The sequence below is a fragment of the Nicotiana tabacum genome, chromosome 16 (genome assembly GCF_000715075.1).
Source record: "Nicotiana tabacum cultivar K326 chromosome 16, ASM71507v2, whole genome shotgun sequence".
Classification (NCBI taxonomy): Eukaryota; Viridiplantae; Streptophyta; class Magnoliopsida; order Solanales; family Solanaceae; genus Nicotiana; species Nicotiana tabacum.
The window spans coordinates 41,848,586-41,920,674 of record NC_134095.1 but is presented as its reverse complement, the minus strand read 5'-3'; the positions used below and the strand labels follow the sequence as shown (position 1 = coordinate 41,920,674).

General features: G+C 37.6%; 3 protein-coding genes across 8 annotated transcripts; 1 reads left to right on the top strand and 2 right to left on the bottom strand.

The window, feature by feature from the left end:
- Nucleotides 1-5,465: 5,465 nt before the first annotated feature.
- On the bottom strand, nucleotides 5,466-6,200 carry LOC142170214 (uncharacterized). Its single transcript, XM_075232062.1, has one exon. It carries the CDS (start codon nucleotides 6,198-6,200, stop codon nucleotides 5,466-5,468), a length of 735 nt encoding a protein of 244 aa, XP_075088163.1.
- A 20,686-nt stretch (nucleotides 6,201-26,886) lies between these two features.
- On the top strand, nucleotides 26,887-31,220 carry LOC107785458 (putative pentatricopeptide repeat-containing protein At1g77010, mitochondrial). 6 transcript variants are annotated; one of them, XM_075232759.1, is made up of 4 exons: nucleotides 26,887-29,583; nucleotides 29,919-30,015; nucleotides 30,364-30,645; nucleotides 30,810-31,220. In XM_075232759.1, exon 1 carries the CDS (start codon nucleotides 27,467-27,469, stop codon nucleotides 29,522-29,524), a length of 2,058 nt encoding a protein of 685 aa, XP_075088860.1. In that variant the 5' UTR covers nucleotides 26,887-27,466; the 3' UTR covers nucleotides 29,525-29,583; nucleotides 29,919-30,015; nucleotides 30,364-30,645; nucleotides 30,810-31,220. The 6 variants fall into 6 exon arrangements, with proteins under 6 accessions (XP_075088860.1, XP_075088858.1, XP_016462257.1 ...); XM_016606771.2 differs by having other exon boundaries at nucleotides 26,888-29,583; nucleotides 29,893-30,015; XM_016606772.2 differs by having other exon boundaries at nucleotides 26,888-29,583; nucleotides 29,893-30,278.
- A 133-nt stretch (nucleotides 31,221-31,353) lies between these two features.
- LOC107785460 (signal peptidase complex-like protein DTM1) lies at nucleotides 31,354-32,922 on the bottom strand. Its single transcript, XM_016606776.2, has 2 exons — nucleotides 32,304-32,922; nucleotides 31,354-31,472 (listed from the first exon to the last, which is right to left on the bottom strand). Exons 1-2 carry the CDS (start codon nucleotides 32,546-32,548, stop codon nucleotides 31,364-31,366), a joined length of 354 nt encoding a protein of 117 aa, XP_016462262.1. The 5' UTR covers nucleotides 32,549-32,922; the 3' UTR covers nucleotides 31,354-31,363.
- Nucleotides 32,923-72,089: the final 39,167 nt, after the last annotated feature.

The window sequence follows — 72,089 nt, the reverse complement described above, 5'->3', positions numbered from 1 at the left end:
GTCTAGAACCACCTATAGGTAGAGGTTCTAACTCCCTCAAGGACCATTAAGAAGGGATGGGTAGCAGCACGCAATAGGAATTATTGACCAAACACTCGCTTTGCATGACCAATAAGGGGATGGGAAGGGTAGACATGGGATATGATGACTACGCATTAATGTCACGTGTATCCCCTCATTGAGGAGTGTTTACTGGACATTGCGTGGGGTGATCCTATAGGATATCCAACCTAGGACCCATCTTTACCCAAATACTTTCTTTATTTAAACCTTTGTTTTGCAACTTGTTCAAACCTTTATCTCACTTCTTGAGTTATCCAATGTGCTTCACTTACAACTTATTTGATTCAACTGTTTATATGGACTAATTTGTGAATATAAGTTCGGCCGGGACCTACAGTTATGGACCAAGAGAGTTGCCTAACACCTTCCCCTCGAGGTTACTTTGAGCCCTTACCCTAATCTCTAGTAATGCAAACCAACCCAAGAGTTAATCGCTCTAGGTGCCCTAACGCACCATAATTCGTTAGGTGACGACTCTTCAAATACCCAATTCCCAAAAAAAGAAATGAGTCATTACACCCCATGAATGTCGAAACCCGGACCTCTTCCCCGTTAAAAGGGGAGGGAAAAAGGGGCGCGACACTCTTTAACAATCCAATTGTGTGAGAAGTGAGATTTTTGTTGCAAGTCCAGGTACCTGTGCTAATAGTCCAGAACTTGCCCCGAATATTTTCCTAGGCGAAATTCTAAGTTTTGCTTGGCTTGAGAAATGATTATAGGCTCTCATTGATTCAATTTGAAATTTTTCATAGCCTACCAATGTGATATTCCTAGTCAACTCATTTGAGCCTAAGCCCTTTTTCATTTAATAACTACGTTACAAGCCTTTATCCATTTTGTAATGACCTTCTTTTGGCACCCAATCTTTCCTTAGCATTTTTTAGAAACAATTGGCTAAAACATAAGTTTGGGGGAGAGACGAGGAGCTTGAAAGTGATATAAAGGTACAAAGAAGAGGAAAGAAATGAAGAAATGAGAAGGCAAAGAAAAGAAAGAAAGAACAAAAACAAAAATGCCAAAAAGAAAGTGAACAAAGTAAAGAGTTGAAAGGATTAAAAGAAAAAAAACAAGGATGAAAGGCATGGAGTAAACAAAGAAGGAGAAAATGAATATCATGGCCAAGAAAGAGTGACGTTACGTCTCTCTAGTTCCCTCGAGGAAAAAGAAAATGACTCAAAGAGTCGACAAAGTATGAGCCAAAAAGAGAAAATGGAGTGCTTAAGAAAAGATGAACACATTCTATTCCAACAAATCTTACCTTAGTCTAAAAGCCTTCGTTACATCCCAAAAAAACCGTACATAATTTCAAGTCGAGTGAGCTTACATTAGTGGTACATGAGGGGCAAGCATATGGAACTTAGATCCGTACTTGTGATATTTTTTTGAGAGAGATGAGCAAACTTTTCACAATTCTTGAATTGAGTGTTACATTCTAAAGTGAGATATTCTAGCAGTGAGTAAAAGATGAGGAGTTTGTGATCGACAATGGCCTACATGAAAGAGCGAGCTTCCTTGATGAATAACGCCAACTCTTGATGCTCTAGTGTCACATTTGAACTATTGTACTTGAAAAGTCAAATCATTGCCTTGTTGATAATTCGTAAGTGTTGTGGGTAATTGTTGGTCCCAATTAATGTGTGTTTGTACACCTTAGGCTAGCTGAAATAGATATTTTCTTGTGGAGGTGAGAACTACCTTATTTGTTTGAGGGCAAATAAAAACTTAAGTTTGGGGGAGTTGATAAGTAGGGATTTTGACTACTTATTTGCACTCTTTTACTTGAGTTTTAACTCAAAAATGCTTAAAGGTATTCCCGACAACTGATAAAATGTGCTTAATTGCAGGATTACTGGAAAATGAGCCAAAGAGATGAAAATCAACTCAAGAAGGAGTAATTTTGGACAAGGACTAAAACAAAGCAAAAAAGAGTAAAGTGTGGACCGCATAATATTGTGTGCGGCCGCAGACTATGAAGACTCCTCTATCAGATTTTCTATGCAAAGTGCGGACGGACCGCACAATTATAGTGCGGACCGCACAATTATAGTGCGGCTGCAGAAGATGAGGTTCCGAGAGATCTGATTTTGGTCCACGAAGAAGTGCGGACCGTACCATTATTGTGCGGCCACAGAATCAAAAGTGCAACCGCACTCATAAATGTGCGGTCCGTAGAAGCTTTCCATGTCAAAGATCTAACTCAAGAGTGCGTCCGCACTCATAATTGTGCGGTCCGCAAAATCTGAAGAAGTGAGGTCGCAACCCAGAATTGTGTGGCCGCAAAAGTCCATCCTGGCAAACCAATACCAAAGTGCGGATCGCACAGAATTGTGCGGCCGCAAAACCTCTGCAGGGGTAATTTTGTCCGATAATTTTAGTTGGGTATAAATAGTTCTTTTTGTCAAATTTAGGTTAAGTTTTGAACATCAGAACATAGATAGCCATTTTTCCTTTACTGCTTTGGGTGACTTTGTAATAGTTTATCATTTTAACATTGGATTTTCTTCCCTTTATCATTTATTATGAGTGTAATCTTATTTTCTTCAAGTTCCTCTATGAGTAGCTAATTTTTTAGCTAGGGTTGTGACTTAACCCTAGTGTGGGTACCTAATGGGTATTTAATTTAGGGCTTGTTTGTAATTGGGTTAGTGATATTTAGCCTGGTTCTTGTTTGAATTTAAGAATTAATGGTTGCAAACATTGATTCATGCCTAATTGACTTAGTCTCTACTTGAGAAAAAGAGACTAAGTCTAGGAAGACTTGGCTAACAAGGAATTGGGGTGAACTCAAGAAATTGATAGCCCCAATTAAAGGGTTGAATCTAGAGATAGTAAGACCCGACTTGAGCATATATCACTTGTTTTGTGAATTAACCATTTGGACTTGAGAAAGCCAAATTGGGAAAAACTACTCTAACTACCCAGAGGTATCGAGTAGGTAATTGTGTGTGATTGCTATATTATACCCCAACCAATCAAACTTGCCCTAAATCCTACAACCCGTTAGGTAACTACCTTGGTGGAAGTTGCGACCCTAGATCTTTTATCAACTTGAAAAATAACAACACCGAAAATATCGTTCTTTAGCTTTTCATTACAACTATTAGCATAAAAATTAGAAGTAGAAAGAATCAACTAAAAATGTGGAAGTGCATTTTGGGCACATCATACACTTAGTCCAGATATATACCTTATCCAATATAAGTTCTTTGTGGAATCGACCCTGATTCATGTTGGGTAATTATAATTGCATCGACCGCTTCACAATCCCATTTAGTGGTGTGAATTTGGACGACATCAACACCGTCTTGCAAGTATTTAACAATACGGTTGCACCAGTCCCAAGTTAGGTTTGTAGTCCTTACCTCGATTTGATCAATTGATGAGTGGAGGAAGGTGACCATGTTTCCTTCTCCGGTTCTGCTTTTAGTGGTCGCTGCTAGTTTGGCGAAGTTGTATGCTTTGATATTTTGCACTTGAGGGATCTGGTCAAGTTGGCATTCATCGAATTCGGGCAGCAGCTTGCAGATCTCAGCCTGATACTTTTGTAACCTTTGATCTTTGATCTGGAAAGTCCCTATGACTTGGTTGATGACGAGTTGAGAGTCGCAATGTAGGACGAATCGCCTCGCTCTGTACTTGAGTGCCAGCCTTAATCCTGCAATCACGACCTTATACTCGGCATCATTGTTAGTCATGTCAGGGCATCTTATGGACTAGCAAATTACTTCGCCAGTCGGGACCTCGAGTACGAGTCCCAGTCTGTACCCTGATGCATTAGAGGTGCCATCTCCAAAATCCATAGATCTTGTATTTGAGGAAAGGTGTTGGCAGCTTCTCTTTCGACTTCAAGCATTATTTTTGCGCTGAAGTTGGCAGCGAAGTCTGCAAGTACTTGAGACTTTATCGCCATTCACGGTTGATATGTGATATCATATTCGTTTAATTCTATGGCCCATTTGGCCAATCTACCCGATAGTTCGGGCTTATCCAAAATACTTCTCAAGGGAAAACTCATGACAACCGAGATGGGGTGGCACTAGAAGTAGGGTCTAAGCTTTTGTGAAGCTATGACCAAGGCTAGGGCCAATTTTTTGAGGTGGGGGTACCTTATCTCGACTTCGACTAAGGTTTTGCTAATGTAATAGACGGGAGATTGCGCACCTTTGTTTTCTCGGACCAGGACTGCATTCACTGCCACTTCGGATACGGCTAGGTTGACGAGGAGGCGTTCTCCGCGCTCTACTTTGGACAGTAGTGGCAGTGATGATAGGTAAGACTTTAACTCCTTCAGGGTGTCGACACACTCGGAGGTCCATTGGAGGCCATTATCTTTCTTGAGTACGCCAAAAAACTTGTGGCATCTGTCGGTTGACCGTGAGATGAATCTTGACTAGGCGACTATATGGCCGGTCAGTCTCTGAACTTGTTTTTTATTGGTTATGCTCTCCGGTATACCCTCTATAGCTTTGATTTGGTCGGGGTTGACCTTGATGCCTCATTGTGACACTAGGAAGCCCAGGAATTTCCCTGAGGTCATGCCAAATGCGCACTTTTCAGGATTCAGTTTCATTCCGTATCGTCTGAGTATATCGAAGGCTTCTTTCAAGTGATCGATGGGATCCTCTTTCCTTGTGGACTTGACCAATATATCGTCTATATACACCTTCATGGTTTTGCCGAGTTGGTCTTTGAACATATTTGTCACCAACCTTTGATACATCGCCCCCGCATTTTTTAGTCCGAATGGCATCACCCTGTAGCAATACGTTCCTTGGTGGGTGATGAAGGTGGTCTTCTCCTGGTCTTATTCCTCCATGAGGATCTGTTTATAACCTGAGTATGCGTCTAGTAAGCTTAACAACTCATGCACGGCTGTTGCGTCAATGAGCTGGTCGATTTGGGGGAGCGGGAATGAGTCTTTTAGGCATGCTTTATTCAAATCTGTGAAGTCTGCGCACATCCGCCATTTTTCGTTCTTCTTTTTCACCATGACCACACTGGCGACCCATTGGGGATATTTTGATTTTCTGATGAAGCCATTTTCTAGAAATTTTTCAACCTCTTCGCAGACTGCATCATTTATTGCAGAATTGAACTTCCACCTAACTTGCCTCCCGGGGGTAAAATGGATTGACGTTCAACTTGTGCATCGCTATCTCCTTTGGGATACTTGGCATGTCTGCATGGGAAAAGGGAAACAAGTTTGCATTATTCGTTAAGAAATGACAGAATTTACCTGGTTCCTGAAGCTTGTGGCCGATGTAAGCTTTCTTGTTGTGGCCGTTATCATCATGTTGGACGGGATCGGGGTCTTTTACTGTCGATCCCGTAGCCTCTATGATTTCGGGTTCTTTGATGACGTCCTTCCTTTCATCACCGCTCGATCTCGACCCTGTTAATTGCTATGCCTTTTTGGCTTTGCCCTTCATTTGTTGGGTGTATGTATAATCCTGGGCAATGCGATAACATTCTTGGGAAGTGCATTGTTCTCCTCGGATGCTGAATACTCCCCATGGGGTGGGAAAATTGATAACTTGGTACAAGCTAGAGGAGATGGCCTTCATGGAGTGTATCCGAGGCTGACCTATTATGGCATCGTATGCTGTGTCCTGGTCCATGATGTGGAATATGGTTTCCAGAGAGACGCCATCGGCCAGGATGGGGAGTGTGATTTCTCTAGATGTTCGTTCAACTGCATTGTTAAAATCGGTTAGTGTGATGTAGTGTGGTACTATCTTATCCTCGAGTTTCATCTGTTCAAGTACTCGAGGATAGATAATGCACGCACTGATCCCGTTGTCCACCATAATGCATCTCACATCTGTATCTAATATGCGTAAAGTGATAACAAGAGCGTCATAGTGAGGAAAAACCAAACTGTGGGTATCTGACTTATCAAAGATGATACTTTCTTCGAGTTCATCATACCATTCATGAGTGATCGACCGTTTGAGTTTGTGGGTGGTGTTAAACTTTACTCTGTTGATCGATGCGTCATCGCCTCCTCTGATGATCATTTGAATGGTTCGAGTTAGAAAAGGTGGTTTTGGTGGGCTCTGGTGCTGTTCACGTCCTCGAGCAAAGTTGACCCTTCCTTGGTCGCTCAACAGCTCTTTCAAGTGCCCTTGGTGAAGCATGTTCACGACCTCTTGACTTAGAGCAATGCAGTCCTTGGTTTTGTGACCTTGTTCCTGGTGGAATTCGCAGAAGGCGTTTGACTTCCGGTGTTCAGGTCAGACCTCATCTTCTGTGGCCACTTCACTTTTGGGTCGAGCTTCTCCAATGCATAGACTATATCTGAGGGTGAAACACAAAAATTGTAAATAGATAGTAAGCGAGGCATACCTCTCTCGCTTCAGTGAGTCCCTGTTCTTGGCCTAGATGGGCCTTCGTCGTGGCGGGAAGGCGGCATGATGGCGCCTTTGACATACAGTTCATTCCTTTCTCGGTTGGGTCGTGGACCTGCTATATCCTTTCTATTTTCGTTTCTCCGGTCTTTTTTGGACTCGGCTTGTACTGAGGTCAACCGTTGGGTTGGTCCATTTAGGTCGTCTTCTTCGGCTCGGACCTCGACACAATAGACATTGTGTATTTCGTCCCAAGTGGTCGGGGGATATTTCATGAGCCGACTCAGCAGCGTTTTGGTCGCCCTTGAACCACTTCTGTTCAACCCGTTCTGGAAAGCTACCACAACCATTCCTTCTGATACATTCGGTAAGGTCATCCTTACACGGTTGAATCGAGCGAGGAAGTCCCTCAGTCCTTCTCTAATTGTTTGATGGCAAATATATCATTTACTCTTGCCTATGCCTTCTTAGCTCCGGCATGGGCCGTTACGAATTTGTTGGGCATCTCTTGAAATGCTTTAATGGAGTGCGCAGGCAGTTGTGAATACCAGGTTAATGCGCCCCCAGTAAGGGGTTTTCCAAACTTTTTCAATAAGACGGAGGATACTTGCTCTTTGGCGAGGTCGTTGCCTTTTATTGCGATGACATAGTGAGTCACATGATCCTTAGGGTCTGTCGAACCATTGTATATTTTTAGTTATGAAAGCATTTTGAAGGTTTTAGGTATGGCATGTGGTACAGCCTCATCACTATACGGCTGCTCGACAAACCGGCCTTTATCCTTTCTTCTCTGTTACCTGCCATGTTAGATCTGTGTGCATAAGAAAATATCGGGTTTTGTGTTTTTATTTGGTTAGTTATAGATCTAGAAGAAACTAAAATTTTAACTAGGAAGTCCCCACAGACGGCGGTAAATTGTTTGGCCAAAAAATATGAACCTTTGGTCAAACTAATTGATTTGATATATAAGAGGTTAATCCTAGTTAAAGACAATAACTTCAGATCTAAAATCAGCCTACATAGATGATGTAGGACAGTGTCGGGATACGTTTAATATAACATGTATTTAATGTTTCGAGGCCAATAATGGAATAAGAATAACAAGCCTTAAATAACAATAAATGGCACTAAATTTAAATAAGGAGAATGCTTCACCCATTATTGAATTAGGCGGATGATTCTTCTTTTTGACAATGATGAATGATAAATAACTATGAGAATATTGGAGACTTTCTCTGATCTTATGGAAAAAGTATAGAATAATCAACAAAATGAATCTCTTTGGAAAGATGATATTTGTATTTATCTAGATGCTTTTCAAGAGATTATCAGAGAATCTTACATGCCCCTCACCTTATCTCTCTCTTTCTATTTATATGTGACATACCCCTAATCAACCCTAAAAATATAAGTACGGAGAATATTCGATGAAGTATTCTCCTAAAGATCCTATTACAAAACTAGTTGTTACTGTTGCTCTTGATATTCGACCTCGACTGTGATCGACTACTCAGCGGTGAGTTCTATTAGTCTTTAGTCGACCTCGGCCAAATTACTTCTAATAATACCTCTCCGTGCCGAGTATCCTTAGTCAGATTTTGACCCATAAGTACTAAAAGTATGGAATATGGTGCCGGTAAAAGTAAGATACCCATTTCGAGGATTTTTCTTTAGCGCTGATCTTTCTATAGCTCTTCTCAATTTTGAGGATTGATTTGCAGTAAATGTGATTGTTCAATATGTTACTGTGCTAGCAATAATTTTTTTTTTTTTAAAAAAGTGTTCTAAAAAAAGTTTTTGGATTACTTTTTTCCTTTTTAAAAAAAAGATGATCACTATATATTTTTAAATTGTTGGACTTGGCATGTTTATTCTAATATCAAACAAAATACTATTATATTTTGTTCTACATTAGATTCGTTAAATAATTGCTACATTTTTGTTTATTTACATTATTATGTAAAATTGGTTAGCTATAGTTTATTACCTATTTTATTTACTTTTCGTTATACTCTTAACAATTAAAACTTGCTAGCTATAAGCATACAACCTTTTTTATTTGCTTTTTTGTTTTGTTTTATTAAACTATTTACAACTAAAATTGTTAGCTATAGTATGCTGCTTTTTATTTGCTTATTTTAATAACTTTTACAACTAAACCTGCACTTCCTGTGATATAACCCACGAGGTAACTAAATGAGAGTCCAAAACTTAAATGCCAACTTTTTTGGACTCAAAATATGTTTTTACAGTGTTACAAAAAGTTACTTTTCTACATAAAACACAATATTATACTGCGTTTTACTTTAACAGAATTTTAGTCGTTAAAGTAAAGCGCAGTATAATACCGTGTTTTACATATAGCGCGGTATTATACCATATTTTACTTATTTTTTGGGTCCACCAATAAGTGTTCTGCGGTTAACTGACATAACAATAATTCAAATATATAAAGCGCGGTATTATACTGCGTTTTACATAAAAAAATTCTGCACCCGAGCTAGGACTTGCCTTATTTAAAGGCGTTAGGATTTTATGAAAATCCATTCAAAACTTACCTTCAAACTTCCGTTCATACTTTTCTTCTTGTTATCAAGCATTTTTTTATAATGTCTGAAGAGCCAAAAATAAGGGTTTCATTATATTGGGGGGGAGGGGGGGAGGGGTGAGGTTGTAATGGAGAATAACTTTGTGAGGTATAGTTCACCTCCACGGTATCATGTTATATTGCCTCTTACAATGGATTACGATAAATTGGTATCGTTGTTACGTAAAAAAATGAGTGTGAGGAAACGTTCGGTGAACCTTAAAGTAACCGGTAGATTTCCGTATTCTGTGACTCCGCAGGGGTTTGCTTATTATTTTGACTTTAACATCGGAGATGATAAAACTCTTAGAGATTTTTTGCGGATTCCGGATGAATACAGGGAATTTATTGTAATAAAATTGTTGGAAATGTACGTCAAGATTGAAGACGTTCCCAATAATAAGGTTGTGCATAGCAGGGATAACCCCCAGTCACCGGGTGGTTATTCTGGAGCAGTTTTTGCCGGACAGATTCGTGATGAAAGAGTTCGCCTTGATTTAAACTTATCACCACCGGCGATTGAGCAGCAAGGAAATAATTTTTTGACTTTATATAATCCACAAGACAACTGGAATACTTTAATTTTTCTATGCTTTAGCGATGTTTATTTTATGTTTGAATTGGATTTGTATTAACACTTATATTTTTCATAGGGGGTACGGTCCGGATATGAATTTTACAAGTTATGACCCCGCTCCTAGTTGGAATATGCATAGTTCTGGCGTGTTGGACCACAGTGGTCCATCCGAGAGTCATCACCAACAAGAAAATGTCCATCATGGAACGCCAACACAGTACGACTTGTAAGTGAAGTGATATATCAATATGTAAAGTATTTATCAATTTGAGTAGCTTATCATTTTGTTCTTTTTGTGCAATGAAAATGAGCAACTTGATATTCCTGACCTCACACAGTTGCCCATAGATGATGTATTGACTCATGATTTGGCAGATGCGCAGAGTCAGGAAGATGATAGTGATTATGATAATAATGCCAATGAGTCTGGATATGACACACCCTTCCCTAATGAGGGTGATGAGGAGTAGGAGGAAGTGAATGTCGAACCTGAGCTGACGAGGGAGCATGCTCCTCCACCTCCTGTTAGACTAAGAGTGTACGAGTCTCATGTGCCGTTTCATGAGCGGAATATTCCCTACCTTGATAATTTGCCAAGTATGCCGGATGTGGATGCCCTCACAAGGGATGCTGACGAATTTCATTCAGCAATGTGGGATGAGTCTAGACTAGCGGTGCTAGCAAAAGGGCATGTATTTTCCCAATAAAGCTCGCCTAATCAGGGTTGTAAAAATCTACAGCGTAAGAGATTGCCTTGAGATGACGGTAAGAGAGTCAACTACGGAGGCATACAAGGCTCTTTGCCGTAGAGACTTTATGGGTTGTCATTGGATGTTGCGTGCCAGCAAGAAGAAATCAGGGTTGTGGAAAGTGGGTAAATATATTAGCACCCACATATGTGAAATGGACACATTCAATGAGAATCACTTCAACTTGGATGTAGACTTGATTTCTCTTGTCTTGATTCCACACTTGTAAGTGTCCATTAGGTACAAGATTAAAGAGTGTATTACATTAGTCCACCAGGAATATGAGTGTACTATAACCAAAAGAAAGGCATATCTCGGGCGCAAACGTGCTTTTGAAATTATTTATGGTGACTGGGATAAGTCATTTTTATCTCTACCCAAGTACATGGCCACACTAAAATACTTTTACCCCGGGACTGTTGTTAAATAGAGGCACGAGCAGAGTCCGGAAAGACCGAAATATATTTTCAACTATGTGTTCTGGTCATTTAAACCAGCATTGATAATTTTGTGCATTGTCGTCTAGTAATTTCCATAGACAGTACTCATGTCTATGGAAAATATGATATTAAGCTTTTGATCGCAGTTGCAGTAGATGCCAATAGACAAATATTTCTACTAGATTTTGCCATTTGTGCCAATGAAAGCGAAGAGACGTGGACGTTTTTTTTGAACCACTTGAAGCAGCACGTTGTCAAACAGCATTCAGGTACTTGTCTAATATCTAATCAACATGGTAGTATTTTAAGTTATGTACGGTATTTGCCTGAATGGTAGGAACCCTATGCATACCACCATTACTGTGTGAGGAACCTGAAGGCCAATTTCAATTTCTAGAAGAAATATCGCGACAAGGCCTTGCATGATTTAATGTGGATGGCTACAACTGAGCACTAGGAGTGCAAATTCACGAGGCGCATGGAAGTGATCCGGTAGTTAGATCCACGAGCCTATACTTGGCTGATGGGACATGAGCTTCATATGTGGACATTGCATGCTGATGGTGGAAGACGATGGGGAGCCCTGACTACAAATGTGTCAGAGTCATTCAACGACTTATTGAAGTCTGCACGTGGATTGCTTGTCACTGCCATGGTCCGGATGACATTCAAACAGATTGCAGAGAGGTTTGTTGAAAGGCATAGAGCTGCATCAGAATTGATGGACATGGATGTTCAATTTATGCCAATACCGATGAGAAGATTTGAGAAGTACATGAGGCGAGCACATTGGCATTCATATTTACAATACGATCACGATCGGGGTGTTTTTGAAGTTCACACCGCTATCCGCGGACACCGGGGGAATAATTTACAGATGGTGAATGAAGCCAGCAGATTGTGTTCATGTGGGAAATGGACCATCTACCACATGTCGTATGCACATGCCATGAAGTGCTTTCAACAAGTTGGTTTAGGGGAAACCAACTATGTTGATAGGCAATACAGTGTTGCTGTATACGTAAACACATATGGTGGGCAGTTGCAGCCATTGGGTGCTGAGCATTATTAGCCGCCGGAACTATTTAAAATGGTGTGTAACAAGGACTATTTGCGCAAGCTGCAAGTGCAACAAAGAACGCATATACGGAACTAAATGGATGTTGGTGATACCGTTTATGCGCGTAAATGTGGTATATGCTCGCAAATAGGACACGACCGTCGTAAATGTCCTTTAGCTGGTGTGGGTGGCGGTGGTAATCCAGCTCCTGGTTCAAATTCGTCGAATGTACCCAACTATCAAGAATACACCTTGTGTTTTGTTTTCGTAATATTTTTTGTAATAAGTGTATGTACTTGTGTATGCTTCAATATCTATCAAATAAAATTATGTTCTACAATCTTGTTACATCTTATTTTTTAACATGAATTTTTGAATTAGGATGATGATATGGTAGTTCCAACATTCAACTTATTGGTGTTAATAAAAAAGACCAATTTGAAGATTGAAATTTCATAACATAATATTCGAAGAGATAAAAGCACAAAAACCATAATTAAAGCAACATACATGAAAATAAAAGATAATAAAGGATAAATCAAGACATTGCTGTTTCATTTTTAAAAAATTGAATATGTATAGCGCGGTACAATATTACGTTTTGTGTGTTGTCTTGTCGTTCTGTAAAGCTGAACCAACTGCGCAAAAGCTGTTTCATTTCAGAAAAATTAAATATGTATAGCGCGGTACAATACTACATTTTGTGTGTTGTCTTGTCGTTCTGTAAAGCTGAACTGACTGTGCAAAAGCTATTTTGTTTCAGAAAAATTGAATATGTGTAGCGCGGTACAATACTACATTTTTGTGTTGTCTTGTCGTTCTGTAAAGCTGAACCGACTGCGCAAAAGCTATTTCATTTCAGAAAAATTGAATATGTATAGTGCGGTACAATACTACATTTTATGTGTTCTTTTGTCGTTTTGTAAAGCTGAACCGACTGTGCAAAAGCTGTTTCATTTCATAAAAATTGAATATGTATAGCGCGATACAATACTACGTTTTGTGTGTTCTCTTGCCTATAAATAACGGGCGCATTCTAGTTATTTTCTGCGCTTGACAATAACCAATAACAAATATTTCCATAAAAGAAAGGTTTTTCTTTATGCTTTAACAAATGTCTCAACCCCTTTATGTCCCAAGGTGCGAGTGCGACAAAAAATGCATGATGCACGATTGTTGGGAAGAAGGTGGACGCCGCTACTGGGCGTGTATGAATAAGTTTTATAGGGTTCCCGACGAACCTGTTTGCAATTTTGAGGCATGGATTGATGAACCCTGTCAGTAGGAATACTACAAAGAAAAGTTGTGTTCTCCTCATTGTTTGTGTTTGAAGCAGTGGGAAAGAGAGCGACAATCCAAACGAGAAGTTGCGGAGTTGAAGGAAAAACTCAAGGAGGTGGAAGAATAAAAAAAATAAGGTGGAAGACAAATTTAAGTGGCTGGAGCAGAGAATACTAGGCGGTCGTGACTAAACAATGACATGTATGTGTTGAGCGTAGTAGTGTATCTTTATGTTTCCAGTGTCATGCGTTTTCATTAGTTGTACTGAATTTATTTATGTTAGGTTTGCTATGTTTGTGTTTGTATTGTAATGTTAAAATAAAATTGTTATTCAAATTGTGTTAAAATAATATTGTTATTAAACTAAAATTCTTGCCATTATTTACATAATGTATTATTTACATAAAATACAAAAAAAATCAATGTGTCCTACAGCATGTGTGCTTCAATGCAGCCGCTGGCCTGAGGCGTATCCCTTGTCGCCCGGATACACTATCAGGATCATCCTTATCACATCGCCTCTTTATGTGAGGATGCGCTGCAGTATGATCATCAGTAGAGCTGGAAGGACGGTAGAAGGGGTCGTCGGTCCGTCAGCAACCTACAAAACAATTAGTAATGTACGTTAAGTCAAAAATATTTTCTTACCATGGTCTCGTCGGGCTCCTGAATATAAGCATCCGTGGTGTCCTCATCATCGCATAAAGTGGGCTCCATGATGGGCTGGGACGAAGCCTTAATAAGAAAATTAAAAATTAATTTATGGCAAATCATTAAGGAAAAACAACAAATTAAAATTTAATAGTAATACTAACATACCTGCGCCTGTGATAGATCCTCCATAACCGTCGGGGATGAGCCAAAACTCAACCTGCACCCACCATCCACGTCTCGGGTCGGCCGATCCTTAGTTGCGGTAGATGGTCCTGAAAAGAACTGCTCTACATCTTCGTCGAATGTACCCGTGATCAACAATGGATCTGACGGGATGACCTGCGATGCTGGCAGCTTCAGCTGAAGGCTGTACGACGACATGCTGCTGGAAGGATCGTCTTGCTGAGGGATGTAACCCGACTGATCATCTCCAAGATCCTCATCAGGTGCCTCAACAGGTGGCTCAACAGGTGCCTCAACCCCCCTTTCTGGGGACCACCTCCTCGCCGTCCCCCACGACCCCGTGGGGCACCCCTGCCTCGTGGGACAACCCTGCCTCGTGGGGAAGCCCTGGATCTTGCCCATCCCCTCGGGCGTGCGACATGCCTACCCCGATGGTGGTGCTCTGGCTCCACATACTCAGCAGTGTGATATAACCTCTCGTCCTCTCTGGCTTGTAGTGTCTGAAGAGCTAGCTCTACCACCTGCCGACCATACTCAGTGACTACAGGATTATCTACATGCTGCTGCATCTGCAGTCCAACTGGTAGAATAAATGATGACCAATAGCCTGCACAACATTTAAAATATTAATACAAAACACTATATCACAGTTATAAGCATGTGTTCCAAAAAAACATACCAGTGCCTCGTGCCTCCCGGCGTATGGTCTGTACCGACCGCCAGCTTGATGAACGGGGTTCCCGATCATCAGTCGGGTAATGCGGAGGTACCAGGATGTATAAATCTCAGTAGTCGCCGCCTGGATCTGTGAAGGTGGGGGGCGGAATCAGGTACTCTCGCTGGTCCCAAGTATGGACCTGCGTCTCTAGCCATGCTACAAATGCATCGTCCGCCCTCGAACGATCATCCCGCTGATAATGTGTAGCCTCCCATGTAGGCTTCCTCGGTATAGTCTGCAGATAGTCAAGCTGGCGAAGTACCCGCTCTATGACATGATGCTCCACAATGTCGAGGCACATCAGCGGGACGGAAGTGCTCCAAATTAGTCGGCCGACCGAGCAATAATCGGGCAGGCCAGCTATCAAGTCGCCGTTGTATGGCGTCCAGATGAACTATCAAATAATAACATACAAGTGAGTATGCGCAACACAAGTGAATTTATAACAAGTAAGTTTAGGTACATATTTACCTGTGCGGCTTCCAGCATATCCAATACATCCCTGACAAGGGGGAGATTATGATGAGTACAATGGCTCGGTAATTTCCACGCCGGAGAACCCACCTCCTAGCTAGAGGGAGAAACGGAGGTGCTACATCTAGAGGTAATGGTGGTAGAGGTGGCTGCAACCGCAGGAACCGCTCTCAGGCCCAAACTTAACATACAAGGTCGACGTAAAATTTATGAGTCATTTTGACTATATAGAATTGGAAGTAATGAACAGAGTATTCGAATATGTTGTCATTTGTAGAAGCGGCAGAAGACCACATACGTCGCTCTGGGTGCCCATGCTAGCCCGGCACATACTCCTGTACAAGTAAACGAGAACAACAACACCCCAGCTGCACTGGGGTAACTCATCTAGCTGCTGAAGATGATGTATAAATCGCATATTCACTAGATTTCCCGAAGTGTTCGGGAACAAGACACCCCCAAAAAGAAGGAGCAACGCCAACCTCGTGTACCGGTGAATATGTAGATCATCTGTCTCGCTGGTGATGTCGGGGTGCAATACCTCCAAATGCTGTCTAATAGCTATCACAGAAATGCGACTGCCCCCTGAAGCTATAGCCTCACCCTGTGGCCTGAAACCAGTGAACTGCTACATCAAGTCCAAATACTAGGCACACATCATAGATCTCATATACTGAGGTAGTGCAACGACCAATCCATCAGCAGACAGCCCATATAAAACCTGAACATCCCGAAGCGTGATGGTGGCCTCGCCAATGGGCAGGTGGAAAGTGTGCGTCTCCGATCGCCACCGCTCTATCAATGCTGTGATCAGAGACCAGTCGAGTTGCAGCAGCCCAATCTCAAAAATCCTATAGAAGCCTGTATCACGCAGGCGCTGGACTACGCGGGGATGGAAAACTCTCTCCCCCATAAAGTCCCACACATCGTCCACTCTCCTGGCGCGGAGAGTCTGCTCCACTAGCTCTCCCTCCCATACGTAGGCGGACCTATGATCGCCCTGTAACACTAATATCTTATCCGAGAAAGGTCCAGGATGCACATGCGGCACGTCCATGTCGTCTACTGTAAATTAAACAATATTAATTGTGTGTTTGTGTTATAATAATTAATATTTAAATTTTTAATTGGATAGAGTATATATCTATGGGTTCCAGGCTCGATATTTGGGGCCCAGTAGCACTAAGCTATCCAGAATTCTTATGTGTGTCAATTTCAATATTTTTAGAATTTTGTTAATTTTATAAATTAAATATTTAATTATTTAATTGGACAGAGTATATATCTATGGGATCCAGGCTCAATATTTGAGGCCCAATAGCACCAAGCTATCCTGAATTCTTATGTGTGTCAATTTCAATATTTTTAGAATTTTGTTAGTTTATAAATTAAATATTTAATTATTTAATTAGATAGAGTATATATCTATGGGCTCCAGGCTCGATATTTGAGGCCCAGTAGCATCAAGCTATTCGAGTTCTTATGTGTGTCAATTTTAATATTTTTAGAATGTTGTTTGGGTTATAATAATTAATATTTAATTATTTAATTTGACAGAGTAAATATCTATTGGTTCCAGACTCGATATTTGAGGCCCAGTAGCACCAAGCTATCCTGAATTCTTATGTGTGCCAATTTCAATATTTTTAGAATTTTGTTAGTTTTATAAATTAAATAATTAATTTTTAATTGGACAAAGTATATATCTATGAGTTCCATGCTTGATATTTAATTTGACAGCATATATTAATTTGTTAGTTATGTGTGTTTGTTTTATAAATTAAATAATTATTTTTTGTAAAGTGTAATTGGATAGAATTTGTAGTTAGTAGATACTTAAACTAGAGAGATTCTACGTTAAAAGGCTCTATATTTTACTACGCTAAAAGGTTCTATATTTTACTACGCTAAAAGGCTCTATATTTTACTACGCTATAAGGTCACTATTCTTTAAGCAAATATTTAATTTAAACTAAATAAAAACAACAAATATATTTTAATAACATAACATTCACAAAATTACATATAAAACAGTAAAAGAAATTTATGAACATTTTTATTAACAAGAAAAATTATTTCTCAACTTTTAACTATTTTTTTAAACACTAATAATTTAGTCCGGATAAAAATAACATACAAATTTAATCGCAAACAACGTGGAAACACATTCAAGACAACTAATATGCATTATTATACGAGTTTCGATATAAACTAAATCGGAGTACCTCGATTTATGTTTATAGAAAAGTCAGAAAATTGAAATTTTGAGCCCGAAACGAGAAAATCACAACAATCGAAGGCTTGGGTTGTATGCGGGACCTACAATCTTCACTTTTTGTGTGACGGGTGAGGTCCACTCGAATTTCTTTTTTAGAATCGGGGGGAGGGGGGGACCGCTGTTGGAATAATTTAATGGAGGGTGAAAGTTGAAACCAGTGTTTTGTCATGGGGAAGAAGGGGGTTTTTAACTTTTAATAAGCAAAATGCGGTATTAACGACTAAAATTCTGTTAAAGTAAAACGCAGTATAATACTGCATTTTAAGTAGAAAAGTAACTTTTTTTTACATTATAGAAACATGTTTGAGTCCAAAATATTGGCATTTAGGTTTCGGACTCAACTAAATGATACTTAACATTTTAAACTATAATTAACTTGTTATAAAATAAAGACTATAAAGTAAAGACAAGTATAGAGAGAAACTGATATATTACTCGAATTCAAACTGATGTACATAATGAACTGAAATATCTTCTATTTATAGAAGAAAGGAAGTTGTTGTGTAAGCTGCTACTATACCAGATATGGATGATCTTCTACTAAGAGCAATATTTATATATAACGAAGTACTGAAAGGATAAGCTTATTATACCCGATATGGATAATCTTCTATCGGGGATAATGTTTATCCATAACTGGGTATTGAAAGGATAAGCTTATTATACCCGGTATGGATAATCTTCTACCGGGGATAATGCTTATCCATAACTGGGTACTGAAAGGATAAGCTTATTATATCCGGTATGGATAATCTTCTACCGGGGGTAATGTTTATCCATAACCGGGTATCGAAGTGATAAGCTTCTTCAGGAAGTTTATTTCCAATAGAGTACTTAAATAGATAAACATATTTACGGTGGAGTCCCATATGGATAAGCTTCTTCAGAAAGCTTATTTACAACGGAGTACTAAATGAACATCCATAATATAATATAATATATTTATAACATTCCCCCTTGGATGTTCATTAAAAGATAATGTACCTCATTAAAACCTTACTAGGAAAAACCACGTGGGAAAAAATCCTAGTGAAGGAAAAAGAGTACACATATTTAGTAATACGCATTGCTGGCTGCCTCATTAAAAACCTTATAAGGAAAACCCTGTGGGTAAAACCTTAGTAAGGGAAAAAGAGTACAGCGCGCATTTTACTCCCCCTGAAGAAAACCTTATTTCAAAGATTTGAGTCTCCGCATTCCAATCTTGTATACCATATTCTCAAAAATTGATGTTGGTAAAGACAATCTGTTGGATTGTCACTTGAACTAATTTGATGCACACCAATGTCACAATTTTCCTGAAGATCATGTATGTAGAATAATTCTGGTGAAATGTTCTTCGTTCTATCTCCTTTTATAAATCCTCCCTTTAATAGTGCTATGCATGAAACATTGTCTCCGTATAATATTGTGGGTCTTTTATCACATTCCAACCCACATGTTTCTCGAATGAATCACTGATCTCAATCATATGCACTCCCTACTTGCCGGTTTGAAATCGAGCTTTATGGGTATCGGATAAATAACCTGCATCTGCATTACCAATACGATCTGCACCACTTTTGTTAGCATTAACAAGATAAATAAGTGCACCATCTACACCGAGATAGAGTATTTCAGGACCAAGGAGCTCCTCATCCTCTTCTAGAGGTTGGAACGGATCCTTATTCACTTCAAGTGATTGAATATTCATTGGTGTACTTAATGGGTACACTTTGTCCATGTAAAAGTATTTTTAAGACCCTCTTGGAGCTCTTCCGGAGTTCCAATAAGATTTATGTCACCAACATAAACAACAAGTGTAACAAATTTTGATGACATTTTCTTTATAAAAATACATGGACAAATAACATAATTTATGTAACTTTCTTTCAGCAAATATTTACTGAGGCGATTATACCACACGCGCACAGATTGCTTTAAACCGTACAAAGATCTTTATAATTTGATCGAGTACATTTTTCAAGACTTTGAATTATATGCTTCGGGCATTTTCAATCCTTCAAGGATCTTCATATAGATTTAGCCAAATAAGTCATATAGGTTAAGACTTGTATCTAAATGGTATGACATCTTCAAGTGTCTGGACTGCTAGTCCGATCCTCACAATCTTTTACAATATTGTGCACTATATTGTATTAAATATATCGTCGACGATCATTTTGTGTCAGTTCCGAAGCGACATAACTTGTGGAGATCTCATCACTTTCTTTATTTTCAGGTACCTGAACTTTTTCGAGAGTTTCATTAAATGTTATGTAGTGGGCTCTTCTAGAGCTTATTTCCTCCTCATTATGATCATTTTGATCATTAGCTCCTACTATTTTTCAAGGATTGTTACCTTTGGAACCGATTGGTCTACCACGCTTCATGCGTACAGTAAACTCTATCCTTCAGGGACATTAATTTTAATAGGAGCATTTGCAGCTGAAATATGATATTTAATTTTGGATTAGCAAATGCTTCTGGCATTCGACTTGAATTATCTTCTTAATGAGGATCATAATAATTCGATTCATATTTTTCAACTGTTTATTCCATCCCCCAAATGTTAGAAAAACTAACATATATCCCCAATCATCTTTGGGAAACATATCTTTGTGTATTATGGTAGAGAAATTAATCATATACCACGCAACAAAAGATAGTAAAAATATTTGGTTTCTGATCCTAAACCAATTGTGAAGGGAGGACTTATCATATATTGTTGATCTGATGCATACAAGTGCTGCTATATGCAGTTTAGAAAATCTTAGACCAGCACATGAAGCTTTGTTCTCATAAGCGATGGTTTAGCCATTAATAGGAAGTATTCAATGCTAAACCAGCTTGGATATAAACCAACATTATCAAGATGAACTGTCTTGATTTCATAATCTGAAAATTATGCTCTTAATCGAGAAAAGCAATTCCAAATGCCAAACTGCAGGTTGACAATAATTACACATGTAACCATCTCATATATGCACCTATAAGTGGTTCACATGATAGGTGAACGAGCCCATATTCACCTTTTATATATCTCAGAATCACGGGTCTTAGTCCCAACTTTAGCTGGTATAATCAATTCATTATGAGAACAAGCAACACATGAGAATTCGTGAAGAATCTTCTAGTTCTTTAGTATATGCTTATCTGAATTCTCAAATAGCTCATTTAAAAATGACAAATGAAAACTTCAAGTTTATCATGTCACGTGCTATCTCTTAGTAAACTTCTGGTTTACTATGGCATAAACTTTTGCTTTAGTAAACTTCTAGTTTACTGTGATACATGATATAGTACAAATTAAAGAATAAGGCGGGTAACTTCTTACATACATATTATTTTACCCCCTATGATTGTGGAAACATGAAGATTATCAATCTTCCAATCATTTGTAGTCTCAATATGATAGCCATCTGTATTAGTAAACTTCAAGTTTACTACAACATATGTTTTGACCATAATCATATAATATGAATGACATATTTGTATATAAGCTCTTCGAGAGCCTTCATTTATTATCCACAATCTTATATTTATCTGGCACTACTGGTGTCATGTATTCTTTAGGCAAACATTTAGCTCTTCAGGAGTTGTTGATACATTTTGTACTATCAAATATTGCTCAGACACTGCTGGTGTCATGAGAGAAAATCACAATCAAATAAACAATGTAAAACAATTGTTTAAGCACACGAAAACTCCTCTTCATAATATTTTTCCACTTCAGGAGGCAATTTCAATTGTGTTACTTCTTCAGGAGCAAATTTAAAATACGAAATATTGAGTATATATTCTCTCAATTATATTAACTCTTCTGGAGGTGAATTGTAATGTATTCACATCAAGAGCGCGTTCATATTTACCCGACTTATTAGTATTGTCACATTCACTTCAGGGAATGGATTAATATTATCAAAAGTTCTCATCCTTCAGGAAATCGAACATAATTATCTGAATGCGCATTAATCACATCAAATTGTGATGCCTCAACCTCTTTTAAAATATTTACTACTTCAGGAGCAAATCGAGGCGTGCATTTAATATAGAGAATATTTCTGTAGCTTATCTTCAATTGTAACCATAGAAAGCCTAAATTATCACTTCTGGTGATCATAGGCGTATACCACTTCTGGTAGTTAACAAAATATAATTACAATGAGATATACGAAATATAACCACTTCTTGTGGTTGTATATTTTTTGCAAACTCTGCTAGAGTTTAAGTTGATCTAATAATGTTATCCATATTCTTCAAAATGACATAAACAAGATATATTATAGTAAACATCATTATGAAATCATAATTTTTCTGTATGTACAACAATTACATAACCATACTATCTATTACAAATAACAAAAATTAAAATATTTACATTTCTACAGATTCACCACCGATTACATGACTTGTTTCTCCTTCTGGGAATGCAAGGTAATCAGTTACATCCAAATGCATGAAGTCTAAATTATCTTCAGAAATAAAATTTGCTTCAACATTTTTCTATGTCTTCTTTAGGGAGGCTTGATAAAGCTCAACCAGGTGCTTTGGCGTACGACAGGTACGTGACCAGTGCCCTTTTTCTCCACATCTATAGCATGCATTTTCTGCATTTGGTGCTTGCACCGTTTCATGCTTTTGTTCCTTCCTTTTCCACTGCTGGTGGTGAGGAGTGTTCTTTGGTGCATTATTATTACCATGATTAGAGTTTCTTTCCCGACCACGACCATGACCACGACTGGGGCCACGACCTTTTCCACGTTTAGCATGGTGGAAGTTAGTCTCATTCACTTCAGGGAATGAGCAAGAACCAGTAGGTCGGCTTTCATGATTTTTCATTAATAGCCCATTATGTTGCTCGGCTATAAGAAGATGTGAGATAAGTTCAGAATACTTTTTAAATCCCATCTCTCGATATTGTTGCTGCAGGAGCATATTCGAGGCATGAAAAGTGGTGAAAGTTTTCTCCAACATATCATGATCAGTAATATTATCACCACATAACTTCAATTGGGAAATAATTTTGAACATAGCAGAATTATACTCACTGATAGATTTAAAATATTGTAGCCTTAGATGAGTCAAATCATATCGTGCCTGTGGAAGAACGACCATCTTCAGGTGGTCATATCTATCTTTCAAATTATTCCACAGTATGACTGGATCTTTAACAGTAAGATATTCCATTTTCAGGCCCTCATCAAGGTGATGGCGTAGGAATATCATTGCTTTGGCACGGTCTTGGTTTGATGCCTGATTTTTGTCTTTGATGGTGTCTGCCAGACCCATCGCATCAAGATGAATTTCAGCATCAAGCACCCAAGACATGTAGCTTTTGCCCGATATATCCAGGGCTACAAATTCAAGTTTAGAAAGATTTGACATTATCTAGGAAAAGAAAGTTCTTACCTCAGATACTTTCAAAATATTTGCTCGAGATGACAGAGTCTCGTGCTGATAACATGTTATAAAATAAAGACTATAAAGTAAAGACAAGTATAGAGAGAAACTGATATATTATTCGAATTCAAACTGATGTACATAATGAACTGAAATCTCTTCTATTTATAGAAGAAAGGAAGCTGTTGTGTAAGTTGCTACTATACCAGATATGGATAATCTTCTACTGAGAGCAATGTTTATCCATAACGGAGTACTGAAAGGATAAACTTATTATACCCGATATGGATAATCTTCTACCGGGGATAATGTTTATCCATAACTGGGTACTGAAATGATAAGCTTATTATACCCGGTATGGATAATCTTCTACCGGGGGTAGTGTTTATCCATAACCGGGTATCGAAGTGATAAGCTTCTTCAGGAAGCTTATTTCCAATAGAGTACTTAAATAGATAAATATATTTACGGTGGAGTCCCATATGGATAAGCTTCTTCAGGAAGCTTATTTACAACGGAGTACTAAATGAACATCCATAATATAATATATTTATAACATATATGTAATTTTGTTGTTTTTCCCTGGGAAGAGATAGATTATGGTCTAGCCAAACGGTCTTTTCCCTGGAAAAAGCCACATGGATCCAAAGTTCCAAACATTTATTAGGATGACAAAATAGACAATGAGTTGGCACGAAAATACCTGTGGGCCCACATTACAAAAGGCCAGGCATGCTAGCCTTTTCGTCATTTGTGGTCCATAATAAAGCATTAAAGCAGATAAAACAAACAAATAATGCACAGAAGTCAACTGAAATGACCAGATTAGCCTTTAAATGCCAAGCATACATGATGATGACACAGGCTCTTCAAGAAGCTCAACTATGGCTTCTTATATATAAGAGAAATTGGATTATGCATTATGGTTGGACACTTGGACTTGACTTGGGTAAATTATTACGGTTAATAGGAAATACTTCGGTATTTCGGTTTCAGTATACCGAAATATCAAAAAATTAAAAATTAAATATCGAGATTCATGCCGAAGTATCGAATAATTGAAAATTATGTATCGAATTAATACTGAAAAATCGATACCGAATATCGAATTAATTCAGTCCCGGTCCAATTTTTCGATTTTTATGCTCACTCTTAAACGATATTGACCATATGTTGTTAGTCGCCACTAGGAACTTGTGTCGCAGTCGTCTCTGCTCTATCAGCTGTAATGTAATTGTACTAAAGTATTTCATGGCATGGCAAAAAAGAGAAGTTTACGGTTGGGCTAGGGCCAGGGTCAGGGCCAATCTATATTTCTAAGAACAATATTTTTCAACAAAAAAAAAGAATTTTACCTCCTATAACAAATGTTAACACCTTATTTATTTTAAATAAATACCATTTAAAAAAATTATATTTTATAGCTACCTTTTAAGGTTTATAGCAAAAATTTTATTTATGGTTACCTCCTACCCTTAAGCCACTATATACGCTATTTATTATCTTTCTCTCTCCTTTTTCAGATTTTTCTCTCACATAATTACTGTATTTGATGTAAACTTCTCACTCCACGTTTTATCTCTCTCTAATTTGATACACGCCATTCTCTGAAAGATCAAAATTCTCACCTATATTCATAAGTTTTTTCTCTGAAAGATCAAAATTCTCCACAATTCCTCCCACAGTTTCTTCTTCAGACTTCCCAACAAATTCCTCTAACTCCCCATTTTTATTTTTGGCTGTAACTTTAATAGGAAAGGAAAAGGAAAAAGACAATCTTAGAACACTTCTACAATAGCGAGACTCAGAAAAACCCACAAGTTCAAATATATCAATCTGACCGTATATAAAAAGGGGAACCAGTCAAAGATAATGCAAAGCACAGAAGTTGAAGAACTAGTCCATCGCTGGTAGAGAGACGAATCCTCGAAAATGATACGCAACGTCTTGCCATGATTTTTGCTTGGCTACTGTACAGGATGCGTGGGAACAGTGAGATTCAGGGTTTTTGCTCGACGGCGGATTCTTCAGAAATTAGGGTTAACAAAGACGATAGAGTTTGGGGCTGAGCAACTTGAATTTCTGTTAATATATTTTAATGTTTTCAATGTATCACGCCGTATTTTCATGTATTTCATTGTATTCATTGTCTTTTTTTTCATTGTAATTCAATGTATCTCGCTATATTCTATGTATTTCATTGTATTCACTGTCTTTTTTTTAATTGTATTTCAATGTATCCCGCTGCATTCTATATATTTCATTGTATTCACTGTCTCACTATATGCCATGAATGTATTCATATGCTTTTTTTAATTAATATAATTTATGTATTCATATGTATTATATAATTTCTCTGAAGATTGCTATATTTTTGGGGTATTTTTCGGTTGAGAATTTTTTTTATAACTGGAAATACAAATTTTGTGTGTTATAATTGAGTTTGTTGAGTTATATTAGGAGTCTATTATGTTAATTGATTCACTTTCCATTTAAAAATAGTGTAATCCCCTGTTTCACGCCGTGAATACAGTCGAATACAATAATCTGTCCAGCTGTAATCCCATGTTTCACGCCATGAATACAGTCGAATACACTCGAATACAACAACTGATTAGCTGGACTTCCCTGATTCACGCCTATTTTTGCTACTGTATTCATGAATACAGTAGCTTAAATATATCTAATACATCTTATAACAACAGAAAATGTATCTACAATCCGTAATATAGCAAATGGTATCTATAGATAGCTAATTACAACTAAAAGAAGATAGTGCTTTATGAAAATTTCTAAAAAAAAAAAATGACTACTTACTTCACTTATTTTCTAGAGTTAGATTATTCATGGGAATATCTTTTTAAAAGAATAAAGAATTACTAATAGTATCACTTAAGTTGAAGTTGTTTAATGAAATCCTTTAGCATTAAAAATTGATGAAATGTCTTAAGATTAATCTAAACAAGTTATATGGACTAAGAGTTCAAATTTTGTCCATTCGGAGACATCCAATAATAAAAAAAAGCTATAGAGGAAGCGATTATGAGTGAGGAGTCTTTTGTCCTTCTAATTTTCCAGTAATCGAGAGTGATTTTTACGTAAAAAAACGGTTTGTCAAAATTAAGACGAACCACATTGCCACCTTGGAAGTTTTTATTTGTAACAGTCCTTGTGCCCCAGCGTTTCCTTTTTACGCAAACTCTAATTTCAACTTTGGTATAACAAAATTCCTTCAAATCTCTACAAAATTGTTGAAGTGACCAATTAGCTCATAGCATAGTGTGACTGTGACCAACTGCCTTTCCTCTCACATGTTCAAGCTGCCGAAATAGTAATTTGCATAAGTGCAAGCTAATTGGTTTCATTATGTTCTAGTCTTTCTTCAAATCCTGTGCATACAGAAGCTTAGCGCACCAGTTTTTCCTTTTATGTTTCTCTAATTGAATTTATAATCTAATTGTCCTTTTATGTTTCTCAAATTATTTCAGTTGATTTATTATTCAATTGAAAGAGAATCTATATTTATAAATCTCATCTGTCACATGAATAAATAATTCATTTTCTAGAATGAGAGTGATATGCCCAAAGAATGAAATATTATCAATATCTTACCAGAGTTTGAAGTTGGGATTTGGAAATAGAAAATAAATTTGAAAATTATTTTATTATTTTAACTTCAACTTGAAATATTTATAAAACAATATTTATTATTTGATATGTTGTTTTAAGTTAGTTTGACATAGAAAATTTTGGAGTTGAGAAACTGATTTGAAGAGTAGTTTAAATGAACAATGATATAATTAAAAAACATTCTTTTAATAAAAATAATGTTCAAAAGCCATTGAACTTTGAAGTATTTTTTCGTTGAACTATTGTCCTTGTCTATTAGGACTACTGTAGCTAGCTTATGTATTTTTTTTTTTAATTTTTAAAACAGCTTTGTATTTGTTACTTAACTGCTTACGGGATATTTATGATTTTTTTTTAATAAATATCAAAATATGTACGTTTGAGTTTCGACCAAACTCAAGTACACAAATAGATTGAACTGCCCGCTAGCCTAGCTAGCTAACGTTTTTCATTTCTCTTTTATGAATAGTTGGTTGTGTTGGATGATTGATAGGTAATTTAAAGGACGAATGCTGGAAGCAGCTTTTTAGAGCGGGCGCTCTGTGCCGTATTTTTTTTATATTTATGTCTGTATTTGTTTGGATCAGCCGTTTTCTTTAATATGTCGAGGGGATTAATGAATGACTGCTTTACTTCTATCGATAGAGGTCCTGCCTAAAGTTCTGACTCTTGCTTCAAGCTCTACTTTAGGAGAATGGCCCACACGATGTGATCGACGTTGCATCTCAACCTGGTCGCTTTATTGAATGTACCCGGCATACTTTTTGATGCGATGTATAGTTAACTGGCCCTTAACGCCCGTCAGCTCGTTCCGTTAACTCTCAACCCGTGTTGCTAACCGTCAGTTACCCCAGTTTGTTTTGCACATTTCTGGAATTTCCATAAAAACTACACACACCTGGAATTGTTTAAGCAAAAAGTAAACATTTTCGTAAAAAAATTCGGATGTTTATATGACATCTTTGAGAGGATTAGTATTTGGGATGAAAATTTTGATGCACCTCCAAAGGAAGAAAGAATGATAAAGAATCTCATGTCCATAGATGGAGCTAGACTTGCAATCCTGCGCTCGACTGCTCAATACATTCAACACCCGCCAATCTCTTCCAAAGGGGAAGCAACTCCATCTTGTTTTCCTCAAAAGAGGCATCCTCAACTCTGCTCTCACAATAGCCAATCGCCTTCTGCAGATGTACGCTAAGTGTGGACAAATAAGCGATGCAAAATTACTGTTCGACGAAATGTCTCAGAGAAATTGCTTCACTTGGAATACCATGATTGAAGGGTACATGAAATGGGGAAATACAAACAATTCTCTGTACTTGTTTCGTTCGATGCCTTCCAAGAATGAATTTTCTTGGAATGTAGTCATTCTTGGCCTTGTCAAAGCTGAGGAGTTGGGTGTTGCTAGAAGACTTTTGCATGAAATGCCACGTAAGAACGAAATAGTTTGGAATTCACTTATTCATGGGTATGCTAAAACGGGCTTCCCAGGAGTGGCTTTATGCTTATTTAAGGAGTTTATAGACTGGGATTTTCTTGAAATGCGTGGTGCATCACGTATAGATTCGTTTGTTTTGGCAACTGCATTAGGGGCTTGTGCTGACACGAGAGCTGTCGATTTAGGGAAGCAAATTCATGCTCGTACTATAGTCGATGAAGTTGAAGTTGATTCTGTGCTGGCAAGTTCTTTAGTTAATATGTATGGAAAGGGTGGTGATTTGGATAGCGCGAGTTACATTTTGAACAGAAAGCAGAACCCTGATAACTTTTCCTTGTCAGCATTGATATCAGCATATTCAAACTGTGGTAGAATGGATGATGCTAGAAAGATCTTCAATCTTGTAACTGATCCTTGTATTGTATTATGGAATTCCATGATAGCAGGGTATGTGGCAAGCGATAAAGTGTCCGAGGCATTATTGCTTTTTGAGGAGATGCACAGAGAGGGAGTTATAGCGGATTCCTCTACATTAGCTAGTGTATTGAATGCATGTGCTAGTGCACATTCCCTTAAAAATTGTTTGCAAATGCATGCTTATGGTTGTAAGCTTGGACTGCTAGATGACCTTATCGTTGCTAGTGCTCTAGTTGACACATATGCTAAATGTGGACGTCCTCACGAAGCTGCCAATGTTTTTAATGAACTCAAAATACATGACACAGTCTTGCTAAATTCTATGATTACCATTTATTTTAGTTGCAACAGAATTGAATACGCGAGACAATTATTTGAGTCAATGCCCTATAAGAGCTTAATATCTTGGAATTCCATGTTAATTGGTCTTAGTCAAAATGGTTGTCCAGTTGAAGCACTGGATCTTTTCTGCAGGATGAATAGGTTGGATTTTAGGATGGACAAATTTAGTTTTTCAAGTGTGATCAGTGCCTGTGCAAGCATTGCATCAGTTGAACTTGGTGAACAGATTTTTGCAAGAGCTGTTATGATCGGTATTGATTGTGATCAAATAATTTCTACCTCCTTAATTGATCTTTACTGCAAGTGTGGTTTTGTTACTGATGCCAGGAAGCTCTTTAAACAAATGATGAAATCCGACGAGGTTTCTTGGAATTCTATGTTGATGGGTTATGCTACAAATGGTTATGGAAATGAAGCATTAAATCTATTCCGCGAAATGAGAAGTGCGGGTGTTTTGCCAACAAATATCACATTTATTGGAGTCTTGTCTGCCTGTGATCATTGTGGTCTACTGGAAGAGGGAAAAAGGTGGTTTTATTCAATGATTTATGATTACCACATTGATCCAGGGATTGAACATTACTCCTGTATGGTAGATCTTTATGCACGAGCAGGATGTCCTGAAGAAGCAGTAAAGCTAATTGAAAAGATGCCATTTGAGGCAGATTCAAGCATGTGGTTATCCATTCTGAGAGGATGTGTAGCTCATGGTAATAAGATACTAGGAGAGCTGGTGGCCAAACGCATTATAGAGCTTGATCCTGAGAATTCAGGTGCTTTCGTGCAATTATCAAACATATTTGCTTCATCTGAGGACTGGGAAAGATCTGCTTTTGTCCGGAGGCTGATGATAGAAAAGAAAATCTATAAGAGTTATGGTCGAAGTTGGAGTGATATATAAGAAGCGCATAGGTTCAGGGGTCTAGATAGTTATTATAGCAGTTGGAGAACTGCTGTGAGGTTAGTTTTTTATTTTTTAGCCACCCACTTTAATATCAGTTAAAACTATTTATTGGCTTCTTTCTGGCTTGTGCATCTTCTTGTAGCAATGTTTTTCTTCTACTCTTATTGCATTATTTTCTAAGCACATCCCATTAGAACTTAGAAGGGCTTTTCCGAGATTTTGCTGTTTGAATCTGAGATGCCTTGATTTAGCCCAGAAAAGACTTGCAGCTGTCAGCTTCCAGCTTTTTCGTTCAAGCTCGTAGAATATATTTGCTCATATGAATTAATATCTTTCTATAAGAATTGATCATATTACTATTTTAGGTTCTTGAAATCTTGGAATTGTCTAGATGCATAGATGAGGAGTTCTTAGCTGTTCCCATCACCAAGGGAGATAAACATGAGTTTCAGAAATTTGCTGGGGGACTCAATACGACTACAGTTGAGGTATCCTAGACTGTTTCAGTCATACACGTGGTTTGGCAGTTCTTAACGGTGTTTTCTCTGAACATTCTTGGTGTTTCTATCTGTCGTTCATTATTGGCTTTCTTCGCCTCGCTTTTATTCCTGATACTGCCCGTGGCATCCAAGGTGCTCCTTCACATTTTTTAGGCCAGAAATTTGCAAAAAGTTTAAAAAAATAAAATGAGAAGGGAGAGAAGTCTATGGTCTCGCAGAACTCATGGGCCTATACGACCAGAACGTTAGGAGTACGGAGCTATTTATAGACTGTCTTTATAGTTTTCAACTTTGGTGTTCAAGCTAATTTTCGCTTCTTTTCTGGTGTGATCACAGATTGGCATAGTGATCATGGGGATGATAAAAGCCTGGTCTTACCTCGTATAGTAGCAGCAACTCAAGTAATTGTTGCTCCTATTCCCTTCAAAGGATGCTGATACTAAAGGGATCTTTGATGCTTGTGTTGCCATGGTTAAAAACTTGAATGTATCAGGTATTCATGCTGACGCAGATTTAAGAGACAACTCTTAAACTGGATGGAAATATTCACTGGTAGAATGATGGGGGATTCCTCTTAAGATGATTGAACTTGGACAAAACGGCCTTGCAAACTACCAGGTAGGAGTTGTAGTTTCTGCCCTTTCTTTCTACTTGCCAGTTGTTTAAGAAAGTCAAATAAGACAGGAGATCAGAAATAATTCGTTTTTTGTTGTTAGATTGTTATTTTTGGATACCGAACTTGATGCTATATATTTACTTATGGTTTGTAATAACTTTCACAGGTAAGAGCTGTTCGACACTACAATGCAGCCAAAACAGATATTTGTGTGGCTAATCTAGTCGAATAAAATCTATTTGATGTTGGAAAACAAAAGCAAGATTCTTGTCTTCAGGTTGTAAGAACCTGGGATGAATTTGTGGAAGCACTGAACCAAAAGATATTGGTCTTGGCTCGTTGGTGGTTATGAGGTGTATTGGCTTGGATTATGTGATTCTAAGGAACCCAAATAATGTAATCCTGACTGAATCGTTAGAGTTAGTAATCTAGAGTGCCGAATCAAATCTGGATTTTCCTTGAGATTCATGGTCCCTGTTCAAACTTCAAAAGATACTACTAGTTTCCTAGCACTTTCATAATGTTGCATACAGAATAAATTGAAAAATACGAGTGCAAATATCACGTCTTTTTATTTGGATGAAATGCAAATATTATGAACATACAATTTTTGTATGGCGAAGATGCGCACGCACACACACACACAATACAGTAAGACGGACATAGACGATTTCTGAGTTAATATGTGATGCAGTATGCCACAGCTGCTACAATGACAATTCATTGCTGCTTGCTTTCATTATAGCTTGATATATAAATCCACCACCTGTAAAGACCGAATCCATAAACTATTGCGTAAACCACCGATCTGACTGGGTAGAATTTAAACCTGCAGATAGTCAAGATTCAGCAGTTAAGAAAATGTGTTACAGCGAATGAATTTCGATCGAATTGCAAAAAAGTGTGATATCATAACTTAGAGGTCATGCAGCAGGGTAACTTGTATTTCTATTTACTCTTTTTCAGGGTGGACAGTTCTGTAGTTGTCATATAACGGAATTTGGACCTAATGCAACCCTCTGAGCTAGCATATAAGGTAAAGATTGTCCGAGCATATATAAGGAGATAACCCATTCTCTAACCCAAAGATATTTAACACCTCCCTCGCGCACAAGGCTTGAGTAAACCAAGAATATGATTAGGTTTGGCTATTATATCATGTCAAGAAGATAAAAATGGGTCTAAGGGGGATACTCTAAACCTCCTCCCCATCATGTTTGGGGCTCGATATTAGATATAAACCAAAAATATCATGATAAGAAACGGATATCGGAGTTTAACTTAATCCCAAGAACTAAACTTTTAGGGTTAATTTAGGCCAATATTTTTTTTAATCGTATTTAATCAACAACACGTGTTATTACGCAACAGAGAATAATATTAAGGAAAACACTATCAGACCACACCCATACTTCACTTCCAAGGACCTATCTCAGATGCATGGGCCTCAAATTTTTCCCCAGATTTGGTCCATGGTAAAGTGATTGATCTTTTATTAATTAACTCATAATCTCTTACTTAACAGATCAAATTTGAGCATGCCCTCAAATTATAACTCCAATAAGTTTAAAATTTTTATACTTTCATAAGTACCTCTAGAGGGCAAAAATAATACTTATCTTTTACAGAGAATACATAACAGAAAGGGAGAATGTATCACCTAGTAGAAGTGAAGGGTCCGGGAGATTTGTTGGTGAAGTCATTCACAGTGACAGGGGTGCACCAATGTGAGACACTACGATCGAAGAATTCCCAATCAGGTAAAATAACAGCACATATAGCCAGCATTCCAAACAAGTAAGTCGCCACCATTTTGTCGAAAGACCGAGTGTAGAGACCAATCAACACTATAATTGCTGCCAAGCAGCTTACCGGTGCCCGAAAAATGGTCTCGTTGTTCGTCATGCTAAATACTTCAAGCTCCGCCCCTTCTTTCACAAAACAACGGTAACGAGCTAGAAAACAGTTGCGCTAAGGCGTGTCGGCTTTTCTTGCAATTGCTATGCTCTTGCTTCTTGCCTTATCTTACTTAGTAAAGCAACCTTTGGCACTACACCATCACCTTTTAGTGCTTGCTTAACCGAACAGGCAGAATTGCGACATGTGTTTCTACTAAGTACTACTTTTAGCTCTGTCTTGAGTATTTCTCACTGCAGTTATTGCGTAAGGCAAAGAATAAGAGGAGGAAGAAGAAGATGATTTTTTACAGAGGAGATAAGATATTGCTGTGGAACATACCGGCTGATAAAAGGGTGTTTATTGCTGGATATAGCTAAACGAGGGAGTTGGTTGAGACTGCATTTAAAGCATATTTCGACTGCATTTCTGAGTTGCTACATTTGTACACTTCTTATCCTGCCAAATAAACTGGCAATTAATCTGAATTCTATAAAAACAATTTGATCCTATTTTAGACAATTTCCCCAATACTTTCGATTTACATGGTATAGTTTGCAAGTTAAATACACTAAATATATATATTCTTTCAGCTATTATTTTGAGTGCGGCTATACAATGTTATTTTCCCGAATTTAAATCACTTTGACAGATCTTCTTTTGTCACGGAAATTAGGGGCCAGATTCCTAAGTGGCCAAGAAAATTCAATAATCATATCTAGAACGTTATTTCTTATCTTTCGCCTGAATTAAGCTTGAAAGACACTAAGACATCTAATTAAAGAGTCCAAATTAAGTAGTAGCTTGCAGATCTCATCTCTTCGTTGTTGAACATTATCTTCATTAGCATTACAACTATCACGGTTATGATCCAAATTAAGTTAGTAGCTAACTCGTCCACTCCATTTTTTTTTGTGTGTGTAAGTTGTCCCCTCTTTACTGCATCATTTCACACTCTTCTTGATAATAAGAATAATTGAATTGACCAACTACGTTAGAGAGCTACAAATGTGTTAAGAGTAGTGAGAATGAAGTAGGGTAGTAGTGTAAAGTTAACTTAAAGTGATGAGTGTATCTCTCTCTATATATATGTGGGAATAGAAAATAGTATAGGTGACTGGCTTGTCTGAGGAGTTAGGGGTGCATATTCAACAACCAGTTTCTTTGTTATGTGACAGTAAGTCAGCAATTCAAATTGTTGCTAATCCAGTGTTTCATGAGCGCACAAAATATATTGATATCGGCTGTCATTTCATTCGCGAGAAGGTGCAACTTGGGCTGCCACAAAGCTTGAATCGGTGTTTGCAACCACCAATTCTAGATTAAAACATAAAATCAACCTAAATAGCAAACACCCATAGTCAATCTAACACTAGAAGGCAACACCCATCAATTACCCACACTAGGGTTGAGCCACAACCCTAGCTAATGGGTTTAGCTACACGTCCGAACGACCATCGCCTCCTTCCTCCATTAAATCCGACGAGCCCTGCTGCTTCGCTTTCGTCGTCACTGCTCAAACGACCCTCCACAGCTCCCCGCCATCACCAAACACCAAACAGGCCCGTCACCTTCTTTTCCTCGATTCGGGATTAAACCGGTGACTTGGGACACCCTAAATCTCCCAAGTGACGACTCTGAAATAAATAAACAAATCCCGTTTCGATTGTCCTTTAATTGGAAAAACTCATTCACCCCTCGCGGGGGCGGAAAAAGGAGGTGTGACAGCTCTGGCGACTCAGCTGGGGACAAAACTCAGAACCAGTACCAATGATCCTATTTAACTTTTTTCTCAATTTTTTGACTTTTTAATTATATTTTCCTATTTATATCCTATTGTAACATTAAAGCTTAATAAGTATTACTCCAACGATTCATGTTATGACTGCATCTATTCATGAATTGATTCTATTAGTACTAATTACAACGTTTCATCAATTCTTGTAAGTGTAACGTATGTAACCGTTGCTTTTGGGAAATGCAACGGTTTGTTCTGATAATGAAGTGACTTAATACATTTGATACTATTAAATCTAAACCCACGGGGAAAACTGATATAGCAACATGGGTTTTTGGTCGGTTTTTACCTGAAAATTGAATTTGTTATATTTATGTTTTGGGCATAGAATGATTTTGATAGCAGGCTCTGGAAGAGGAAAACTTGGAAAAAAGAACAAGAGAAGGTTCAATACAATTTGTTGATTCGTGCCAATCACAATCCTGACTAATTCGGTAATATCGATTCTTCTGATTTCCATTTAGTTCTGCAGTAGTTCTCAAATCCCTCTGTTTTTTCTTATTTATCATCTTCTTATTCTTAAAGAAATATTTGTCATGGTTAGTTGGTTACATAAGATACGCATTTGAGAAAACTAATCCAAATTTGTATTCACCAAGTATTTTGTAGGTAACATGGATTTTCAGTATTTTGGCCATAAGGCATATTAATGTAATTAAGTCTTCGATATTTATATGCAACTTCTTCTTCTTATCACTATTTGAGAAATTAAAGATCATTTGACTAGATCACTGAAAAGCAAGCATAGGCACAACAATTAAATCGACAAGTCCAAAAATAGTTGTACGAAATGATAACATATCATAGAGTATTGAGTTTATTTTGGAGTATATTTGGAAGTTAAATTTGAACAGATTGAGTTTATTTTGGAGTATATTTGGAAGTTAAATTTGAACGGACAACTTTTACCTAAATATCATCATGTCTATATTTCTTATTTCTTGAGATAATATTTCAGGAGTAGACAATAAAATCATTGAAAAGGAGATGCAACATAATGCATTTAGAGGCTAGGGAGATTGGAAGAAAGATCTAAAGCAAATAATTAAAGCGGGCAAGGGAAGCGGCAGAGCCAACATTTAAGCCTAAAAGGTTAAACTTCAACTTAAGAATATGTCAGATTTGAGTAGAGGTGTGTTAATGGAACATGTGCCGTTTTCCCCCCTGATATTAAAGTTTTCATGAAAGGGTCTATTCAGTTAATCTGCCAAACTACTTCAAAGCCTCCATGTTTTAGTTAATAGGAAGGGTGACAGAAGAAAATAGAGGAGGAATTTCATTGAAGAAACTCGATGATCAAATGATGAAGAAGAGAAGGAAATATGTGGAGGAACATGGACAAAAATTGTGAAGAGAACAATTAAACATATCTGTAAGGGCAAAGGGGAAGATCCGAAGCTGGGAGAAACAGCAAAGGAAAAGAAAATAAGAAAATTACTAAGTCTTAGATGAGTTTGTTTACTTAGTTTATTTTAAAAAGCCTAAAATTGCATGTCCCATTACTCAATATTACTGTGGTGAAGAAACGATGTGAAAAATACCAAAACTAAATCGGTACAGAAAACTAAAAGTTGTGTTGAATTCTTTCCTATAGTAGATGCTTTTAATAACGGTATAAGAAAGAATTATTTCAAAGAATATTCAGCTAATATATCCTTATTTTATTTTTAAAAGTGAAATGTATATCAACAACTTTAAATGTGTAAGTACGTGCGAAGGTGCCAAGAAAGTAGACATTTTTTCTTCATTTATATAGAATTAATTTTTGTTACTGATACATGAAAATATTTTTCAATGTTATGTCAATTGATTTAATTAAAATTTATTTTATTAATATGCCTTTTGTCACCGCGCGAAGCGTGAATAAATTCTCTAGTATATATATAAAAGAGGGAATGGACAAGGTGATTTGGCACCTCTCTTTGGCCAATGACCCTATTTATCTTTTTTCTCCTTTTTTGCCTTTCCCCCTTCATTCATTTAATTTAATTTGTTCAATAATTAAAAATTGATCATTTTCTATTGTATTTATTACATCTCATTATATATATTTCAGTTACGGAAAGTCCCTTAACTATCTGCTGCCCCATTTTCAGTTTCTAAAACCTTTCGTTTCTCATACCTTTTCATTAGCCGGTAGTAAATGAAGGACATTAATAGTGATCTTGCAATCTATATTATGACACGATGAACAAATTGAGTATGATGATATGAAGATGTGAGTTGCAGGAAGACAACAATAGCTATGAAGGGAGCAGCGGAGGAAAAGAAACCATATATTTGTTATTACCTCTTCTGCCTTTTGATTTTCCACTTTAAACTTGTAGCTTTCGGAATTCCTTCTTCCTAGAATGTCTTGCTTTCTCACTTTTTTGTTTTTCAATCTCTATTATTGATTTCTTTGTGATAATGGCTAACTTATTTTTTTGTCATTTTCCACCACTGATATAGGGATCTTTTACTCCTCTTTTTTATTTTTAATAATATTGCATTGGTACTAGATGTTGCATACATTTTGTTTTATAATTTGAGCAATATTTGATATTTGATGCTTTCTCTACTACTATATGGATTATTGAATACCTTAACGTTCTTTAATCTTTTGTATTCTCAATTTCTCACTTTTTCGTCTTTTTTGCTAATGTCTAGTTTGTGGGATTTATTTGTTTTTTCCTTTCTCTTTTACATTTTTTTCTTTTGTTCTCTTTCCCCTTTTTTTGGATGATGATTATACATGGATTATTTACATATTATACATTCACGGACTATTTTAAGGTTAAGCGATTAGTAAATGTCTATTTAGGTTAATTCTTCATATAAAAATTCCAAAGGTAGTAGGTCATATATGAAATTTATCTCATAAAATCACTTTAATTATCATAAGTTTCTTGAGTTATTTTATGTTCATAAGAATATTTTACATGTTATTGTCATTAGTTTAGTTGTTGTCACTATCTTATTGATTTTGATTTTCGTTTTTTTAGTTTAACTCTATATAGACCTAAGACAAGCATCTATATTATTAATTGTTCTTCAAAGTTTTAGAGAACTTTTTTCTCTTGAAAATGAACTTGATAATCCAATTGAATAGTTCTGATTGATCAAAGAGAAAAAACCAGCTTCCTATTATTTTGAGAAATAAAACTAGACATTTTATCAATATGAAAAATAATATATCTTGGCCAGAAAATTCGTCTTTAAGGTAGTTGTGGAAGAAATACGAGTAAGTTTGTTTTAAATAGTAAAGTAGCCTTCAAAATAAACAAAAAAAAAACAACAAAAAAAAACAGCTAAATAATTCAAATTATATTGGATGGAATGTATATTAAAGTCAAACTTATAACTCAAAGTGAAAAACAAATAAATAATTCACATTAGTTATATATCGGTCAAGGTTACATGAAATTTTTTCATTTCTTCCTTTCACAAGAAGTCAAAAATATCATTTTATAAATTTAATGATGTCTTGTATGCCTGCGCGAAGCTGATGTGGCATACCTCTAAAACCAGTATTTTTCTTTTATCTCCTTTTTTTGACACTAGTCTCTCTGAACGTGCGTTGCACGTTTATCTCATATCATTTTCATAAACTTTGTATTGCAAAATATTGAATTTTTATCATATGCAGACTTAGAATTTCTTTTTGATTTATAAAGGTATTTTGAGCACACCTAAATTGCAAACTAATAGTTATTTTATAATTTTATCTATTATTTCAACTTCACTTTTAAATAGAAAATTTTGAAGCTAAAATTTTGTTTGATTATCTCATATCTAGTGTTTCACTCACAAAAGTTTGACTTCTTATTGAAGTAAAATTTAAGTCAAACAAAATTTCAAACTTCTTTCCAACTTCAACTTTAACTTCAAATATTGATTTTTTTAAATTTAAACCAATATTATCTAAAAAAATAAATTATTCAAAATTTATGTACCAAAGAAAGACTAAAAACTTTTGTTAAAGGACTAAAATATTATCAATTCAAAATCAAAATTGCCACACTCTCTCTTCAAAGTGGAATAAATAATTTTATAACTCTTCAAGAGGCTTTTAAAGTTATTTATCAAGGCAGTAAAAGTATCTTACCTCAAAAAATAAATATAGGTCAAATATTTCTTTCCGAAGCCGTAATGTCTCTTCCGAATTAAAATAGTAGTGATTAGTGGATAATATTACCAATATGTTACTGCTAAACAACATCCACGTTTCCACCACCACTTGCCAATATTGAAAAATATCTAAAAAGTAAAATTTGTAAAGAATTTTAATTAGAATGTGAAGGAATGCAGGCAGCACTTTTGCCAAGGATAGTAATGTAAATGAATTTTGTTCATTGTAAATGAGTGCATGAAAAGGCACGGTTAAAAAGACTTTTCGTAGTAATGTGAAACGTTGTAACATACACAACCTTTCAGAATAATTTTGTCCCACTTTTTATTTAAATATTATAATTTTTTTAAAAATAAGTAGGATAATTACATTTTTAAAAAGGATAAAGAAGTAATTTAACTTTTGACTTAAGGCTTACCACTTTTAATATAGTATAGATAGATGGATTTCTTCCTTTTCTTTTAACAATTCACCGTGAAAGAAAACGCCTCTTCCCATCCCGTGAATAGTTACTTCTCTTTCAATTCTTATTAATTAATCTCCCAGATGTAACGTATATCCTCTCTAAAGTTTGTATAGATTTTTTAATCTTTATCCATTCATGATTTCTTTACCCACGAAATCAACAAATATCAGTACCTTTTTTTCTTCTTCGTCCCTTTTCTTCAAATTTGCAGGGGTTCTGGTATTCTTTTCTCGTCCTTTTGATGTGGGTTTGGAGCAGTTGAGATGCAATCTGTTACGATCCGGATTTTTCCCACCCTCGGGGTCGTGATGGCGCCTACTAATGTGAGCTAGGCAAGCCAAACCTTTAACTACTTACCTCATTATCCAATTATTTCTGGTTAACAATTATAAGGCGATAACGTGATAACAACGGAAATTCAAATTTAAGCGGAAGGCAACAATAAATATATAAAAATTATATCTATTACAAATACTTAAGCCTTAACCACCCAAAACCTGGTGTCACAGTGTCACAGACTGTCTAAGATTGCTACATACAAAGTCTGAAAAAATAACAGTACATTGTTTCTGAATAAAAGGAAAATGAAACAGGAAATAGGGATAGAGAGAGACGCCAGGGCCTGCGGACGCTTGCAGGTCTACCTTGGATCTCCGCGTGGACTGAAGGTAGCCTCCACACTACGGTCCAAAAGCTGCTCCGGGATCTGCACATAGTGCAGAGTATAGTATCAGCACAACCAACCCCATGTGCTGATAAATGTCTAGCCTAACCTCGGCGAAGTAGTGACGAGGCTAGGACCAGACTACCAAATAACCTGTGCATTTCAAATACATATACAACGGAAAGAAATACAGAAATAACCAGTCAATATGGGAGGGGGAGCATGCTGTGGGGGAGATAACAATTCTGAATAGTTCAAGTAATGAAAGAAACAATATAACTCGGATATCAACAAAGAATCAGAAATCAACAAATGCACGGCATCACCCTTCGTGCTTTTACTCTCGTCCTCACCAAAGCAATCATATAATAAAAATGTGCACGTCATCACCCTTCGCGCTTTTGCTCTCTTTCCTCACCATATAATCAATAAAATCAGCACTGAATGGTACATCGTGCGGCATGACATCACCCTTCGTGCTTTACACTCTTTCCTCACAATAATACACGACATCATCCTTCGTGCTTTATACTCCTTCCTCACAAAACAAACAATGCACGACATCACCCTTCGTGCTTTAACTCTCTTCCTCACCCAAACAACAATCACAAACAATAGAGCAATGGAATAAATGAAATTGTAATAAAGATCCCGGCAAGGGAACAACAATTCAACAAATAAATCCCGGCAAGGGAACATCATCAATAACCTCAACATCCTGGCAAGGGAGATAACGAATAAATCAACAATAGCCCGGCAAGGGTGACAACATAATGATCTCTTCTCTTTCTCATTTTCTTTACTTCACGATTCACTTCACAACTCAAGCCAATGCTCTAGAGGTTCAATTATCACTTATGTTTTAACAACTCATTTCACAACTCGAGCCAATGCTCTAAAGGTTCAATTGTCACTTATACTTTCACAATTCGTTACACAACTTGAGCCAACGCTCCTCAATGTTCATAGGTCACAATTCTTTCCACAAACTTTATACAACAAATAGAAACCATCACCAAGGCATGAAAGATACAACGAAGTCATGATAATCACAATATAAAGACTCACGGGCATGCTAGACACCAACGTATAGATACTTGTCACCATGCCTATACATCGTACTCAATAATTAACACATAGCAAGTAGGACTCAACTCTTAATCCCTCAAGCTAAGGTTAGACCAAACACTTACCTCGATGCCACGAATACAATTCACGATTTAATTATAGCTTTACCCCTTGATTCCACCACCAATTTGCTCGTATCTAGTCACAAGTTACTTAATTATATCAATAAACGCTAAATGAATCTACCCCAATGCATGAAAAAAAAAGTTTTCTAAAGTTTTATCCAAAAAGTCAAAAATTGCCCCCGGGCCCACATGGTCAAAATCCGAGGTTCGAACCAAAACCCGATTACCCATTCCCCCACGAACCCAAATATATGATTTGTTTTGAAATCGGACCACAAATCAAGGTCCAAATCCCCAACTTTTGAAAAACCTAGGTCCTATCCAAAACACCCAATTTTCTCCATGAAAATCATTGATTTTGAGTTGAAATCATGTGAAAAGATGTTAATGATTGAAAAAAACGAGTTAGAAATCACTTACCAATGTTTTAGAGAAGAAAAGTTATTTGAAAAATCGCCTCTTATATTTTTGGGGTTTTGAAAAATGAAAAATAACTGAAAATCCCGTCTTAATATACTACTCTCAAATGCCTTGTGCGAACCGCACAAAATCAACTGCGGCCGCACAGTCATCAGTGAACCTGTGCGGACCGCACAAAATCAACTGCGCCCGCACAGTCACCAGTGCGGACGACACAAAAACCAGTGCGGACCGCACTAGCAGGTTCAGAGAGTTGCACTTTTTTGAACCTCCAATAGCCATGTTTTAAGCCTAAGACACCCCGGAACCTATCCGAAACTCACCCGAGCCTTCGGGACTCCAAACCAAATGTGCATACTAACTCAAAGACATCATATGAACCTACTCGTGCGATCACATCATCAAAATAACATGTAAAATCATGAAGTAAACCTCAAAACTCAACATTTTCATCAAGAACTCTCAAAGTTCATTACTCTTCAATTAGAAGTCCAACTCACGTCAAATAAACTCCATTTTCACCAAACTTCACAGTTATCTTTCAAATACTATAACAAGTTTGTACCGGGCTCGGGAACCAAAATATGGGCCCGATAACAATGGTTTCAAACATTAATTCTTTTCTTTATTTCTTAGATAATTCAGTAAAATAATTTTCAAAAATTGATTTCTAAGGATTGGGACATCGGAATTCATTTTCGGGCATACGCCCAAGTCCCATATTTTACTGCGGACCTCCCGGGATCGTCGGAACACAGATCCGGGTCTGTTTGCTCAAAATGTTGACCAAAGTCAACCATAATCAAAATTTTAACTCTAAAATTTCTATTTCTCATATTTTCACATAAAAGGCTTTCCGGATATAGGTCCGGACCACGTACGTAAATCAAGGTGGGGTAAAAGGGAGGTTTTTAGACCTCGGAACACTGAATTCACTTGCAACACAAGTGATGACCTTTTGGGTCATCACATTCTCCACCTATAAAACAACTGTTCGTCCTCGAACAGACATAAGAAGGAAGTACCTGAGTCGGAAAAAAGATGGGGATAACGGCTCCGCATATCGGACTCGGACTCCCAGGTTGATACCTCAGCGAGCTGACCTCTCCACTGAACACGGACAGAAGAAAAACTCTTCAATCTCAACTGACGAACTTGCCAGTCTAGAATAGCTACCGGCTCCTCCTCATAAGACAAGTCCTTGTCCAACTGGACAACGCTGAAATCTAACACGTGGGATGGATCGCCGTGATACTTCCGAAGCATGGACACATGAAACACTGGATGCACGGCTGACAAGCTCGGGGGCAATGCAAGTCTATAAGCCACCTCTCCCACTCGATCAAGAATCTCAAACGGGCCAATGAACCTAGGGCTAAGCTTGCCATTTTTCCCAAATCTCATCACGCCCTTAATAGGCGACACTCGAAGCAATACTCGCTCACCGCCATGAATGCCAAATCACGAACCTTGCGGTCGGCATAGCTCTTTTGCCTGGACTGAGCTATACGAAGCCTATCCTGAATAATCCTGGCCTTGTCCAAGGCATCCTAAACCAGATCCGTACCCAACAACCTAGTCTCTCCCGGCTCAAACCATCCAACTGGAGACCGACACCGCCTACCATATAAAGCCTCATAAGAAGCCATCTGGATACTCGACTGGTAGCTGTTGTTGTAAGCAAACTCTGCTAAAGGCAAAAACTGATCCCACGAGCCTCCAAAGTCAATGACACAAGCTTGGAGCATATCCTCCAAAATCTGAATAGTCTGCTCGGACAACCCGTCCGTCTGAGGATCAAACGCTATGCTCAACTCAACCCGTGTGCCCAACTCTCGCTGAACTACTCTCTAGAAATGGGAGGTAAACTGCGTACCTCAATCCGAAATGATAGACTCGGTCACACCATGAAGGCGAACAATCTCCCGGATATAAATCTCAGCTAACCTCTCGGAAGAGTAGGAGACTGCCACAGGAATAAAATGCGCTGACTTGTCAGCCTATCAACAATAACCTACACTGCATCGAGCTTCCTCTGAGTCCGTAGGAGACCAACAATGAAGTCCATAGTGATATGTTTCCATTTCCACTCAGGAATCTCAATCTTTTGAAATGAACCACCGGGCCTTTGATGCTCGTACTTAACCTGCTGACAATTCAACCACCGAGCCACATATGCAACGATGTCCTTCTTCATTCTCCGCCACCAGTAATGCTGCCGCAAATCCTGATACATCTTTGCGGCGCCCGGATGAATAGAGTACCGGGAGCTGTGGGCCTCCTCTAAAATCAACTCCCAAAGGCCATCTACATTTGGCACACAAACTCGACCCTGCAATCTCAAAACCCCATCATCACCTAAGGTAACCTGCTTGGCACCTCCGTGCTGCACCGTGTCTCTAAGGATACACAAATGGGGATCATCATACTGTCGATCACGGATACACTCCAATAAATAAGAATGAGTGACCGTGCATGCCAACACACGACTGGGCTCAGAAACATCCAACCTCACGAACTGATTGGCCAAAGCCTGAACATCCAAAGCAAGCGGTCTCTCATCGACCGGAATATAAGCAAGACTGCCCATACTGGCTGACTTCCTACTCAAAGCATCGGCCACCACATTTGCCTTTCCCGGATGATATAAGATGGTGATATCATAGTCCTTTATTAGCTCCAACCACCTTCTCTACCTCAAATTCAACTCCTTCTGCTTGAACAAGTACTGCAGACTCTTGTGATCCGTGAACACCTCACATGCCACGCCATGCAGATAATGCCTCCAAATCTTCAACGCATGAACAATGGCTGCCAACTCCAAATCATGAACCAAATAATTCTTCTCATGAATCTTCAACTGCCACGAAGCATAAGCAATAACCTTGACATCCTGCATCAACACCGCACCAAGTTCAATGCGAGATGTGTCACAATAAACTGTATAAGGCCCTGAACCTATGGGCAAAACCAATACCGGTGCCGTAGTCAGAGCTGTCTTGAGCTTCTGAAAGCTCGTCTCACACTCATCCAACCATTTGAACTGGGCACCCTTCTGGGTCAACCTAGTCATCGGGCTGCGATAGATGAAAACCCCTCCACAAACCGACGATAGTAGCCTACCAATCCCAAGAAACTTCGAATTTCTGTAGCTGATGCTGGTCTAGGCCAGTTCTTGACTGCCTCAATCTTCTTCGGATCAACCTGAATACCCTCCGCTGATATAACATGACCCAAGAATGCCACTGAACTCAACCAGAAATCACACTTCGAGAACTTAGCATATAACTGACTATCCCTCAAGATCTGAAGAACCACTCTAAGATGCTGCTCGTGCTCCTCCTAGCTGCGGGAATATATCTAAATATCATCAATGAAGACTATTACGAACAAATCCAAGTAAGGCCTGAACACTCGGTTCATCAAATCCATAAAAGCTACTGGGGCATTTGTCAACTCGAATGACATCACCAAGAACTCATAATGCCCGTACCGAGTGCGGAAAGCTGCCTTAGGGACATCGATGCCCTAATCTTCAACTGATGGTAGCCAAATCTCAAGTCAATCTTCGAAAATACCTTGACACCCTGAAGCTGATCAAACAAATCATCAATCTTCGGCAATGGATACTTGTTCTTGATTGTAACCTTGTTCAACTGCCGATAATCAATACACATTCTCATCGATCCATCCTTCTTCTTAACAAACAACACCTGCGCACCCTAAGGCGAAACACTAGGCCTAATGAAACCTTTTTCAAGCAAGTCTTGCAACTGCTCCTTCAACTATTTCAACTCAGGCGGGGCCATACGATACGACGGGATAGAAATGGGCTGAGTGCCCAGAGCCAAATCAATGCAAAAGTCAATATCCCTGTCGGGTGACATACATGGCAGGTCTGAAGGAAATACCTTAGGAAACTTACGAACAACGGGCACAGAATCAATAGAAGGAACCTCAGCACTAGAATCACGAACATATGCCAAATAGGCCAAACACCCCTTCTCGACCATACGCCGAGCCTTCACATAAAAGATAACACTACGGGTAGAATGACTAGGAGTCCCTCTCCACTCTAAACGAGGTAAACCTGGCAAGGCTAAGGTCACAGTCTTGGCATGACAATCCAAGATAGCGTGGTAAGGTGATAACCAGTCCATCCCCAATATGACATCAAAATCAACCATATCTAGAATAAGCAAATCTACACGAGTCTCAAGACCCTCAATCACAACTATACATGAACGATGGACTCGATCTACCACAATAGAATCACCCACCTGTGTAGACACATAAACAGGAGCACTCGAAGAATCACTAAGCATGACCAGATACGGTGCAAAATAAGATGACACATACGAGTATGTAGACCCTAGATCAAATAACACTGAAGCATCTCTATCACAAACCAGAGCTGTACCTATAATAATTGCATCGGAAGCCTCAACCTCGGGCCTGGCTGGAAGAGCATAACATCGGGGTTGGGCCCTACCACCCTGAACTACATCTCTGGGACGGCCTGCTGCTGGTTGGCCTCCACCTCTAGCGGCCTGAGCTCCACCTCTAATACCTTTACCTTTACCTCTAGCACCTCTAGCTGGCTGGGCGAGCTGTGGAACACCTGGTGCCTGAACCATAGCACGAGAACCTTGATGTTTAGAGCTACTCGATGCTCGAGGGCAAAACCTAGCAATGTGACCCATATCACCACAAGTGTAGCAAGCCCTCGGCTACTGAGATTGCTGGCCCTGACGACCTGAATGACCACCTCGGAAACTCTAAAGCGACGGTGCACTGATAGGAATAGGTGGTGCACTGTAGGACTGCTGATCAGAATACTGCATCTGAGGACCACGGCCACCTGAAGCACCGTGAGAAACCTGAAGTGCCGACTAAAAAGGCCTAGGAGGATGGCCTCTACCATATGAATCCCTACCTCCAGATGAGGTACCACTGAATCGGCTTGAATGACGGAGCCTCTTATCTGATCCATGACCACCTCCCTATGATAGAACTATCTCAACTCTCTAGGCCACATTGGCCGCCTCCTAGAAAGATATCTCACTCCCTGCCTCCCTAGCCATCTGAAGACGAATCGGCTGAATAAGTCCATAAATGAACCTCCTCACCCTCTTTATCTCGGTGGGAAGTATGATAAGAGCATGAAGAGCCAAGTCGATGAATCTGGTCTCATAGTGGGTAACAGTCATAGAACCCTGCTGGAGGCGCTCAAACTGCCTCTGATAGGCCTCTCTTTGAGTGATGGGGAGAAACTTCTCTAGAAATAGCTGCATAAACTGCTCCCAAGTCAAGGCTGGCGATCCGACTGGTCTAGCGAAGCAATAATCTCTCCACCAAGTCTTGGCGGATCCAGATAAGCGAAAAGTAGCAAAATCGACCCCATTGGTCTCAATTATCCCCATGTTCCTAAGAACCTCGTGATAGCTGTCTAGATAATCCTGGGGTTCCTCAGTAGATGCACCGCTAAAAGTAGTAGTGAAGAGCTTGGTGAACCTATCCAACCTCCACAAAGCATCGACAGACATAAGTGCTCCATCGCCGGTCGAAGCTACCACACCCGGCTGAACTGCTCCAACTGGCTGAACCGCTAGAGTCTGAATCTGGGGAGCTACCTACTCCGGAGTGTGAGTAGCAGGAGTCTGGGCTCCTCCTCCAGCCTGAGAGACTGTTGGTGCTATAAGGAGCAAGCCTGCTCGGGTGACACTCTCCATGAGGCCCACTAAATGGACTAGAGCATCCTGAAGAACTGGGGTAGCAATAAATCCCTCTAGGACCTGAGCGGGGCCCACCGGAACTACTGGGGCCGGAACCTCATCATCAAAGTCAACCTGAGGCTCCGTCGTTGGTGCTGCTGCTCGGGGCTGAGCTCTGCCCCTACCTCGGCCTCTAGCACGGCCTCGGCCTCGCCTTCTACCCCTCATGGGAGCTGTTACTATGGGGCTCGGGCTGCTGGTCAGTAGATGAGGAAGCACGTGTTCTCGCCATCTGCGAAAGAACTGAGTAGAAATTCAACTAGTATTGAGAATCCAAACCACACGACAGGAGAGAATAAATGTGAAGTTGTTCCTAACTCTGCAGCTTCTGGGGAAAAATACAGACATCTCCGTACCGATCCCTCAGACTCTACTAAGCTTGTCTGTGAACTGTGAGACCCATGTAATCTAAAGTTCTGATACCAACTTGTCACGACCCGGATTTTTCCCACCCTCGGGGGTCATGATGGCGCTTAGTAACGTGAGCTAGGCAAGCCAAACCTTTAACTACTTACCTAATTATCCAATTATTTCTGGTTAAAAATTATAATGCGATAACGTGATAACAACGGTGTCACGCCCCGAACCATGGTCTGGGCATAACACGACACTCGGTGCCTGACTGCATGTGACCGAGCAAACCAACTGTATGGCTGGATCAACATGTGGTATAACTATGAGCTAGAGGTAAATATAAAACATGAAAATCTACTAAAGAGTCTGACTAAAATATCATAGATGCAGAAAATACTAAAAAGCTCTGCAAGTATAAACAAGTAGCCGACAAGGCTAACACATGAAAGACTATTAATATCTGACTGACTGGGTTATAGTCTATGAAGCCTCTAAAGAACATGAAAATGCTAACTGTTTACCGGGACAAGGTCCCCGGTATACCTTATTAACTGATATACTATAATGACTAAAACAAAAGAGAGGTAAGGCCCCGAAAGACTGGGGCTCACCAATAGCTAATACGAGATGTCCAAGCAAGCAGAATCGTCAACCTGAAAATCGTTACCTGCATCGCGAGATGCAGGCCCCGGGCGAAAAAGGACGTCAGTACATTTGAATTGCATTGGTATGTAAAAAGACTGAAGAAAAGAACTATAAATACTGAAACTGAACTACTAGCTGATAAATTGATAACTAAACAAGGAAGTAAGGATATAAATACTCCCTCTTCTGAATGATGAACAACCTGTTTCTCTGAATATGAAACTGCGGCCTCAGGCCCAATATATATATGTGTGTGTGTGTGTGTGCGCGCACACATATAATATATATATATATATATGCGGCCTCGGGCCCAAGTATACGTATACATAACTGCAGCCTCAGGCCCAAAGATGCATAAAGCATAAACTGCGGCCTCAGGCCCAAATACAGGTGTTCAATATTCAAGAATATAAAATTAGGAACTAAGAATCATATTACAATACATGATACTAAAATAATGAGTCATACCGAGTTACATGATATTGGAATAGTGAATAGGATTAGACTGAGATGAGTATTCATAATAAGTTGATTGGTCATAACTGAAACTAATAGAATATCGAATGATTATGAGACTATGCCATCTAGAGAATAGAAGTTCTACTACTATTCAGGGAACTAAGGCATAATTTCTTTTTGAGGAAACTGGTAATGGTCATAATGAATGGGACGTAGGGAGAATCATAGACATTCCCAACGTAAAGAGTTAGCCTTACATACCTCAATTTTACGCCTTAGTGATACTACAATGATCCACAATACTAAGAACCTTCAATCTACAATAGCAACATCCAATGGAACCCAATATTAGTACCAATTCCATAACTTAAGCCATTTAGGCATATTATCAAACACCTTGTAGGCATAAATCTCTGCATCTCATCGCCATATAATTAGTTGGCAAAATACATAAGTTACTCCTGAACTATGGACCAAATCCCTGTTACACACTTTTTGTGGACGAAAATTACTTTACACACTCAACCTTTCCAGATTGTTCCTAAGACACACCTCTTTGTCTAAGTGGCAGGTGCGTGTTTTACAAACAAAATAAGGCGTCTAAACTGTAAAAATTGTACATCTGATGCTTTATTTAAAGGGTCCAGATTTAATAAAACTTATCCAACAGTTAAATGAATTTTCTTTTTGTCCTTTTCCAATATTTTCCTTTTTTTATTTTTCTAAAATAATTTGGTTCAAATTGGAGATAATATAGATGTTTACTATCCATTTTATCCACTTTCAATTAAGAAATCTGTTAAAATTGTAATAGATCGAGGAAAAATATCTGAAAAAATCGATTCAGGAAGAATTTTTTAACAGTGTAGAAGAATTTGTAATGAAATCTTCAAGTGAGATTAGAAGAACAATGTAGAAGAATCTTCTCTTCTTTTTTTCCTTTTCAATGGAGCAGCCATGGAGAAAACCCACTTGTTATATCTGAAAAATTTTCTACAAATTTTTTTTATTAGAAGGTAGGAGCAGTTGTTTAGGGTTTCTATTTCTTTTGTTTGAATTGTAAGGTGGAGGTCTGGGTTCTTTGGTGGTCGGCGGCAATGGATATAACGAGAAGGCTATGGAAGGTGAGTAATGGTGGTGGGACGGTGAAAACTAGGTTATGTTTTTCATCTATTTATAATTTTTTCTTGAATATGTGTATGTTAATGGATGAAAGATGAAAGAGAAATATTGATGAAGAAAGAGATATGAGCTGAAAATCTATAATTGAAGGCACGATGAAGCCTGAAGGAGATGGGTTCCTTTCCATTTTTGCTTTAATTTTTTTAAAAAAAAAATGGGTGGGGTTTGTTTTTCTTTTTCTTTTTCACTTTTAAGTCAATGACACGTGTCGTTGTATGACTGGTGTGTGATATTACACATGTTTTGAAAAACTGGTCAAGAAAAAAGTGGTGTGTCTTAGGGACACTCTGGAAAGGTTGAGTGTGTAAGGTAATTTTTGTCCGCAAAAAGTGTGTAACAGGGATTTGGTCCATAGCTCAGGGGGGTAACCTATGTATTTTGCCTAATTAGTTCATCTAACTACCACCATTTATCAACAATTTATCCCACCATCATGATTAACCAATTTATAACTTCCAGCATCACATGTATGACAATCCATATACACCCAACCAACAAAATTCCATCAAATAATTACCTTCCAATCTCTACAATAATTATGTATTTATATTGAGAACTTATGGCTTCTAATCACCATACCAAGAGTCCTAATACTTAATTCACACTCATATACCCATAATAAATTCATACATGTAAGTCTAAGGGTGTAGGATTACCTATTGGAAGAAATCTTGCAAAACCCTCCTTTGAGTTCTTGAAGGAATTTCTTGAAGATCTATGTATTTTATGAGTAGATTTCATCAATACTAATGTAAGAATGATGGAATTTCACACCAAGTTAATGGAGATTGCTTACCTTGAAGATGGTAGGAGTTGGTGCTCTTGAGAGGGTGAAGGAAGACCCCAAAGTTCGGCCAAGAATGATAAATGGGTAAAAATGAACCCCGAATTGAGTATATAGTGTTTCGGGCTCCACAAGTGGTGCTGGGCGCTGCCTGTGGCACAGTTTCCAGTATCTCAAAAATTCTCGGCGCCACGGTTAGTGCCCGGTGCTACCTAGGACGTTGACGACGGAAGGGACACAAAAATGGTCATAACTTTCTGTTTATACCTCCAAATGATGAATTGTTTGATGTGTTGGAAACTAGACTCAAAGAGCTTTAATTTAATAGGTTGTGTATCACACAAGTCCTAATATACATGTATATATGCTCGTCCAAAGTGAGGTCTTGTGCGTACTCATTTGAAATTTTTAGTCTATTATGTAAATTCCAACTTGGCTTAGACTTAGGCCTCTCCTTGGACCCCAAATCACTTATGATATGACTTGTACACTTATTATTATAACCAATTGATAACCATCACATGAATACTCATTTAATGCATCCACAACTGATTCAAACTTATGGGGTGTTACATTATCTCCCCCTTGGGATCATTCGTCCTCGAATGATGGTCCTGGATGCAACTGCGGCTATCTATGGACATTAAACAGGTGTTATGGAGATATGAGAATACTAAATTATCATGAATACATGTATATCAAACTGAACGGGCACGTGATCACTAAATACTAAGCTGAGTAAATATTGAAGGATATGGAGATTATAATATAAGACCTGAATGGAAAGGTTAATTACCTTCCACATTTTCCTTTTGCTCTTCAAAAAGATGGGGATATCTGGACTTCATGTCCTCCTCGGCTTCCCATGTACCCTCTTCAACCTTTTGATTCCTCCAAACCACTTTTACTGAAGCAATTTCCTTAGTTCTGAGCTTGCGGATTTGACTATCAAGGATAGCCACTGGAATTTCTTCGTAAGACATGCTATCTAACCCCTATAATCTCTGTAGGAACCACAAGAGACGGGTCTCCCATGAATTTCTTCAACATGGACACATGAAACACTGGGTGTACAGCAGCTAGTTCTTGTGGCAATTCTAACTCATAAGCCACTTGTTTGATCCTTCGGAGGATTCTATATGGACCAATATAGCGGGGACTAAGCTTCCCCTTCTTCCCAAACCTCATAACGCCTTTCATAGGCGATACCTTTAGAAACACCCAATCATCAACTTGGAACTCTAAGTCTCTACGCCGCACGCCCGAATAGGACTTTTGGCGACTTTGAGCCATCTTTAAATGCCTTTGTATCAAGTTGACTTTCTCCATAGCCTGATAGACCAAATAGGGTCCTAACAACTCTGCTTCTCCGACTTCGAACCAACCAATTAGTGATCTACACCTTCGCCCATACAGAGCTTCGTACAGTGCCATCTTGATACTAGAGTGATAGCTGTTATTGTAAGCAAACTCAATGAGAGGTAGATGATCGTCCCAATTACCTTTAAAATCAATAACACACGCCCTCAACAAATCCTCAAGAGTCTGAATGGTACGTTCCGCCTGGCCATCTGTCTTAGGATGAAAAGCGGTGCTGAGGTTCACCCTTATGCCCAATCCCTTCTGAAAGGATTTCCAAAAGTTTGTTGTGAACTGAGCACCACGATCTGAGATAATGGACAAAGGAGTCCCATGCAATCGGACAATTTCTTTGATATACAACTTGGCATAATCCTCGGCCGAATCTGTAGTCTTCACTGGCAAGAAGTGAGCTGACTTGGTAAGTCGGTCTACAATCACCCAAATCGAATCATGCTTCCGGAATGAGCGAGGTAGACTTGTTATGAAGTCCATGTTTATCATCTCCCATTTCCAAATGGGAATTTCTATATTCTGAGTTAAACCGCCAGGCCTCTGGTGTTCGACTTTCACCTGCTGGCAATTTGGACACTTAGCCACGAAATCTGCTATATCCTTTTTCATATCGTTCCACCAATAAACCTCCTTAAGGTCATGATACATCTTTGTGAAACCTGGGTGAATAGAATACCTGGAATTGTGGGCTTCTGACATAATCTGCTCTCTGAACCCATCTACGTCTGGAACGCATAGTCTGCCTCTGTATCTCAAAGTACCATCATCTCCCCCTTGTTCAAAAGCCATAGTCTTCTGTTTGTGAATTCCTTCCTTCAGCTACAATAAGTAAGGATTACTGAATTGTTTTTCTTTTACTTCGGCTACTAAGGAGGATTCAGCCCTGTTCTGGAGAATAACGCCACCATCTTCGGAGTCCAAAAGTCAAACTCCTAGACTTGCTAAGCGGTGGACTTCCTTCATCATAGTTCTCTTGTCTGCCTCAATATGAGCTAAAGCTTCCCATAGAACGCCGACTGGGAGCATCGGCTACAACATTTGCTTTCCCCGGATGATAGAGGATATCAACATCATAATCTTTAAGTAATTCGAGCCACCTTCCCTGACGTAGATCTAATTCTTTTTTCTTGAAGATGTACTGGAGACTCTTGTGATCTGTAAAAATGTCAACATGTACCCCATACAAATAATGGCACCAGATCTTAAGCGCAAACACCACAACTACTAATTCAAGATCATGAGTCGGATAATTCTTCTCGTGAGCCTTGAGTTGACTCGACGCGTAGGCTATGACTTTACCATGCTGCATTAATACACACCCAAGGCCAACCCCTGAAGCATCACAATAAATAACGAACCCTTCGGTTCCTTCCGGTAGTGTCAGGACTGGAGGTGAAGTCAACCTCTTCTTTAACTCCTCAAAACATTTCTCGCATGCGTCCGACTATTGAAACTTGACTTTCTTCTGAGTTAATCTAGTCAAAGGGTATGAGATAGAAGAAAATCCCTCTACGAAACACCTATAATAGCCTGCTAGACCCAAGAAACTTCTTATATTGGATACTGAGGTGGGTCTAGGCCAATTCTTCACTGCCTCTATTTTTTGAGAGTCCACCTTCACTCCTTCCCTGAGATGACATGGCCCAAAAACGCTACTGATTTCAACCAGAATTCACATTTAGAAAATTTTGCATATAACTTGTGATCCTGCAGTATCTGCAATACAATTTTGAGATGTTCAGCATGGCTAGTCTTGCTACGGGAATAAATCAAGATGTCATCAATAAACACGATAACAAACAATTCAAGATAAGGCTTAAAGACCCTATTCATAAGGTCCACGAAAGTTGCTGGTGCATTCGTTAAACCGAATGATATTACCAAAAATTCGAAATGCCCATATCGAGTCCTAAAAGCTATTTTTGGAATATCAACTTCCTTAACCTTCAACTGATGGTATCACGATCTGAGGTCAATCTTGGAATAATACTAGGCACCCTGAAGTTGATCAAATAAATCATCTATTCTGGGAAGAGGGTACTTGTTCTTGATGGTGACTTTATTCAACTGACGATAGTCAATGCACATACGCAAAGACCCATCCTTCTTTCGGACAAACAAGACCGGTGCTCCCCAAGGTGAGACACTTGGCCTTATGAATCCCTTATCTAGAAGATCTTTCAACTGGACTTTTAACTCTTTCAACTCTGCTGGAGCCATTCTGTAAGGCGGAATAGATATCGGCTTAGTGCCTGGAAGTAGATCGATTCCAAAGTCAATCTCTCTATCGGGAGGGATTCTAGAGAGATCTTCGGGAAACACTTCTGGAAACTCATTTACAATTGGTACCGACTGGAGAGTGGGATCTAAGCATCTGCATCCTTAACTCGAACCAGGTGATTGATATATCCATTGGAGATCATCTTTCTGGCTTTAAGATAGGAAATAAACTTACCCCTAGGTGTTACTACCTCACCCTTCCATTCTTAGACCGGTTCACGAGGAAATTCAAAACTTACTATTTTGGTTCTACAACCCACTGTGGCATAACATGACTTTAACCAATCCATTCCCATGATTACAACGAAGTCTACCATCTCCAATTCTACTAAGTCTGCTGCAGTAAGTCGATAATGCACTTTTACTGGACATCCCCTATAGATACACCTTGCTATAATTGATTCTCCAACTGGAGTGGACACTTCAAAGGGTTCACACAACTTTTCTGGTTCTATCCCAAATTTCTTTGCAATATATGGGGTTACATAATATAGGGTGGACCCCGGATCTATAAGAGCATAGACATCAAAAGTGAATATTGTTAGCATACCTGTGACAACATCTCCATGAGCCTCTGTATCCTGACGGTCTGCCAGTGCATACAAGCGGTTTTGACCAACGCCTGCATTATTAGACTTTGCTGCACCGCGCCCTTGTTAGGCCTGAGAGTTATGATGGGCTGCTAAATTAGTGGACTAAGCTGCATTGCCTCCATTATTCTGCTCTGCCGATGGACAATCCCTCAATAAGTGGCCCTGCTGACCGCACCCAAAGCAACCATTTGTGCCCAAATGACACAGCCCTGGGTGCCTCTTACCACACGTGTTGCAAATAGGGTAACCAGGGACTCTGTAGCCCACACTAGCCTGTGACTGTGAGTCTGCTGTTCTGAAATTCTGGTTTTTCTTGTTAAACTTTGACCTCTGAACCAGTGCACTAGCTGAAGATGGAGCAGGTCCTGATTTTGATTTCTTGAAAAACTGGCGATTGTCTCCTGTTTGAGATCCCCCATGGTTGAAATTTCCTACAGACTTAGCTCTCTTGCTGAATTCCCTCTCGTTCTCTCTCCGTAGCCTCTCTTCTTCCTTCAACCTGTCTTCGTTCCCTTGAACAAAGGCAACCATCTTAGTGATGGTCATGTCATTATTCTGAGCAGCTATATTAGCATCAGCAAACAAATCATCTGAAAGCCCCAACACAAACCGCCTAACTCTGGCCCTCATATCACGTACCATTTCTGGAGCATACTTGGCCAGAGAGACGAACTTGAGGTAGTACTCATTCACATTCATATCATTCTGTCTGAGTCTCTCAAACTCCAAAGCCTTAGCTTCCAAGACCTCAATGGGTAGAAAGTGCTCAAGGAACGCATCTGCAAACTCCTTCCAAGTTGCAGGATCCGCATCCTCCCCTCGGGACTCTTCCCAGGTTTCATAACAAGTGTTGGCAACATCCTTCAGCTGGTACGCATCAAGCTCTGCTGCCTCAGTGTCTGTAGTATGCATTACTCGAAATATCTTCTGAACCTCATCAATGAAGTTTTGCGGATCCTCATCCTGTTTAGACCCTGTGAAGATGGGAGGTTTCATGTTGAGGAATTCCCTAGACCTGGAAATACCCGTCCCATGAACATCGCTTGTTCCCTGCCTTTGAGCCTGAGTAGCAACAATCTGGGTGAGCAACTGGATAGCTCCCTAACATCCATGTCTGAAGCACTGGGCATTGAGCCCGGTTCAAACCCCTAGGCCAGAGTGTCCTCCTCCTGAGCAGCATTAGTTGTGCCCCCTGGCTAGTAGCTGAGGCCCTCCTGGTGTACTTTCTTTTTGCAGAAATTTTTCTAAAATACGCAATTTGCACGGGTTAGAAAGATTCCTGGAAGCATAGCTCTAACTGCACAATCTAGAGTATGAAGGAAATGGAACAATCCTAGATGTCTTGGTGGTCAACTGTTTACATGTGTGGCGCGCACACACACATAAAAGAGACCCCACTGGACACGAATTCATAGACTCCCTAGGACTCTTGAACCTAGGCTCTGATACCAAGCTTTGTCACGCCCCAAACCATGGTCTGGGTGTAACACGACACTCGGTGCCTGACTGCATGTGACCGAGTGAACCAACTGTATGGCTGGATCAAGATGTGGTATAACTATGAGCTAGAGGTAAATATAAAACATGAAAATCTACTAAAGAGTCTGACTGAAATATCATAGATGCAGAAAATACTAAAAAGCTCTGCAAGTATAAACAAGTAGCCGACAAGGCTAACACATGAAAGACTGCTAATATCTGACTGACTGGGTTATAGGCTACGAAGCCTCTAAAGAACACTGAAAATGCTAACTGTTTACCGGGACAAGGTCCCCGGTATACCTTATTAACTGATATACTATAATGACTAAAACAAAAGAGAGGTAAGGCCCCGAAAGACTAAGGCTCACCAACAGCTAATACGAGATGTCCAAGCAAGCAGAATCGTCAATCTGAAAATCGTTACCTGCATCGCGAGATGTAGGACCCCGGCAAAAAGGGACGTCAGTACATTTGAATTGCACTGGTGTGTAAAACAGCTGAAGAAAAGAACTATAAATACTGAAACTGAAACTGAACTGCTAGCTGATAAACTAATAACTAAACAAGGAAGTAAGGATATGAATACTCCCTCTTCCAAATGATGAACAACATGTTTCTCTGAATATGAAACTGCGACCTCAGGCCCAATATATATATATCCATCCTCTCATCAAAAATTATCCAAAAAACTCTCAACCATCTTTGTAAAGTACCTCTATGTATAATATAGTAATTTTCCTCCTCCTCTAAGCTTGTAAGAAAAATAAGTTCATCAACTTGTACGAAGTAATTTTCAAAGTTTTCAGTAAGGTTTTCGGGTTTCCCGAAAGGGAAATCTCTCTCCTATAAGCATGTAAGTTATTCATCTTTATCTAAATTATGTTTCTGATAAACATTACCCTAGTTTGTATTTTACTAAATTTATTATTGTTAATTAGTTTGTATTTTACTGTTCTTATGATTATTAGTTAGTTAACACTATGTCTGTACATTAAATTATTATATAACACTCTTAATATATGGTTAGCTTCCCAATTTCTTAACAAATATGATGGATTAACCTGTAAATTCCTAGGAAAAACTGGTTAAAAAACCCAATTGTTAAAGAATGGGTATAAGTGTTTAACCATGGCCGGGGTGAGGTTAAAGAAATAGAAGTTAAGAAAAGAGTAAAATCTTTAAACGATTGGGAAGAAGAGATGAACAGAGTTAAACAAAAAAAGGAGGTACGAGGTACTATCAGTTCATAATTTAGCTAATATGTTAACTTTACAAGTCTATAGAATAAAAGAGAGAGAGTACCGAGTAGGATTTTCACAAATATAAGATTTAACTGCAAAGAATTTTTACTATTAATGTCCAATAACCGCAACAACTACACCTATCCAGAAGGTTTTGCTAGAAGCCTTACCCAAAATTCAGAAGAATTTATAATAGACATAGATAGTGGATTCTATTCTATAATAGATCTAGCAGTACATTTTATCTACCTAGAACAAAATAACAGAATCTGTTTAGATAAATATAGAAAACAATTATACCTATTATCAGAAATATTCAGATATCATCAGTCAATCTACTCCCACTATCAGAGAAGAAGGTTTCAAAGAAGGAGGAGAATATATTACTAGACAACATCTTTATATTTTATTATTTTGTAATCACCCTTTATTAAATATATTACTAGACAACATCTTTATATTTTATTATTTTGTAATCCCCCTTTATTCTGGTATCAGAGCAAGAAGATTTTTGGACCAAACAGTTTATGAAACAATTATTGTTACCATCACCATCTGATATATATTAGCTATAAGACCATTAGAAATTATAAAAAAATATATAAGAATATTAGAATTAGAATTAAATATTTTTAATACCGAGGATTTTCAGAATTTCCTTTTTCATGAAATAGAAAGAACAAGTATTGAAATACAAGAGGAAAAAAGTTATATTCTAACAACTAGAAATAAGATAAAATATATTCCACTAGGGTAAACCATATGTTAAGACAACATCCTATAGCCAAAGAAATAGCCTTTAACTATTGGCTTTTAAGAAGAGATATAGTCAGAAAAGAAGAGCTAAAGAAAATACTAAAAGGAACTAAAACACTACTATCATCAACTCTAGAACTAGCTAAACAAATAGAAGCATCAGATTCCAAAATAAATAGAGAACAAAGTTATATAGTTAAAAGAAGTATTAGCTTAGAAACCATATCAACTTTAGAGTGGGAAATACAAAGTATAGAAGGAGAAATATATTCACAAAATCAATGAATAAAATTCTTTAAGAAAAGAAAAATTTGGATACCCTTAGGATAGACAATATAGCTACATTAAAAAACCTAGAATATTTAGATTTAAAAATATATCCAGAAAAGAAGTATAGAATAGTAAAAGATAATACGGTAATTAAGTGTAATTTTAGCAGTGGAGAACATATATTACATAGCGAAGACAAACAATACAATACAATAGTAGATTTAATAATAAATTTTGGAGAAAAAATACAAGAAAATAATAAAAATTTAATAAGAACACTAGAACTAGTAGAAGCATTACAAATTAAACAGAAAAAGACTCTAGAGAAACTAGAACAAAATTTAGACTTCATAAAATCACAAGAACTAGAAATAGACAGAAAAATACAATATTTAAATAATAAGTTTAATCTAGAAAAAATACCTACGAAAAACGAAATAGAAAAATTAATTAAAGCTATTACGGAAAAACCTCAGGAATTAGAAACACAAACGACTAGGCTAATAGAAAGAATAACAGATCAAGTAGAAGTATTAAAAAGTGAGATAAGTGTTTTAAAGGAAGAAATAGACAAAATAAAGGAAATCGCTCTTTCATGAGTGATATAGAATTAGACCCAATATATGAAGAAGCATTAAAACTTACAGAAAGAATTCAACCCAACCCAGAACCCTGCGAAGCTTGATAGACGGATTCCTAACACATTTTGAAATCCAATTTTCAAGTCCGACTCAAACTCTCTATCTATAAAAGGAGAAGAGGAAAGAGAAAAGGATTCATTCGAAAAAAGAAGAACCATTCGATCCATAGATTACTGCTAATATTTCTGCATCTGTGCTACTCATATTTCCATTTTCTTTATATTTTCCACTTTGATAAGCACATATTTTTTCTGTATTTTTGTCACTATATTTATTTGGTTTTGCTTTTAAAACTGCTCCCCATCCTTCAAAACTACCGTCTGTTTCTATAATTAAATAGTCTGTTTCTAATGGCATGTTTAAGTCGGGGATATTCCTTATCTTTTCTTTAACTTTTTGTACTAGTTTAATGTCCTCTGTGTTAAAGTATTTTTGTCCTGTAGAGCCTATCTTAGCATATAATGGCCCCGCTATTTTTCTTAAATCTTTTATAAAATTTCTCGCATAGTTCACTATACCTAAGAATTTTTGTAATTCTTTGGTCTTATCTAGTTTATCTGGCATTTCTAGGGCCTTTTTAGCAATATGAGGTTGTAATTTTATTTTTCCATCCCCTAAAATTACTCCTAGAAAGTTTATATAATTTTTGCATAATTCCATTTTCTTTTTACTAATTATTATTTCATTGTCCACAAATAATCTAAATACAGTCTGTAGATGTCCTAAATGTTCTTTAATATCTTTACTAAATACTAATATATCATCTACATATACCAAGACAAATCTCTTATATTCTCCAAATATATTATCCATCTTTCGTTGGAAAATTGGTGGAGCTGTCTTTAATCCAAATGGCATTACTAACCATTCAAAATGTCCTTCTGGACAAGTAAATGATGTCCATTCAATGCTTTCTTCGTGCATTTTTACTTGCCAATATCCTGATTTACAGTCAAATTTACTAAATATCTTTTTTTCTTGTATTCGATTTATTAATTCTGTCTTATCTGGTAGCTTATATCCATCTGTTCTAGTGTTATCATTAAGTCTTTTGTAATTTATTACCATTCTTGCTTTTCCCCTTATTATTTCGCTATGATTTCTGACCATAAAAGCTGCCGACCTATGCTTAGAGGTAGATCTTCTTATTACTCCCAAATTCATAAGTTCTTTAATCTGGATTTTAAAATCTTCTAAATCTTGGTTTGTAGCTTCTATTGATGCTGTTTTTATTGTATATTCTGGATTAATTATATCTAATTTACACATTACTTTATTATTTTTCCAATGTTTTAAAGGTTTTTCTCCTATTATTTCTATTTCATCTAATATCTTTTTTATATTGTCTAAATCTTTTTCATTTTTTATTATTCCTATTTTTTGTAGTCCTGTTTTAAAATTGTATAGTTCTGTTTCTATGTCTATTAAGGTATAATCTTTTTCTAATATATCTCTATTTTCATCTTCTTCTAATATTAAGGTTTTAGATTCTTTTAAGTCTTTACAGCATGTATTTTTATCTTTGCAATCTTTACAACATTCTTCTTGGTTTTCTAAGTTGTTCTGGCTTGTATTTAATCTTGTTCTTATTTTGGTTGCAGTTTCTATTGTTTGTACTGGTGTTTGTGTAAGATTTTTAAAGAATATTACTCCATCCCTACTTATTAGACAACTACCATTATTATGTAATATAAAACTTAATCCTATTACAAAATCTATGTTTATATTTAAATCTCTTACCCAAATTTTATCTACTTTATAGCTTGGTTTATAAAAATCTAAGCATATATTTATAAAATTAATCTGTGATTTCTCTATATAATGCTTATATTTATTATGAGTTCCATCCATTTGCATGGCTGCAACTGGTTTGTCTAAAGTTTTTATCAGATTTGGGGGAACTATTCTTTTATTTATTATGCATCTTGTGCATCCAGAATCTACTAGAGCTAAAGTTTCTATTTCATAATCTTCTATTTTGATTCTTGTTAAGATTTTTATTGTACTTAACCTTTTATCTTCATTACATATAAGTGCATCATAATTTTCTATACTCATTAGTTCTTCTTCTACTGTTGTTATGCTTTCTTTTATATCTTTTAATTTTTCTTTTCCTTTTTCCATTTTTTGTATTCTTTTTTCTAATTCATTTATTCTGGCTTCTAATGTCATTATTCTTAAGTTTATTGTAGGATTACTTGTCTCTTGATATTTTTCTTCTTTATTTATTTTAGTTTCAAAATCTTTTTCTATACAAGTTATACATCCTTCTAAATAACATAGCTTACATTTAGCTCTTTTATTTCTACTTGGGTACCATTTACATATAAAACATTGGTTACTATCTAACCCTTTATTTCTTTCGAAATTATGGGCACATTCGTCTGATATATTTGCAAAATTATTTTCTTCTAGATTTAGTCTTTCTAATCCCACTTCATTTATTAGATCGTCTTCTTCTGATTCTGAGGTGTCAATCTGGGTTTTTTCTTCTATTTCTACACTTACTATTGAGTATATGCTTTCATTATCTGACATATATTCATCTACATTTATTAAAGTTTCTTGAAAATCTTCTATTAACTGTGAATTCCTTGTTTTATTATTAATTCTCTTTGGACATGTATTCGCCAGATGTTCGACACTACCACAAGTAAAACATTCTAATTTATTTTTACAGAGTAAAAAAAAAGAGTTACGGGGTAATATCAGTTAATAATTTAGCTAATATGTTAACTTTACAAGTCTATAGAATAAAAGAGAGAGAGTACCGAGTAGGATTTTCACAAATATAATATATATATATATATATGCGGCCTCGGGCCCAAGTATACGTATACATAACTGCAGCCTCAGGCCCAAAGATGCATAAAGCATAAACTGCGGCCTCAGGCCCAAATATAGGTGTTCAACATTCAAGAATATAAAATCAGGAACTGAGAATCATATTGCAATACATGATACTGAAATAATGAGTCATACTGAGTTACATGATACTGGAATAGTGAATAGGATTAGACTAAGATGAGTGTCACACCTCCTTTTTCACCCACGCCGCGCAAAGGGACGTAAAAAGGAGTTTTTTCAATTAAAGGACAATCGAAACGAGATTTTATTTAAAGATTCAGAGTCGCCACTTGGGAGATTTGTGGTGTCCCAAGTCACCGGTTGAATCCCGAATCGAGGAAAAGAATGACTCTGTTTAACAGTCTGCGCACTAGAAATCCGGATAAGGAATTCTGTTAACCCGGGAGAAGGTGTTAGGCATTCCCAAGTTCCGTGGTTCTAGCACGGTCGCTCAACTGTCATATTCGGCTTGATTATCTGATTTTATATAATTATGAACCTACGTGCAAATTTTAACTGTTTACCACTTTTGTTATTATTTAAGCATTTGAAATAACTGTCCGTTGAGGGCCCCGCAGTTTGTGTATTCTTGTTTGTCGAGGCTCATCTCATTCATTATTTTTTAAAGGAATTTGCAACGTCATGGAAATGCATCTCAAACCACGTCACAATCAATGTACCCGTGATTAACGACACATTTCGACTTCGTTGAGATTTGGATTTGGGTCACATAAATGTGCACCCGAGTTTAAGAAAGTAAATTATTAAAAGTATGCGCCTAACAGTGACTAACGCGTTATTACTTTGGGGAAAAAGGCCGTGAAATTCGCTAAGCGGCCGATCCCGAGTTCTAAGTCATTAATATATATACAATCGTGAGGGCCCCGCAATCGGTGAGTTTCACTAGGCGAGGCTCATCTCGTTTATTTTGAAAAGACAATCCTAAAGTGACTACATTTTCTATTAAGTTCGTCTCTAAAATAAAAGAGACAGAAGTCCTAGTTAGGTACATGTTTATAAGCTCGTGCCTCTTATTGTTTATTAGATTAAGACAAATGCAAACGGAAAACTGCAACAGAGCTTACTCAAGGGAGATTGTATCGTTCCTTATTCTATTAGTTAATAACACTAAAGTTGAGATTATGAATAGAACACGAGATTGACACCCAATAATATCAAAACAAACTAACTATTCTTTAATTAATTTAAACTAACATTATTAGATGAATTGAACTATTGGAATTAACTATGTGCAATACAAAGCCTTTTTTTAAACTCTTTTTACGACTTGTCGAAGAAATGCGTCAATGCTTAAAAACTGACATCAGGCCAACATCAATCACTAACATTTGAGAATATTAGTTACTAACATTATTCACATTGCTATTTAAAATGATGTTGCTTACTCAAGCGAACTCGCAATTTCGGAACTAACCCTATTAAACCAACATGCTGATTTCCATGAACTATTTGAACCTGTTTCGTGGCATAACCTATTTGAGACCATTACACGACTATTGAAAAAAGAATTAACTACACTATATTTCATAACTAGTAATCACAAACTAAGATTAATTACAATTGATATTCACATGTTTGTAGAAATAGATTCAACAGTCCAGTTTATGCATTCCAAAGTCATTCTAATACATGCTATGCGATATCAAGTGAACTACTGCTTATACATTAAATTAAACACAAAGAAACAGGAGAAATTCAGAAATCCATTCCAACAACTCTTTACTTCCTTTCCATTAAATTTGAGAGCTTTAGAACATGTACCTGGACAATGGAAATACAAGAAGATGAAGGAGCAGTCAGCAACAGTAGTAACACAGCAACGCAACAGCAGCAGTTCAAACCAAATTCGAGGCTCAGAAAAATTTGAAGAAAACCAAACAAGCTCGATAGAACAGCCCCCAAAGTTTGTAAAAGACTAAACAACAACAAACAACATCACTACAAACAGACTCAATCACGCGTGTATTAAACCCAAAACTGAACTCGTGGACCACTGAACCAATTAAGCATTCAAAAAGGAATCAGGTTCACTGTCATGAATTCGAGTTACTCATATAGATGCAATGAAAAACCTTCTCTTTCTTTTTGTTTTCCTCTTTTTAAACTCTCCAGCACTCTTTTAAGATTTTCAGAATCTTTTTTCTCCTCTCAAAAACCAGCCCCTTTCTGTCTTGAAATGACCCTATTTATAACCCAAAACAGGTATGGGCAACATATTTTAATCAATCCTTTTTTAATCTTTTCATACCATTATGTTTTGTTCCCCACTCTTGCATGCCTTGTTCCCCACTATATTAAACAAATGTATTAATTCCCACTACCACATGTCTTGTTCCCCACTATATTAAACAAATGCATTATTGCCCACTACCACATGTCTTGTCCCCCACTAGGTATTATTTTAATATTATTAATGCCTAGTGGACGGAGCACTCAAATTAATCATTTTTAAGACTCATTTCCCATATTACCCCTGAAACTACTGAAATTACCATTCTACCCCATCCCCTTTGATCTGTATTACAAACCATATCAGCTATAACCAATTCATCTAATCAATTTCCAATTAATAATCAAACTCTGAATAAACAAACTCGCCAAACAAACTCCTAATCGACAACGTTCATGAATTAACAACAGAGTCAGATTCATATCAGAACAAACTTAACGGAACAAACGAGTAGATTTCAATCACTAAACTTGAGCATCAATCGAACTCAAAACAGTAGGAAAGTCGTCAAAATGCACACACACACAATTTCAACGAATATGCAGTAGGAATATCATACGAAAATTTTATCAAAAATGAAACCACATATTAAAACGAAACCAAAGAAAAAACAACAAAAATCCGTGAACGAACTATGGCTGACCTTTATGCTAACGATCCAACGTCGAACAATGTTGAACTTCCGATGGAACACAACTTCGTTCGCAACACTATTTCGACGCTTGACTAACAGACACGGACTCGAACGGAACCTCGACGTACTACCTCGACGTATGACTGAGCATGACCTCGGATGGTTGGTGTTTGGAGACGGTCTGGGAGACGACTGTTTCAGGTCGTGGGGGAGCTGGGGTGGTAACGATGGTGAGGCTGGTTGGTTTCGTCGCCGGCTTGGTGGTTCGTCGACAAACTGTATGTGTGCGTGTGACGGAGCTGCTGGTCGTGAGGGTGTTGAAGATGAAGCTCAGTTTTGGAGAGGGACATGGTCATGGTGGAGATGGACGTTGGGTTATGGTGGTTCGTCGACGGGAATGAAGGGGTGGGGCTGTTGGTCGACATGAGGTTCACGACTGGTTTGTTTTGGGTGTTGAAGGGGTCATTTGGGGAAGATGAAGATGAGAAGGGCAGCCATGGGAGCTGGAGATGGAGGGGTCGTTTAGGACGAGGGGGGAAGCAGCAGATGGTCATTTGGGACGAGAGGTGAAGCAGCAGCAGCAGCAGCGCTGCTTGCCGCCAGGTCTGCTGTTAGACGCGAGGGACGATGGGGACGAAGAAAACGCAGAAGGGCAGCCATGGAGGTGAGGGGGAAGGGGGTGGTTTGGAGAAGATGAAAAGGAGAGGGGGGGGCGGGTGGTTTTAGGGTTTTTGTTGTTGTTAGGGAATGAAGAATAGAAGTGGGGTAGTTAGCTTGGGTTATGGGGCGGACCGGGTCAGTGGGTTTTTGGGTTGGATAAGGGGTTATTTGGTTTGGGCCTGGTTGATTTAATTTAAAAGGTGGCCCAGTCCGATTTTCTTCTTATTTCCATTGCTTCTTTTTCTTCTTTTATTTTTCTTTATATAAAACTAAAATTCTAAAAATCCTAAATTAGCCTATAGAACTAAATTAATTTATAAAAGTGCTAATTAACTCTTAATAACAATTAACACACAATTAAATAGCAATTACGATAAAATCACACAATTCGGACATTAAATGCTAAAAATGCAAAGTACATTATTTTTATGATTTTTGTTTTTTTTTGTAAAAACAAACTTAATCATTCCTAATTGTAGAATCGAATCCTAAATGCAAGTGCAAACATTTTTGTATTTTTTTATTAATTTAACAAATAAACATGCACGGACAAATACAAATAATTATCCAAAAATGCCACGAAAATTCTCAAAATTGCGCACAAAGGAAAATTGTTTTATTTTGAATTTTTAGGAGTAATACTCACATAGGGCAAAAATCACGTGCTCACAATGAGTATTCATAATAAGTTGATTGGTCATAACTGAAACTCATAGAATATCGAATGATTATGAGACTATGCCATCTAGAGAATAGAAGTTCTACTACTATTCAGGGAACTAAGGCATAATTACTTTCTGAGGAAACTGGTAATGGTCATAATAAATGGGACGTAGGGAGAATCATAGACATTCCCAACGTAAAGATTTAGCCTTACATACCTCAATTTCACGCCTTAGTGATACTACAATGATCCACAATACTAAGAACCTTCAATCTACAATAGCAACATCCAATGGAACCCAATATTAGTAACAATTCCATAACTTAAGCCATTTAGGCATATTATCAAACATCTTGTAGGCATAAATCTCTACATCTCATCGTCATATAATTAGTTCATCTAACTACCACCATTCATAAACAATTTATCCCACCATCATGATTAACCAATTTATAACTTCCAACATCACATGTATGACAATTCATCTACACCCAACCAACAAAATTCCATCAAATAATCACCTTCCAATCTCTGCAATAATTATGTATTTATATTGGGAACTTATGACTTCTAATCACCACACCAAGAGTCCCAATACTTAATTCACACTCATATACCCATAATAAATTCATACATGTAAGTCTAAGGGTGTAGGATTACCTTTTGGAAGAAATCTTGCAAAACCCTCCTTTGAGTTCTTGAAGGAATTTCTTGAAGATCTATGTGTTTTATGAGTAGATTTCATCAATACTAATGTAAGAATGATGGAATTTCACACCAAGTTAATGGAGATTGCTTACTTGAAGATGGTAGGAGTTGGTGCTCTTGAGAGGGTGAAGGAAGATCCCAAAGTTCGGCCAAGATAAATGGGTAAAAATGAACCCCGAATTGAGTATATAGTGTTCGGGCACCACAGGTAGCGCAGTTTCCAGTATCTCAAAAATTCTCGGCGCCACAGTTTGTGCCCGGCGCTACCCAGGACGCTGGCAATAGAAGGGACACGGAAATCATCATAACTTTCTGTGTACACCTACAAATGACGAACGGTTTGATGCGTTGGAAACTAGACTCAAAGAGATTTAATTTGATAGGTTGTATATCACACAACTCCTAATATACATGTAGATATGCTCGTCCAAAGTGAGGTCTTGTGCCTACTCATTTGGAATTTTTAGTCTATCATGTAATTTCCAACTTGGCTTAGACTTAGGCCTCTCCTTGGACCTCAAATCACTTATTATATACCTCGTACACTTATTATTATAACCAATTGATAACCATCACATGAATACTCATTTAATGCATCCACAATTGATTAAAACTTATGGGGTGTTACAAAACGGAAATTCAAATTTAAGCGGAAGGCAACAATAAAATATATAAAAACTATATCTATTACAAATACTTAAGCCTTAACCACCCAAAACCTTATGTCACAATGTCACAGACTGTGTAAGATTGCTACATACAAAGTCTGAAGAAATAACAGTACACTATTTATGAATAAAAGGAAAATGAAACGGAAATAGGGATAGAGGGAGACACCAGGGCCTGCGGGACACCTACAGGTCTACCTTGGATCTCCGCATGGACTGAAGGTAGCCTCCACACTACGGTCCAAAAGATGCTACGGGATTTGCACATGGTGCAGAGTGTAGTATCAACACAACCGACCCCATGTGCTGGTAAGTGTCTAGCCTAACCTCGGCGAAGTAGTGACTAGGCTAGGACCAGACTACCAAATAATCTGTGTAGTTCAAATACATATACATCAGAAAGAAATACAGACATAACCAGTCAATATAGGAGGGGGAACATGCTGTGGGGGAGATAACAATTCTGAATAGAAAGACATCAAGTAATGAAAGAAACAATAACTCAGATATCAACAAAGAATCAGAAATCAACAAATGCACGACATCACCTTTCATGCTTTTACTCTCGTCCTCTCCAAAGCAATCATATAATAAAAATGTGCATGGCATCACCCTTCGTGCTTTTACTCTCTTTCCTCACCATATAATTAATAAAATCAGCACGGAATGGTACTTCGTGCGACATGACATCACCCTTCATACTTTACACTATTTCCTCACAATAATACACGGTATCACCGTTCGAGCTTTACACTCCTTCCTCACAAAACAAACAATGCACGACATCACCCTTCGTGCTTTAACTCTCTTCCTCACCCAAACAACAATCACAAACAATCGGGCAAGGGAATAAATGAAATTGCAATAAAGATTCCGGCAAGGGAACAACAATTCAACAAATAAATCCCGGCAAGGGAACATTATCAATAACCTTAACATCCTGGCAAGGGAGATAACGAATAAATCAACAATATCCCGGCAAGGGTGACAACATAATGATCTCTTCTCTTTCTCATTTTCTTTATTTCATGATTCACTTCACAACTCGAGCCAATGCTCTAGAGTTTCAATTATTACTTATGCCTTCACAACTCGAGCCAATGCTCTAAAGGTTCAATTGTCACTTATACTTTCACAATTCGTTACACAACTTGAGCCAACACTCTTCAATGTTCATATGTCATAATTCTTTCCACAAACATTATACAACAAATAGAAACCATCACCATGGCATGAAAGATACAACGAAGTCATGTAATCACAATATAAAAACTCACGGGCATGCTAGACACCAACGTATAGATACTCGTCACCATGCCTATACATCGTACTCAACAATTAACACATAGCAAATAGGACTCAACTCCTAATCCCTCAAGCTAAGGTTAGACCAAACACTTACCTCGATGCTACGAACACAATTCACGATTCAATTACAGCTTTACCCCTTGATTCCACCACCAATTCGCTCGTATCTAGTCACAAGTTACTTAATTACATCAATAAACGCTAAATGAATCAACCCCAATGCATGAAAAAAATGAGTTTTCTAAAGTTTTACCCAAAAAGTTAAAAATTACCCCCGGGCCCACACGGTCAAAACCCAATTACCCATTCCCCCACGAACCCAAATATATGATTTATTTTGAAATCAGACCAGAAATAGAGGCCCAAATCCCTAATTTTTGAAAAACCTAGGTTCTACCCAAAACACTCAATTTCCCCCATGAAAATCATTGATTTTGAGTTGAAATCATGTGAAAAAATGTTAATGATTGAAGAAAACGAGTTAGAAATCACTTACCAATGTTTTGGAGAAGAAAAGTTATTTGAAAAATCGCCTCTTATGTTTTTGGGGTTTTGAAAAATGAAAAATAATTGAAAATCTCGTCTTAATATACTACTCTCAGATGCCCTATGCGGACCGCACAAAATCAACTGCGGCCGCACAGTCACCAGTGAACCTGTGCGGACCGCACAAAATCAACTGTGGCCGCACAGTCACCAGTGAACCTGTGCGGACCGTACAAAATCAACTGCGGCCGCACAGTCACCAGTGCGGACAACACAAAAACAGGTTCAGAGAGTTGCACTTCTCTGAACCTCCAATAGCTATGTTTTAAGCCTAAGACACCCCGCAACTCACCCGAGCCCTCGGGACTCCAAACCAAATGTGTATACTAACTCAAAGACATCATATGGACCTACTCGTGCGATCACATCATCAAAGTAACATGTAAAATCATGAATTAAACCTCAAAACTCAACATTTTCATCAAGAACTCTCAAAGTTCATAACTCTTCAACCGGAAGTCCAACTCACGTCAAATAAACTCCGTTTTTTCACCAAACTTCACAGTTATCTTTAAAATACTATAACAAGTTTGTACCGGGCTCCGGAACCAAAATACGGGCCCGATAACAATGGTTTCAAATATTAATTCTTTTCTTTATTTTTTAGATAATTCAGTAAAACAATTTCTTTCAAAAATTGATTTCTAAGGCTTGGGACCTCGGAATTAATTTCCAGGCATACACCTAAGTCCCATGCGGACCTCTCGGGATTGTCGGAACACGAATCCGGATCCATTTGCTCAAAATATTGACCAAAGTCAACCATAATCAAAATTTTTAACTCTAAAATTTCTGTTTCTCATATTTTCACATAGAAGGCTTTCCGGATATAGGCCCGGACCACACACGTAAATCAAGGTGGGGTAAAAGGAAGGTTTTTAGGCCTCGGAACACTGAATTCACTTGCAACCCAAGTGATGACCTTTTTTTATTTTTTTTGTTCCCGACTTCAATTTTGCCTTCTTTTGTTTTAGCATTAACATCTAAACATTTTTGTACACTTTAACAGTGACGATGATAACAACGACAGAAAGCAATGCCATGAAAAAGGTAAGGAAGTTTTATTCAGTTCTAATTCATTCATTATTTATGCAATTATTGTTGGGAAACTAGCATTTCAGTGCGATTTGTGTATGTGTTTTGCATATATGGCAGTTTTTTGTCGAGAAAATATACGACGTTTGGTCTGATCTTTAATTTTGTCGCAAAAATTTATGCCGGCTAGCTGCTTACTGGACGTGCTTAACGGCCAGGTACTGCTGGCATCTCTTCCTCCTATCATTTCACCACAAAATGTTCCCGGACTAAAGATGGTATCTACATCTACTCTCATGCTCTCTTTGAAGTCATTAATCTTTATCAATTCATTCTAAGTCATTGTTTAATCTACTCAGTAGAAAACATACATATTTTTCTATTTTCTACAACAGTTATTGAGTGTACCAGTCATCTCAACCCGTTCATCAATTGAACATTTTTGGGTTAGTAAGAATCACTTTTCAGTGTGATTTATGGGGGATTTTGGGGCTTGCCGAAACTCCAAATAATTGATGTTGCAATGAAGAGGTTTGAAGGTTTCATTACTTCTGTGTAGGGGTGTACATATGCCAGGTTGGTTCGGATTTGATAATTACCAAACCAAATCAATTGTGTCGGGTTATTAAATCTAAAGACCAAACCAAACAAATAAAATTCGGGTTTTTCAATCTCGGTTTTTCTCGGGTTTTCGGATTATTCGGGTTTTTTTCCGGTAAAATCTTCGTAGAACAAAACATATAACATTTGCTCAAAATATTTCTTTAATCCTAGTAAGATAAAAGGTATTTTCCAAGAAAATAATATAAAATATGATATGTGTCATGACATTATCCTAAAATATTTAACAATAAAGACAATAAAATTATGTAATATAAATATTGCTAATTAAAAAGCCATAATAAAAATAAACATAATCTAAAAGTACTAAGTCATGCTAAAATAAATAGACTAATAAGGGACTATTAATTACATGACTAAATGCTAAAGAAAAATAAAAATAGGTTATGCATTTTTATCTAAATTGTTGCAAAACAAAAAATAGATATTTAATACATTCTCGTTCGTAATATTGAATTGAATGTATTTTGTTAGCATTAGTATTGATTTGATTTTGGTTTGGACTTTTGTTAGCATTATTTAGTTAACTAATATTAATGGCTATAAAATTTATTGAAACATTCAAAAGTTCTAAGTCCAACCTTGAAATAATACCTTAAAAGATAAAATTATGAAATTCTTTAAGAAATATTTATAAATTACATCACAATAAGTATATTTATAAATATATCTAAAATTTCTATATATGTAATGTCGGTTGGTTTGATTTCGGTTTGACTTTCTTTAGTTAAAACCAAACCTGTGATGACCTAACATCTTAGGTCATCACTTGTTTTTAAATAAAATTCTGCGTTCCGAGGCCTTAAAAACCTCTATTAGCATTATCTCGATTTGCGTGCGCAGTTCAGGTGCGCAGCCGGAAAGCTTATATGTGAAAATCTGTGAAAAATGATAAATTTTGACTATAAAAATGAATTAATTTGACTTCGGTCAACGTTTTGGGTAAACGAACCCGGACCTGTGATTTGACGGTCCCGGAGGGTCTGTAGGAAAATATGGGATTTGGCCGTATGCCCGGAATCGAATTCCTATGTCCCAAGCCCGAGAAATGAATTTTTGAAGGAAATTATTTTCTGAAATTGTTTAAAGGAATTGGAAATGAATTTTGATTAGAACATGTT

Coding starts and splice junctions, on each gene's coding strand:
- LOC107785458 (XM_075232759.1), top strand. CDS start 27,467: ATGGAGCTAGACTTGCAATCCTGCGCTCGACTGCTCAATACATTCAAC.
- LOC142170214 (XM_075232062.1), bottom strand. CDS start 6,200: ATGCTTCACCAAGGGCACTTGAAAGAGCTGTTGAGCGACCAAGGAAGG.
- LOC107785460 (XM_016606776.2), bottom strand. CDS start 32,548: ATGACGAACAACGAGACCATTTTTCGGGCACCGGTAAGCTGCTTGGCA. Junction 31,473..32,303: donor GGACCCTTCACTTCTACTAG/GTGATACATTCT, acceptor GACTATCTGCAG/GTTTAAATTCTACCCAGTCA.